The following is a 72089-nucleotide window of genomic DNA, read 5'->3' as shown; positions in this document are numbered from 1 at the left end:
CAGCCTAAGGGACCAAAATCACAGGCAACCTGTGGCCAGCAGGTTGCCTGTATTTATAGTGGGGAGTGAGGGTCATGTGACGTGGCCAGCATCACATGACAGACAGACAAGCAAGTCGAGCACCGAGTGATCAGCTCGGCGCTCAAGGCAGACCTAGGAGCAGGGAGCCTCCCAGCTAGCAAAGCCGCCCTGGGAACGAGGCCGAACACAGATCCTCGCTCCCGAAGCTAAGCAGAAGGTCTGCGGCTGATGGGAGACCGAGTTACATTTATTGGGTGATTCATGGATCAAACACCTGTTTGAATTTTGCCATTAAGATCCTTGTTGGAGAACAGCAAGTTGTGCAAAAAGTACTGAAACACTGAACAGTGAACAGTTGGACATGTGCATTCAAAAGTTTAGAGAAGGTCACATTAAGTTCACGTGTAAAGCTTAGAGTGCATTTTAGGTTCATCCTGAAAGGTCTCATAAGCCATCCGAGAGGAGACACGCTCACACTCTGCCCTAACCCCTGAAGACGCCGGTCACGGCGAAACATGTCGGGGGGCAGCGTGAGGCTTCAGTTTTAACACAGTGCAGTTTGCAGCCGCAAACAGCATAAGGGAAATCGCAACACTGAATATACAGCATGCTGGCAGCGCGCAGCCAGCCGTATCAGTGGTGATTAGTAGCGACCTGTACCCTACACTAAGTAAGGGGATGCTGTACAACACTATAGCAAATGAAATAGATGAGTGAGGACTGCGACGCACTGGAATTTTAACATATAGTTAAGTTAGCAATCCGTTTTACTAGCATACGAATAAAAGCTAAGTATTAGGTATATTGGAGTAGGTGCTGGATTAACAGGTGTAAATTAGTCCTTTGGACATCAGTAATTATCATTTTTGTGGAAAAACACTGCATCCAGCACTAAGGGAAAGTTTAGTTTTGCCATCCTGAAATTTCACCCACAAGCCAAATATCCCTAACTTTTTGTGAGTAGTGTTTGCTCTGAAGGCGACTATTGAAAACCTACATAATGGAGCTAATTTAAAGAGTACATTAAAATCAAGTTGCACATTCAGCATACTGCATCATTAACTAAGATTTGCTCAATATTACATAAACTTATCTTGTACTGATCCTGAGTTACATCCTGTATTATACTCCAGAGCTGCACTCATTATTCTGCTGGTGCAGTCACTGTGTACATACATTACTTATTCCGTACTGATCCTGAGTTACATCCTGTATTTTACTCCAGAGCTGTACTCACTATTCTGCTGGTGTGGTCACTGTGTACATTACATTACTTATTCCGTACTGATCCTGAGTTACATCCTGTATTATACTCCAGAGCTGCACTCACTATTCTGTTGGTGCAGTCACTGTGTACATACATTACTTATCCTGTACTGATCCTGAGTTACATCCTGTATTATACTCCAGAGCTGCACTCACTATTCTGCTGGTGCAGTCACTGTGTACATACATTACTTATCCTGTACTGATCCTGAGTTACATCCTGTATTATACTCCAGAGCTGCACTCACTATTCTGCTGGTGTAGGCACTGTGTACATTACATTACTTATTCCGTACTGATCCTGAGTTACATCCTGTATTATACTCCAGAGCTGCACTCACTATTCTGTTGGTGCAGTCACTGTGTACATACATTACTTATCCTGTACTGATCCTGAGTTAAATCCTGTATTTTACTCCAGAGCTGAATTCACTATTCTGCTGGTGTAATCACTGTGTACATACATTACATTACTTATCCTGTACTGATCCTGAGTTACATCCTGTATTATACTCCAGAGCTGCACTCACTATTCTGTTGGTGCAGTCACTGTGTACATACATTACTTATCCTGTACTGATCCTGAGTTAAATCCTGTATTTTACTCCAGAGCTGAATTCACTATTCTGCTGGTGTAATCACTGTGTACATACATTACTTATCCTGTACTGATCCTGAGTTACATCCTGTATTATACTCCAGAGCTGCACTCACTATTCTGCTGGTGGAGTCACTGTGTACATACATTACTTATCCTGTACTGATCCTGAGTTACATCCTGCATTATACTCCAGAGCTGCACTCACTATTCTGCTGGTGCAGTCACTGTGTAAATACATTACATTACTTATCCTGTACTGATCCTGAGTTACATCCTGTATTATACTCCAGAGCTGCACTCACTATTCTGCTGGTGGACTCACTGTGTTCATACATTACATTACTTATCCTGTAATGATCCTGAGTTACATCCTGTGTTATACTCCAGAGCTGCACTCACTATTCTGCTGGTGCAGTCACTGTGTACATACATTACATTACTTAGGCTACTAGCCTTAATATTTTCCAGTATTGAGATCCGTCATAGGGTCTCAATACCGTAAAAAAAATGCTTCCGTTTTGTCCCCATTCATTGTCAATAGGGACATAGAAACATAGAAACATAGAAACATAGAATGTGTCGGCAGATAAGAACCATTTGGCCCATCTAGTCTGCCCAATATATCTGAATACTATGAATAACCCCTGGCCCTATCTTATATGAAGGATAGCCTTATGCCTATCCCATGCATGCTTAAACCCCTTCACTGTATTTGCAGCTACCACTTCTGCAGGAAGGCTATTCCATGCATCCACTACTCTCTCAGTAAAGTAATACTTCCTTATATTACTTTTAAACCTTTGCCCCTCTAATTTAAAACTGTGTCCTCTTGTGGTAGTTTTTCTTCTTTTAAATATGCTCTCCTCCTTTACCGAGTTGATTCCCTTTATGTATTTAAAAGTTTCTATCATATCCCCTCTGTCTCTTCTTTCTTCCAAGCTCTACATGTTAAGGTCCTTTAACCTTTCCTGGTAAGTTTTATCCTGCAATCCATGTACTAGTTTAGTAGCTCTTCTCTGAACTCTCTCTAGAGTATCTATATCCTTCTGGAGATATGGCCTCCAGTACTGCGCACAATACTCCAAGTGAGGTCTCACCAGTGTTCTGTACAGCGGCATAAGCACTTCACTCTTTCTACTGCTTATACCTCTCCCTATACATCCAAGCATTCTGCTGGCATTTCGTGCTGCTCTATTACATTGTCTTCCCACCTTTAAGTCTTCTGAAATAATTACTCCTAAATCCCTTTCCTCAGATACTGAGGTCAGGACTGTGTCAAATATTCTATATTCTGCCCTTGGGTTTTTACGCCCCAGGTGCATTATCTTGCACTTATCCACATTAAATTTCAGTTGCCAGAGTTCTGACCATTCTTCTAGTTTTCCTAAATCCTTTTCCATTTGGCGTTTCCCTCCAGGAACATCAACCCTGTTACATATCTTTGTGTCATCAGCAAAAAGACAAACCTTACCATCGAGGCCTTTTGCAATATCACTTATGAAGATATTAAACAAAATTGGTCCCAGTACAGATCCCTGTGGAACCCCACTGGTAACATGACCTTGTTTTGAATGTTCTCCATTGACTACAACCCTCTGCTGTCTGTCACTCAGCCACTGCCTAATCCACTCAACAATATGGGAGTCCATGCTCAATGACTGCAGTTTATTGATAAGTCTTCTATGTGGGACAGTGTCAAAAGCCTTACTAAAATCTAGATATGCGATGTCTACTGCACCTCCACCGTCTATTATTTTAGTCACCCAGTCAAAAAAATCTATAAGATTTGTTTGACATGATCTCCCTGAAGTAAACCCATGTTGTTTTTCATCTTGCAATCCATGGGATTTTAGATGTTCCACAATCCTATCCTTTAATAGGGTTTCCATTAATTTGCCTACTATTGATGTCAGACTCACTGGTCTATAGTTGCTCGATTCCTCCCTACTACCTTTCTTGTGAATGGGCACGACATTTGCCAATTTCCAATCTTCCGGGACGACTCCTGTTACTAATGATTGGTTAAATAAATCTGTTAGCGGTTTTGCCAGCTCACCACTAAGCTCTTTAAATAATTTTGGGTGTATCTCATCAGGCCCCTGTGACTTATTTGTCTTCACCTTAGACAGCAAACTTAGAACATCTTCCTCTGTAAAGATACATGCATCAAATGATTTATTAGTCATCCTTTCTAGTGGAGGTCCTTCTCCTTTTTCTTTTGTAAAAACTGAACAGAAGTATTCATTAAGGCAGTCGGCTAGCCCTTTATTCTCTTCTACATACCTTCCGTCCTTTGTTTTTAATTTAGTTATTCCTTGTTTTAATTTCCTTTTTTCATTTATATATCTGAAGAATGTCTTATCCCCTTTTTTCATAGACTGAGCTAGTTTTTCTTCTGCCTGCGCTTTAGAAGTTCTTATAACTTGCTTGGCCTCTTTCTGCCTAATCTTGTAGATTTCCTTATCTTCATTGCTCTGGGTTTTTTTATAATTACAAAATGCTAGCTTTTTATTTTTAATGATTTGGGCCACTTCTGCTGAGTACCACAGTGGTCTCTTCCTTTTTTTGCTTTTACTGACAAGTCTAATGCAATTTTCTGTTGCCTTCAATAATGCACCTTTTAAGTAGTCCCATTTCATAACTAAACAGAACGGAGTGCTCCAAAATGCATTCCGTTCCTTTCTCATACCAGAGAGCAGCATGCTGCGGTTGGCTTTCTATCCTGGGATGTGGAGCAAGATGGATCCGTAATGACCCACAATGTAAGTCAATGGGGAAGGATCCGTTTTCTCTTACACAATCTGACACAATAGAAAATGGATCCGTCCCCCATCGACTTTCAATGGAGTTCATGACTGATCCGTCTTGGCTATGTTAAAGATAATACAACCGGATCCGTTCATAACGGATGCAGATGGTTGTATTATCAGTAACGGAAGCGTTTTTGGTGAACCCTGGCGGATCCAGAAAAGACGCTAGTGTGAAAGTAGCCTTATACTGTACTGATACTGAGTTACATCCTGTGTTATACTCCAGAGCTGCACTCACTATTCTGCTGGTGCAGTCACTGTGTACATACATTACTTATCCTGTATTATACCCCAGAGCTGCACTCACTATTCTGCTGGTGCAGTCGCTGTGTACATTACATTACTTATTCCGTACTGATCCTGAGTTACATCACTGCACAGTCAGTATCTGCTTGCAGGCACCACTTTGTGGGACTTACGACATAGGGATTTTACATCTGTAAATGCATTTACTGCACTAGATCTTGCAGTCAGCTTCCTCTAGCAAAGGGCTGGTGTTGACTGCATTTTTATGGATTCAGGGAAGCAGGGTATGGCGAGCTGTGAAACTCGAAGGTCCAATCCTTATAAATATGTGATGGAAAATTTAGTTGGGCTTTAACCACAAAAACAACAGGGAAACTAACTCCTCTCTGATTTCCATATGGTCTAACAGGACATGTGGACAGTCGTTGTCTTTTTGAGAAAACCCTTGTATTTTGCAGACAGACTCTAATATGTTACATACGGCATACCTCCGAAGTCACCTTCTTTGGGAAGGACAGTTCCTCATTTGGACCCAAGTCCCTTTGTCCCCCTTATTTCCTTAAATGTCCCTCTTTTTGACCTGCTCCAGAAACTGTCTGGTTCCTACCTGTACATTAGACCTCACCTAATATATATTTTTCCATATTTGGTGGAATTTTTACATTAATCAGATAATTTTTGGGGTTATTTATGGTGCTGTAACGGGGTGCCGAAGGCGCACTCTGTCTCCCATCAGCCCCAGACCTGCTGCTTAGCTTCGGGAGCGAGGATCTGTATATGACCTCGTTCCCAGGGCGGCTTTGCTAGCTGGGAGGCTCCCTGCTCCTAGGTCTGCCTTGAGTGCCGAGCTGATCACTCGGTGCTCGACTGGTCGGTCTGTCGGTCATGTGACGCTGGCCACGTCACATGACCCTCACTCCCCACTATAAATACAGGCAGCCTGCTGGCCACAGGTTGCCTGTTAATTTAGGTTCCTGCAGTTGTCGGATACTTATGTACTTACCTGATCCTGTTCCCTGACGATCCTTTGCCTGCTCCTCCTGTACTGCGCATCCTTCCTGGTATATTGACCTCTGCTTCCACCTGACTATTCTTTGCGGACTCCTTTGGTACTTCTCGAGTCTCCTGGTATTTATGACCCCGGCTTCTCCTGACCTTTCTTTGCTTGTCCCTCTGTACTGCGTTGTCCTCTTGGTTTTGACCCGGTCCGTTCACTATCCGTTATTTGTCTTGTCTGTCCTTCCCGCACGTATACTAAGTTAGGGACTGCCGTCCAGTTGTCCCCTGTCATCAGGACTCGTGAGGCAAGTAGGCCGGGCCAGGGGTGAGGGTGGAGCGCAGTGGTCACTATCCTCCCCCCTGTGTGTGTGTACATGACCGTTACAGGTGCATTTCTGGTGCTCATTGTGGCGCAAAGGCTATGGTGGAATAAGCTCAAAATTGTACAAAACGTGCTGTGCCATCAATGTAATCGGGGCAGATTGGCCATAGACCTTACAGGGAAATTTCCCAGTGGGCTGATGCCCAGGGGGCCACCAAGCCATCCTCTCTGTCACAGGCTGGGTACATAATGAGCTCTCAGCATAATTAAATCTGTGCGCATCGGGTACTCATGGATCTGGCCAGCTATTGCAAATGCCCTTATGAATTCAAATGTGGCCCGTATCTCACCTCCTAAGCCCCCTGATCCATATCCTAATCAGAGACAACTTGAGAAGAAGAGCAGAAAATGGCAGCTATTGATGGCCATTGGCCACCACAGAGAGATAGCTTTTGCGGCAATATATTGTGCTGCACTGCGCTATATGGTATTTTGTGCTATGGTATTGCTGACCCCACCTACTTGTGTTGCCCCGCCTTCTGTCAATTTGGACCCCCTACAACATTGGGCCAATTTAAATTCCCAGTCCGCCCCTGGATGTAGCATTTTAAATCTTATTGACAACGGCTGAAATACTATTCTGAACTCCATGTCAGGGCATCTCACATAGTTAAAGAGGACCTTTCACCTATTATGACACTGTTAACTAACTATACATACATGGAGAGCGGCGCCCGGGGATCTCACTGCACTTACTATTATCCCCGGGCGCCGCTCCGTTCTCCTTCTATGCCCTCCGGTATCTCCGCTCACTAAGTTATAGTAGGCGGAGATTCCAGTCACTAAGTTATGGTAGGCGGAGTCTGCCCTTGTGCTGCTCTAGCGCTGGCCAATCGCAGCGCAGAGCTCACAGCCTGGGAGGTTATTTTCTCCCAGGCTGTGAGCTCTGCAATGCGATTGGCCAGTGCTACAGCAGCACAAGGGCAGACCCCGCCTACCATAACTTTGTGACCGGAGATACCGGAGGACATAGCAGGAGTACGGAGCGGTGCCCGGGGCTAATAGTAGGTGCAGTGAGATCCCCGGGCGCCGCTCTACATGTATGTATAGTTAGTTCATAGTGTAATAATCGGTGAAAGGTCCTCTTTAATATATTTGTTTATTTTAAATTATATTAAATCCATTTCCGTTTATTTCTCTCTCCACGCGCTTCCAATCAAAATTTTGCTGGGGTTGTTGAAATTATTAAAACCAGCATGTAGGTGATTACTACACCAATACACAGGGTAGGGCACAACATTATTTGCGAGGCGCAAAAATGTTAGAGCTACGGAAGGATTCTAAACTAAAGACCCAGAGCCAGAATGTGGGTAATAGTAGCACCAACTATCCGGCCAGAAGTAATTGTAGTAGTAGTAGGCTGCAGTTGTCCCTGCTGGCTTCGGAAAGGCGCAACATTATAGTTGAGAAAGAGGATGAGATTGTGGAATGGATGGCTCACTCCTCCTCTCAGTCACAGCAGGATGACATGAAGGTGACTTTGGAGTCTGCAACCATGTCGTGGAGCCAGGGGTCACAGCGTTCCTCCTGCTCCTCCTCCTTGCAGTCCCAGAGAAGGCTTTCATTGGAGTCCTCTCAGTCTTCACTGCCCCTTAATAGTGGGGCACCTTCCTTTTTCTTTATAAATGCCAAGAAAACCTCACCATGCCCTAGGAAAGATAGCCAAGAGAGTCTCCCTGTTGACGACTTGTGTGAGAGCCATCACCTTTTGGGCAGCCCTGAGGAGGAGGTTCAGGAGGAGGCTGGAGACTCTATGCATAGCTGTGGCACCTGTAGCCACGGCATTGATGATGGGGGCCGCAACATTGGAAGTCTGGGAAAATGCAGAGCAGGGAAAGGGGGCCCAGACGCCTACCTGTCACACCCATGTGTGGGAGGGAGACACCACACCAGACCAAGAAGGAGAAAGAACAAGGAACAAGAAATAAGGACACCTCCTAGTCAAATCCCTAGTAACAGTCATGACTGGCTATCACCATGAACAGACCCCAGAGGTGGGTGAGTTCATACGCAGGGGTACCTAGAGTCCTAACTCACCCTATAAGACCCTGGCGATAGTGACAGGACTGAGACTACCGGTTCCTCCAGAAAGAAAGGATGAACAGGAGTCTCCCTCAGGCCTACAACAAAGGGCAGGGGAAAAACAACACACAGATAAACCAAAACAAAATTCAAAAGGGAATGGAAAGACTTAACTTTCCAGTAGTTATGGCAGCAACAGGAACTCAGCCGAGAACCAAACACCAGCAGACCACAGATACCACTGAAGCTGTAAACCTCACAGCATTGTGGGAGAAGCAACTATAAATAAGGAAAGTTAAATGACCACAATAGCAACACCTGGAGGTTAGAGATGTGGCCAGTATCAGAAACAACACAGACGCATATTGATCCACAAGGAAACCTGTCAGATCAAAGCACGTGTTGCCAGTCTCACAGATCCACTGTCGCTGGGATGTCCATGACACTATGATGATCTCACTGTCTGATAAAAGTGACAGGAAGGGTGAGAAATCCGATGACGATTGTGTGCTAGACAAGACCTGGGAGCTGGATCGAGGTGAGAGGAGGAGGTATCAACAGAGGAGGAGAGTGATGACAGCAGCAATAAAGAGCAGAGGCCATGTACCACCCAAAGAACAGCCAGAGCTACGTCTGCTTCGGCATCTGGTGATGCCACTGACGCTGTGGGTTAGGCCCAAAAACGTGCCAGAGCTAAGCTGAGCTCGGTTGCCTGTAGCTCTGTGTGCACAACTCCCGTATGTCTTTTTTTTCTCAACAAGGCAGAAACACAAAATCACAGTGGTGTGCAAGATCTGCAAGATCAAATTAAGCCGTAGCAGCAGCCGCAGCCATTGGTATCAGAGGTCTACTGCACCACATAAGGCAGCATTACCGGATCTTTTGGGGAAATACAACTGGCCTGCATTCCCAATCAGTACAACTCTGTCTTACTTCTCCTGGTTGTCTTTGTGGCAGCCAACCCGCACCCCCAAGCAATACAGAATCTTTGTCATCATCACCTTCTTCTTCTCCTGCTCAGATTCCTCCTTCTCCTTGGCTCTATCATGAGACATCTATAAGGGAACGTTTGGCAATGAAAAAACTTTTATCCACCAGCAATTAGCATGTCTACAAGCTGAACACCCACCTCACCACGTTGCAGGCGGTGCACTCGCATATGTGCCTTGTACTCTCACGTGGCAGAGAACATGGGGCACTCCTTGCGTAGGCCTCTCCAAGCTGCACCTGGACACCTGGAGTAGTAGTTACGGGCAGGGACAGTACATGTCTTTCACAGCCCACTGGGTCAATGTTTTTTGCAGCAGTGGAGAGGCAGCACCTGTCACAGATGAAGTTAGCAGATAGCTGGAACATATAAATAAACGAGCGACTGGCTTGATCCCAAACTTAGGAGCTTATAGGTGAGCCCTACAAAACCCTAAGAGCTCTCCCTGACTGCTATGCACATGCAAGGGTCTGTATGGTAGACGATTGCATGCCCGCGTACCTAAGACTGTGTGACACCTGAAAACCTTATAATAGTGAGGGGACACGACCACCGGCTCCCTGCACTTAATACGGACTGAGTCAGGGTCACCTAGAATTAAGCCAGAAAGGAAACACAATAAAGTAAAAGACTTATCTGAGCAAACAGCAGAAGCAGCCTCCAGCAGTGAACACTTCATTTAGGAAGTAGTATAAACTGCAAAGTGAGGCAGTATGGGAGGGAATATAAAGGAAGACGATTAGTCGAAATAAGTGACACCTGGCAGAAGGAAAGGAGATGAGAAAGTGAAACCAAAACAAAGAACATCATACAAGAGGTAGAGAAGAACGTCTGCCAGACCTTCTCACAGAAGTGGCGGTGACAGCACCCCAGCCAGTTCCCTTTGACCCCCCAAAATTGCTTCTGCCTGGCTCCCACAGCAAGCACTTATCCACCTCCTTCTCCAAGGACACAGTCCCATCCCTAACAGCAGCAGGACACAGCGTTGCTCACACTCCCTCTCCTTCCTATCACCTATGTCAAGTTAAGCATTAACACTCCATGTTGGAGCTGATCGGCCTGGGAGAGGTGACACCCAAACAGACCAAGTTTTCCTCCGCCGGTGTCCAAAATATAATTTTTGTCAAAACGAACCAAGCCAGGAATGGTGAGAATTTTCACAATCCTCTGGCTGAGGCCAATGAATAGATCTCTCCTTGCTGGCGGTGCCCCATCTTGCCACTGTCTGCCTGCCTTCCTAATTGCATCATGCCACTGTCGCATCATGCCACTGCTGTAGCCTGCCAACCATCATTTTACATAAGGCTGCTGTTGACTCCATCATGCTGCTGCCTGCCTTGCAACATGTTCCACATGGCTTCTGCGCCTTGCTGCTAACCCCTTACTGCCACCACTATTACTGCAAAGCATCTGCCACTACCACCACTACTACTGCTACTATTATTACTATTACTTAGGGTGGCCAATCAGACCATCCTCAAAAGGCGATATTACAACCCTGCCCCTTCGCTCCGCTATTCCACGCCCTGACTCCAGTAGGCTTTGCCCCCTCCCCTGGTAGCAGCTGACGGAGATTGAAAAAATGAAATGCAGAACGAACTTTGGGTTAGCTGCGTGGTCAGCTGCGGGGAGGGTGATTTTATCCCTGCAGCTCATGCTCAGCATAGTTCTGCTGTCTGAGCATGAGATGTTAAAAAGGACATCCCTGCGTCCGTCCAGGGCCTGCGCTGGACGGAGGACAGGGGATCAGAAAGACGGACCGTTCAGCCTAAAACCGGATCTCTGGTAACCCTACTATTACTACTACTACCCATAGACAGCCGTTCTACTGCCTTGTATGTTCCATCCTATACTGCCACTACTATTATGGCCACGTGCCACTATATCCGTACCGCACCCTTTCCACATCCACACTGCACTGCTGCTCCTCCCAATCAAATGGGATCATTTCTTTCAGCTTTGTAATAATCCAGGAGGGAAAGTCCTGGATGATGTGTATGTGTCACTGAGGCTGCGAGCTTTGGTGATGCACCAGTAACAATAGGTTACTTTGTGAGCGTTTCCTTTAACTGGAATGTGGGTCCAGGTTTTAGGAGTCACTGAAGACCTTGGGTGGGAAGGTTGCTCCCAGACTCTGTCAAGGGTTTTCAACGGGCATTAGTTAAAGGAGTTTTCTGGGCTATTTTTATTGATGACCTATCTTCAGGATAGCTCTTCAACATCAGATCGGTGGGGGTCCGACAAACGCCAACCCATCCCACCGCCCGCCGATCAGCTGCTACAGGAAGAAGCTGTCCCATAGTAGTGAATAGGACAGCTTCTTGAAATTACTCCTGCTCACCGCTGGGATGTTGATGGCGCGCAGGGGGGGGGGGGGGGCGGTTGTCGGACGCCCGCCAATCTGATATTGATGACCTATCCTGAGGATAAAAATATCCCAGAAAACCCCTTTAAGAAGGCAAGCAGAGCATGGGGTGCTGGTGCTGTGTGAGAAACAGAGACTAAAGAGGAGACTTTCTCTGTTCCGCTGGACAAGCTCTGTAGCTGAGGTCTTCTGCTCTATCCTAACCACACCACTGGTGAGAAGAACATGGTTTGGAATGCTCTGCCTGAAGTAAGGACCTTGGTGTTACCATTTACTGTGAACCTGAACCAAGCTGAATCTCGAGTGCTTTGCTTATCTCTATTTTGTTTTTATGAGACAGTACTGTATAATAGCACAAAAAAGCTGCATGTATTCATCTCATTGACCACTAGGTGGCACCTTTAACCTAGAGAACCCTGAAGCGCTGCAGATAGATACAGAATATGCAGCCTATTAATATGGATGTTCTTATCTGAAGGAGCGGGGATCAGTCTGGGATCTTGTGGATAATGACTCCCTGTGACACATTGTTGATACAAATATCAGAATATCCTCACAGAACAAACGCATTAAAAAAGGTGATATTTCTATGTATTTTTTTTGTACGGCTTTATTCTCTTTCTCTTTTTTTTGCTGGGGACTTGTCAGGTAAAAAAGTAATGAGTGACACCAGATGTAAATTTCTTTTTTTATTTTGTAACATTTTATTTTTTATTTCAACCTCTTGAAATTGGCCATGCCAATTTTCGGTGACGACATCTTGTTTCTTTACCTCTGCCGTCCAAGAGGCATAACTTTTTTTTATCTTCTCACATCTGATCATCGTCTTCAGCACTTGTTTCTCACTGGACACGTTGTTTTTTTTCATGTTACTATTTAATGTTCCATATAATACATTGCTTTAAAAAGATATTTTTTGGGCCAAGAAAAAAAAAAAAAATATCCCAGTTACGTTGTGCTACCTAGCCTTTCTGCTGCCTAAGGCGAAAACTGAAATGGCGCTGTTCACCGACAGGGAGCTGTTCTCTGAGTCCAGGCAACCAAAATTAACTTTTAGGAACAAGGAGTCAAATAACACCCTTGGATTTATCATATCCAGCCCACCCTCTCTCCTATGTAGGTAGGTGATCCCTCTTTTTACTGGGTTCAACCTGTTCCCCCAAAGAAGCTGGCAGAACAGGCTAAAAAGCCTAGCCGAGAAAGATTCTGGCAAAGGAAAAATGACAGACACACATAAGAAGACAGGAACCAGGTAAGTCTTTAACATAGTAACCCTTTCTCTATAGGTCAGCCTCCAGTTCTTCCAGCGCTGAACCTTTGCATTTCCGGCTTCCAATTTCTCCTCCCGTTATTGTCCCTCCCGAATTTAACCCCTAAGATCTTAATATAGGTGGAGGCTTTCGCAAATTGTGGCAGATCAAAGTCTGGATCAGAATTCAATGTCCAGAAAGCTTGACTCTTCTCAAGGTTGACAAGAGACCCTGAGGCCTCCATGTAGCTTCTGATGGCTACAGACAACATCTGCCCTCACGAGGCTCAGATATCACCACCGTCACATCATCCGCGTAGGCAACAACACTCAGAGGCAAGCAGTGGGGGAACGGCACCCCCTGAAAATCACAATCCTGCAGCGACCTCAGGAACGGGTCTAAGGCAAACACATACAGCAGTGGACTCAACGGGCAGCCCTGTCTCACCTCTGCCTCAACCCTGAACGTGTCCCCTTGCCAACCATTGATCAGAGGAAAGCTCTCTGCCTCTCTATACAAAGTTTTCAGCCAATCAACAAATTGTCCTGGAATATCGTACTTTGACAAAGTGTCCCATAGATACTCATGGTCTACTCTGTCAAAGGCTTAAGCCTGGTCAAGACCAACAACATATCTCCCACACCTCAGAGCTTTACATATCTCAAACATCTCCCTTATCGAGATGACTGCTCCAGAGATGTTCCGCCCTTTTACTGTGCCGAACTGACAGCCTGCCAACAGTGCCCAGGACAAACAGACTAATCTACAAAACTGGATTTTTGCCAGAATCTTCCTGTCGACATTCAAGAGGGCAATTTGCCTCCAGTTCTTGATGTCACTAGGCTCCTTACCTTTAGACAGCAGAATTAACGAGGAGACCCTCGTGGATGGAGGCATCAGGTGATTTCCTAGACAATTTCTGTACACGTCCACGAGGATTGGAACTAAGTGGTCTCTGAACTTCTTATAAAATTCTGCGTTAATACCATCTGGACCTGGTGTCTTCTTTAGATGTAATTAATCAATGGCCACTTTAACCTCCTCCACCGTCAATTCTGCTGTTAAAGGAGAAAAGTCCACATCATTAGTATCAGGTCCTGGAGTTGCCTCCAAGAATTGAGTCATCTAATCTTTATCCAAAGCCTTCCTCTGAAAAAAGTCAGCATAGTAAGTATCACGGACCAACGGATGTGAACCCACTGTGCCACTGACTAGCAATACTCCAGAGGGGCATGATTAAGCAACTACCCGGATTTCACTAGAGCCTATGATGGAAAGGATAGGCTTGACCATCGGTAGTTGCCAGGGGCTACTCTGGAGCGCAAAACAGTCAGTGACAGCTGGTCCAGGCAGAGCAGGAGGTACCTGCCAGGAGCAACAAGACAGAAACCGGAGGATAATGCAGAGACGTAGTCAGGACGAGCAAAGGGTCAAGGCAGGCGGTACAGGAGCAAGGTCAGACAATCCGGGCAACAGGAGAGGCGTTGCAAGCAGTCTGGGATAGGAGATAAACGAAGTCCAGGAACGAAGCACGAAGTCAGAAACACTAGTGGTAAGCAAGCTCTTTAGCACAAGATTAGGACCTTGAGACTGAGGCATCTGGCTAGAGGGCTGAGCTACTAAAGTACCTGCAGGAGAGCCAGGATAGGTTAACAAGATCACCTGACACAACTCAGCCCCGCCCAGGGAGTGATGCGTATTGCCACAATCGAAGTCGAGTTCAAGCAGTGTTCAGGTTGAATGGAAGTTGTGGAGCGGAATCTTCAAAGGTAATACTAACCACACAGGCAGAACCCAAAGCTGCAGCAGAGACAGGGAAGCACAGACCACGATCACAGATGAGCACGGTGCCTGGAACCATGGCGCTAAGCAGGGGGACAGCGTTGCACAGAGGACGCTGTTACAGTAAAATCTCACCACCCCCAGGATACCCTCCCGAGATTCCTGTAAAACACCCTGGGAATCAGTGAGACCTGTGACCACTTTGTTTGCCATACGCTCCCGGCATTTCTCAAAGGGATCAGGTGACACTAAGGACCCATAAACCCGCTCAAGAACCAGGGAAGTGTACCTGTTGTACTGATACTGCTCCATTTCAAATTTCAGTCTATTTATCTTTTGTTGGTCCCGCCCATCTGCCGAATACAGTGACTCCAATTCTTTCCACAGTTTGAGATACTGGCTGTACGTCTTCCCACCAGTCTGCCATGTTATCATAAAAGTCCACTCTCTCTAGTTGCATGAGAATCCTCCAGGAGACTGGAGTTAAGTCTCCATAGCCCCCTACCAACATCAACACGCCTAGTGGCTCCTAAGCTGAAAGACAAGGCCAAGTAATCAGAGAAAAGGACGACCTTCTCACACATCCCACTAACCACTTCTGTAGGGTTTACAAAAGCCATATCAATGTGACTACTTCTGTCAGCACAGAAATATGTAAATTTTGGCTTTCTACCATCCTGTGTGAACACATCGCTGAGGCCTGCATGCTGGATCATGCTATTTAGGACCTTGGAGTTCCTGGTCACTGCTCGGCCAGAACATCTGTCACACGATGTCCTAGTGACATTGAAATCTCCAGCCAACACCACTGACACAGAGGTAAAAAGATACTGCTTAACCTCATTAAATAACTGGACCCTTTCCGCCACTGACTGTGGGCCATAGATATTAATGAGCCGGAGTCGTCTACCATTGATTGTGACCTCCAGGACCAGACACCAACCCATAATAACTTCTGTCAGTCTGTGTACAGTCACATCATTGGTTGTGAACAATATAGCAACCCCGGCATAAGGCTCCACAGCCAGCGACCAGAAAGAAGGACCAGACCTCCATTCCCTCTCAGCCTAATGTAGAAGTCCTGATGTGGTCAGACACATCTCCTGCAAGAAGATGACATCTGCATCAAGAGATCTCAGGTGGTCATACACTATGTGCCTTGTCTTTCTTACTTTAATACCGTTCACATTGCTGGAAAGCAATTTTAAAGAGAACCCAGCCATCATCACACAACATAAAAGGAAGAGCGGCGAGGTAATACCCATCATCATAGGTCGGAGTCACCCGCTTATTACCTGTATCCATGTCTGATTCTACCTGGGACTCTACAGCATAGGGTTTCTTTTTGGTGGGGAAATTCTCAGTGTCCCTTTCACATTCATCATCTATTTTCTTCAGTTCTCTCTCATAATCCCCCTCAGACTCTGACAGGACCTCGTACCTGTGAGAAGTTACGATTACCTCTGACCGTTTATGGACTTTCTTCCTGACACTTTTGGTTATGCTGTACTCTCTCTTAGGCTTACGGGAGGATTTGTCTTTTTTCCTCCTCTTGTTGCTCTTACTTTCCTCAAATATTGCTGGTGATGAAGAAGAAGAAGCTACCTCTGACTGTTGCTGGCCCTCAGGGACAACCTCCATACTCCCATGTGCAGTATCTGGGACCTCATGTTCTGGAGCTGCAGTACCTGATACCTGTTGGACTTCTTGTCTGGTCAGAATGGACCCTGACATTAAGGCCTCCTCCTCTACAGTGTCTGCCTCCAACAATTCCTCATCAGGAAGCTCCTTACAGATATTGTGCCCTGCATCCGTACAATCTCTGTGAGGATGACCCATTGTGCCACATAAATTACATCTGATATTCTGACAGTTTGCACTTATGTGGCCGACCTCAACGCACAGGTTGCACTTGACCACAGTGCACACACATATGTGGCATGACCGGCTCTGCCACACTTAAAACACTTCCGGGGCTTACCTGGGTAGAAGTAGATGCTTTTCTCTCTCCCAATGAAGAAGGAATTTGGTAGATGCACGTGACATTATTATGCTGGCACAGCTTCACCAAAACCTTCCACCCTCCAGTCCAGATACCATCATCCTCTTTGTTCTTGGTGAGATCAGAGACCATGTCACAGTGCCTCCTTAGCAACACCACAATTTCCTGGGGAGGGATGGCTTCATTCCAGAAGATGATATTAACCGTGACGGTATCTGGCCTGGACAGTTTGGGTTTGCAGTCTTCAGCTTGTACACACAGTCAATTTCCATTTGCAGCATCAGTTTGTGTCCCTTCAGCTTCTCCATTTTCCTCACCAGGGCAGGGATCTCCTCTGCTAGCTGCAGCTCAGGTGCATAGGTCTCTCTCGTTTGGTGTCCAGTCTTGGCCAGCTTCTCAGGCTGTTTGAACTCAGCAGACCTGGAGACTCCATGAAATTTCTCTGCAGACCTCTCTTGTGCCACAGCCACAGATTTTTCAGCATTTTTGGTGCTGGCACCTCCAGACTGAGACCTTGTGTGGCCTAAGCGTGCCATGGCCACCACCTCACACTGCTGCAGGTTCTGCTTTAACGTCAGCCTCTCCAGAGATGTCCTCCGCTGCCTGTGTGCTGAAGGGGTGAGCCGCACACCTGATGCATGTGCTGCGCCCTGTCTCACCTCCTGTGCACCCTGCAGGTTTGGATTGCCACTTTTTTAATGTTTCCAACAGTAGATCCCTTTTGGGAGTCACTATGCTTTAATGGACGCTGCATGCCTGGGCTGGAGGACTGCTTCACCTCAACTTTATTAGATGTACTCACTGCTGCTGAATCTTTCTTTCCTTCTGGAACCACAACCGTTACTCCATCTTTCTTACTTGCACTTAATGCACTGGTGTTTCCTCCATTCTGGTCATTCCTTGTCACAGGAATCACTTTTGGACTTGTATCCATACTGGAAAGAGCCTGGGAGTTTCATCAGGAGAACCACCAACACAGGTCCTCACAGCTAGGAGGCAGTGTTATAGTAATTATATTCTTGTACATAGGAGGCAGTGTTATAGTAATTATATTCTTGTACATAGGAGGCAGTATTATAGTAGTTATATTCTTGTACATAGGAGCAATATTATAGTAGTTATATTCTTGTACATAGGAGCAGTATTATAGTAGTTATATTCTTGTACATAGGAGCAGTATTATAGTAGTTATATTCTTGTACATAGGAGGCAGTATTATAGTAGTTATATTCTTGTACATAGGAGCAGTATTATAGTAGTTATATTCTTGTACATAGGAGCAGTATTATAGTAGTTATATTCTTGTACATAGGAGCAGTATTATAGTAGTTATATTCTTGCACATAGGAGGCAGTATTATAGTAGTTATATTCCTGTACATAGGAGCAGTATTATAGTAGTTATAGTCTTGTATATAGGAGCAGTATTATAGTAGTTATACTCTTGTACATAGGAGCAATATTATAGTAGTTGTATTTTTGTACATAGGAGCAGTATTATAATAGTTATATTCTTGTACAGAGGAACAGTATTATAGTAGTTAAATTCTTTTACACAAGGGGACGTATTATAGTAGTTATATTCTTATTCATAGGAGGCAGTATTATAGTAGTTATATTGTTGTACATAGGAGCAGTATTATAGCAGTTATATTCTTGTACATAGGAGCAGTATTATAGTAGTTATATTCTTGTACATAGGAGCAGTATTATAGTAGTTATATTCTTGTACATAGGAGCAGTATTATAGTAGTTATATTCTTGTACATAGGAGCAGTATTATAGTAGTTATATTCTTATTCATAGGAGGCAGTATTATAGTAGTTACATTGTTGTACATAGGAGCAGTATTATAGTAGTTATAGTCTTGTACATAGGAGCAGTATTATAGTAGTTATATTCTTGTACATAGGAGCAGTATTATAGTAGTTATAGTCTTGTACATAGGAGCAGTATTATAGTAGTTATATATTTTTACATAGGAGGCAGTATTATAGTAGTTCTATTCTTGTACATAGGAGCAGTATTATAGTAGTTCTATTCTTGTCCATAGGAGAGGATAGACGTGTGCTGCTGAGCTCCCTGCAGGGAGGGGACATGGCTTCTGACCCAGGTGGAGGGAAGGGGAGCTAGGCTGATGATCCTGGGAAAGCCCAGAGCTTGGAGTGTGGCCTGCAGCGTGGAGATGGTGGAAGCGATAATCTGGAAATGGTGGCTGGTGAGTCAACTGAAACTTGTAGTGCTTCTGGATTGAGTATAACTGTGACAAAGAAAAGTTTATTTAAACTGGAAAGGCGCATTTCTAAGTTAAGAGATGAGATAAAGACAAAGGCTGATCCCAAGAAAAAGCTGATGAAGTATGAATGCCTGGATGACTGCACACGTGAACTTGATATATTAAAAGATAAACTAGAAAAAGGTAAAAACACAATACCTAAAGTGGAAAGCTGGGCAATGGAGAAAAAGAGGGAGGCCAGAGCCCAGAATGTGAAGATAAAAGAAATCATAGAAATAAAATAAAAAAATTACGGCGATGTACATAATATGGTGAAGCAAGGAAACCCTCAGAGATGTGTGGGTGCAGCGCCTGGAGCGACACTGCTTTCAGGGTCACTATGTATGGGGTCTGAGAAGTCAGTCTCTGAAAATGCTGGGAATACTATGGAGCAAAGTGAGTCATCCAACAAGGGGTTAATTGCAGTGGACTCAGCTTGTAACTCTGATGAAGTGAATGCGAACAGCAATCCTGTGTGTGAGCAGGAGAGTGCTTCATGTATGGACATTGTGGACGGGACCGGTGATTGAGACCCCGCTCAGCGCTGTGATTGAGACCCCGCTCAGCGCTGTGATTGAGACCCCGCTCAGTGCTGTGGAGGAGACCCCGCTCAGTGCTGTGGAGGAGACCCCGCTCAGTGCTGTGGAGGAGACCCCGCTCAGCGCTGTGATTGAGACCCCGCTCAGCGCTGTGATTGAGACCCCGCTCAGCGCTGTGATTGAGACCCCGCTCATCGCTGTGATTGAGACCCCGCTCAGCGCTGTGATTGAGACCCCGCTCAGCGCTGTGATTGAGACCCCGCTCAGCGCTGTGATTGAGACCCCGCTCAGTGCTGTGATTGAGACCCCGCTCAGTGCTGTGGACGGGACCCCGCTCAGTGCTGTGGATGAGACCACACTCGGTGCAGTGGATGAGACCCCGCTCAGTGCTGTGATTGAGACCCCGCTCAGTGCTGTGATTGAGACCCCGCTCAGTGCTGTGATTGAGACCCCGCTCAGTGCTGTGGATGAAAGTCCGCTCTCAGAGGAGACAACTACACAGACTGGAGCAGACATGGAGGTCAGTATACAGGACCCTCAGTGGTCCACAGTGTCAGGTGCAGAGCAGTCTGGAGCAGACACAGGTGGATCTGCAGGACAATCTGGAGTCAGTAAGCCTGTAGAGGGGAGGCCCAGCACTGATACTCCTGCTGACCGTCCACAATTCAGGAGACTGTTCTACAATGTTACAAGGCCGGCTAACCCTCCACCTCAGAGGAGGAACGCTGTCAGGATTAAGTATATGGGTCCAGAAGAAAACCTCCTCTCCAGACTGTACATAGGGAAAGTTCTTCTGAAGGACTTTATGAAATTTAAGGTATCTGAGGTGTACGCCCTGATCCATATCCCCTCCAGCAGGATCTATGACATCAGCTTTAAGCTTCAGTATGATCTGGATTTATTCTGGAATATATACAATGACACGAAAGAACAGTCAATCTGGGAGCATCTACAGGTGATCCAGCTGTCCAAGCCTCAGGTAGTGAAGGCCACCATCTTGTTCCAGTCTGAGGTGGTGGCGCTGGCAGATCTGGAGCATTGGCTGAGCAGACAGTGTCTGTTGAAGAGTCATCCGGGAAAAATCTATGATGAGGAAGACATCTGGAATGGCGGATACACCGTGATGATACAACTAGCGCAGAACAATGATGTGACCAGACATCTGCCGCACTCCTTCTACCTGGGCTCAGAGAGAGGGATATGCTACTACCCCGGTCAGCCGCGGCTGTGTCACAGATGTGGGGGCAGGCATCTCGCCATCAACTGCTCCCGTATTAAGTGCTCATTTTGTGGACAGTTTGGACATTCAATGGACGACTGTACAGGTCCGGTCATCTGTGACCTGTGTTTAGGATCTGGTCATACGTTCCGGGATTGTCCGCATGCAGATCATAATAAAGGCAGTGATGAGATCTTCTCAGAGGACATGGAGGAAGGTCAGGAGGATGTCACTGCAAGAGCAGATACAGCCCCAGAAACTGATAATCCTCATACTGAAGCAATGCAAAGTACTACTGACCCTGCTGTAGAGAGTGTTGATCCTCCTGATGCACTACAAGTACCAGCAGAGTTAGAGACTCATAGCCCATCTACTCCATTACAAGTACCAACATCTGCTGAACCACAAGTACCAGCCATTGAAAAGGCTCCGAAATCCAGAAATCCTGCTGTGGAAACTAAAATACCATCTGTAGCACTACAAGTACCAGCCACTGAAGAGAATTCTCATATGCAGAGTAAAGTGACCAGTAAACCAGTTGCCAAACCACCTAAAGAACTGCCCTGTACGTCTACAAAGCCTGATGGTCCAGCTGCAGGGCTCAGGAAGCTCAGGAGGTCCTCTGTGGATGAAGACGGGTTCCAGACTGTAAAAAGAAAGAACAGCACTACAGCAAAGAAAACCCCGGATCCGCCAGTGCTGGCCATAACCTCCGGGCAGTATGGTGTGCTAGGGGAAGAAGAGTCAGAAGAAAAGGCAGAAATGTTTCTTCACATAACCCTGATGGTGACCCTCAGGAAGATGAACCTGACCCTCCAATGTCCACCAAAAGATGGGGCACTACAGGTCACAGCAGTGGAAGGAGAAAAAAGAGTAAGAAAACAAAGTGACCTGGATGAGTCTGAGAATCAGCTCTATAAACGTGAACAGTGTGAAGAAGCTTTTGTATAATGCGTTGTGATGTTTATTATCAGAGTGATATAACTTTATATTATTTTTTCTATGATTTTATTGTAAATGTATTGTAATATTTTGTTGCCTGATTTTAAATTAAAAGATCATTATAGTAGTTATATTCTTGTACATAGGAGCAGTATTATAGTAGTTATATTCTTGTACATAGGAGCAGTATTATAGTAGTTATATTCTTGTACATAGGAGGCAGTATTATAGTAGTTATATTCTTGTACATAGGAGGCAGTATTATAGTAGTTATATTCTTGTACATAGGAGGCAGTATTATAGTAGTTATATACTTGTACATAGGAGGCAGTATTATAGTAGTTATATTCTTTTACATAGGAGCAGTATTATAGTAGTTATATTCTTGTACATAGGAGCAGTATTATAGTAGTTATATTCTTGTACATAGGAGCAGTATTATAGTAGTTATATTCTTGTACATAGGAGGCAGTATTATAGTAGTTATGTTCTTGTACATAGGAGGCAGTATTATAGTAGTTATATTCTTGTACATAGGAGCAGTATTATAGTAGTTATATTCTTGTTCACAGAAGGCAGCATTATAGTAGTTATATTCTTGTACATAGGAGTAGTATTATAGTAGTTATATTCTTGTACATAGGAGGCAGTATTATAGTAGTTATATTCTTGTACATAGGAGGCAGTATTATAGTAGTTATAATCTTGTACATAGGAGGCAGTATTATAGTAGTAATATTCTTGTATATAGGAGCAGTATTATAGTAGTTATATTCTTGTACATAGGAGCAGTATTATAGTACTTATAATCTTGTACATAGGAGGCAGCATTATAGTAGTTATATTCTTGTACATAGGAGGCAGTATTATAGTAGTTGTATTCTTGTACATAGGAGCAGTATTATAGAAGTTATATTCTTGTACATAGAAGGCAGTATTATAGTAGTTATATTCTTGTACATAGGAGGCAGTATTATAGTAGTTATATTCTTGTACATAGGAGGCAGTATTATAGTAGTTATATTCTTGTACATAGGAGCAGTATTATAGAAGTTATATTCTTGTACATAGAAGGCAGTATTATAGTAGTTATATTCTTATACATAGGAGCAGTATTATAGTAGTTATATTCTTGTACATAGGAGCAGTATTATAGTAGTTATATTCTTGTACATAGGAGCAGTATTATAGTAGTTATATTCTTGTACATAGGGGCACTATTATAGTAGTTATATACTTGTACATAGGAAGCAGTATTATATTAGTCAGGTCCATAAATATTGGGACATCGACACAATTCTAACATTTTTGGCTCTATACACCACCACAAAGGATTTGAAATGAAACAAATTAGACGTTCTTTAACTGCAGACTGTCAGCTTTAATTTAAGGGTACATCCAAATTAGGTGAATGGTGTAGGAATTACAACAGTTTGCATATGTACCTCCCACTTGTTGAGGGACCAAAAGTAATGGGACAATTGGCTTCTCGGCTGTTCCATGGCCAGGTGTGTGTTATTCCCTCATTATCCCAATTACAATGAGCAGATAAAAGGTCCAGAGTTAATTCCAAGTGTGCTATTTGCATTTGGAATCTGTTGCTGTCAACTCTCAAGATGAGATCCAAAGAGCTGTCACTATCAGTGAAGCAAGCCATCATTAGGCTGAAAAAAACAAAGCAAACTCATCAGAATGATAGCAAAAACATTAGGCATGGCCAAAACAACTGTTTGGAACATTCTTAAAAAGAAGGAACGCACTGGTGAGCTCAGCAACACCAAAAGACCCGGAAGACCACGGAAAACGACTATGGTGGATGACCGAAGAATTCTTTCCCTGGTGAAGAAAACACACTTCACAACAGTTGGCCAGATCAAGAACACTCTCCAGGAGGTAGGTGTATGTGTGTCAAAGTCAACAATCAAGAGAAGACTTCAAGAGAATACAGAGGGTTCACCACAAGATGTAAACCATTGGTGAGCCTCAAAAACAGGAAGGCCAGATTAGAGTTTGCCAAATGACATCTAAAAAAGCCTTCACACTTCTAGACCAGCATCCTATGGACAGATGATACCAAGATCAACTTGTACCAGAGTGATGGGAAGAGAAGAGTATGGAGAAGGAAAGGAACTGCTCATGATCCTAAGCATACCACCTCATCAGTGAAGCATGGTGGTGGTAGTGTCATGGCGTGGGCATGTATGGCTGCCAATGGAACTGGTTCTCTTATATTTATTGATGATGTGACTGCTGACAAAAGCAGCAGGATGAATTCTGAAGTGTTTCGGGCAATATTATCTGCTCATATTCAGCCAAATGCTTCAGAACTCATTGGACGGCGCTTCACAATGCAGATGGACAATGACCTAAAGCATACTGCAAAAGCAACCAAAGAGTTTTTTAAGGGAAAGAAGTGGAATGTTATGCAATGGCCAAGTCAATCACCTGTCCTGAATCCGATTGAGCATGCATTTCACTTGCTGAAGACAAAACTGAAGGGAAAATGCCCCAAGAACAAGCAGGAACTGAAGACAGTGGCAGTAGAGGCCTGGCAGAGCATCACCAGGGATGAAACCCAGCGTCTGGTGATGTCTATGCGTTCCAGACTTCAGGCTGTAATTGACTGCAAAGGATTTGCAACCAAGTATTAAAAAGTGAAAGTTTGATTTATGATTATTATTCTGTCCCATTACTTTTGGTCCCTTAACAAGTGGGAGGCACATATGCAAACTGTTGTAATTCCTGCACCGTTCACCTGATTTGGATGTAAATACTCTCAACTTAAAGCTGACAGTCTGCAGGTAAAGCACATCTTGTTTGTTTCTTTTCGAATCCATTGTGGTGGTGTATAGAGCCAAAAATGTTAGAATTGTGTCGATGTCCCAATATTTATGGACCTGACTGTATATTCTTGTACAAAGGAGCAGTATTATAGTAGTTATAATCTTGTACAGAGGAGGAAGTATTATAGTAGGTATATTCTTGTACATAGGGCAATATTACTATAGTTTTGATATTTGTTCTTTATCCTGAGGCTTGATGGCCATGGAGTTCAGAATAAATTTGATGTATTTCTGCTTTATAAAAGAATATCTACCTCGCACCTCAGGGGCGATAACTACACCCTTCAGGTTAATGTCAATTGTGCCTGGAGTTGCCCTTTGATATTTTTTCACTGTCCCTTATTATTGAAAAAGTTTCCTCATGCCGGGAACTGACGGCTCCACTGTCTTTATTCATGTTCCATGCCATCCAGAATTCTCTTAGAAGCGCAGAAGTGATATTGTTTTGTTAATGTTTCTCTATGACATAAACTTCTGGCGCCATTTGTCAGAGCCGTCCTCCTCTATTGCTCAAATGGCGAGAGCTTCATCTGCCGAAAAAGCCGAACATCTTTCACCTTAGTAGAGGGCACTGCTTCTAGGTCATCGAGACAGTAAAACTCCTGGGTCTGCTTTGATATAATTCTCCTCCACTTTTACCAAGGATCTCATTTTCTTGCTACCGTCCCTGGCATAAATATGCACGTTATTACATCCATATTAGTGACAATTTACTGTCTGTTACTGAAAGGACTAGTCCCAGCTGAGAATTCAATTTCAGCATTGCTTCTGTGTTGGGCGTTAAGACCTTAATCACTGTGGCATTTGGGCGGGCGTTCTTCTCGTTAATAAAGATTGAAGAGTTCCCCGGGGAGTGTTGAGATAGAATTTCAGTCATCCTTCATTGTTTTCCACTGGCTTGTTGTTGTGGTTCAGGGAAGGCTGCTGACAGGTGAAGTCTATGAAACTCGCATTTATCCCCTTCCGTGGCATGCAATATTTATCTGTTCTTGTTTAATTGGAAACTTTCTCTACTTCATAAGATTTTATTCGACTCTTCTCTGTATTTTTTCAAGCTTTGTATGGGTCATCTTGAAAATTGTTTGCTCTGCGCTTTGATTTACGGTAGCGCCGGCAGTATCCGTCTTCTGTTTTTTAGGAATATTTTCACTTAGTGGTGCCAAGTGATATTCGGCACTCATGTAGATAGACTACTCCTTACCTTCACAGAAAGCATAAGGGTTTACTCAGGGCCGGCTCCAGGTTCATGTGGGCCCTTGGGCGATAAATCCCATATGGGCTCCCTTGTGGCATTTTTTTTACAGTGACATGTCCCCTTGTGGCTCCCACACACTACAGTCGTGGCCAAAAGTTTTGAGAATTACATAAATATTGGAAATTGGAAAAGTTGCTGCTTATGTTTTTATAATAGCAATTTGTATATACTCCAGAATGTTATGAAGAGTGATCAGATAAGGCCTCTTTCACACTTGCGTTGTCCGGATCCGTCGTGCACTCCATTTGCCGGAGGTGCCCGCCGGATCCGTAACAACGCAAGTGAACTGAAAGCATTTGAAGATGGATCCGTCTTCAAAATGCATTCAGTGTTACTATGGCACCCAGGACGCTATTAAAGTCCTGGCTGCCATAGTAGTAGTGGGGAGCAGTCCGTCCGGCTCCCTGGGCGCTCCAGAATGACGTCAGAGCGCCCCATGCGCATGGATGACGTGATCCATGCGACACATCATCCATGCACGTGGGGCGCCCTGACATCACTCTGAAGTGCCCCGGGAGCCGCACGGACGGTAAGTATACTGCTCCCCCGCTCCCCACTACACTTTACCATGGCAAACAGGACTTTAGCGTCCTGGCAGCCATGGTAACCATTCAGAAAAAGCTAAACGTCGGATCCGGTAATGCTCCGAAACAACGTTTAGCTTAAGGCCGGATCCGGATTAATGCCTTTCAATGGGCATTAATTCCGGATCCGGCCTTGCGGCAAGTGTTCAGGATTTTTGGCCGGAGCAAAAAGCGCAGCATGCTGCAGTATTTTCTCCGGCCAAAAAACGTTTCGTTCCGGAACTGAAGGCATCCTGAACGGATTTCTCTCCATTCAGAATGCATTGGGATAATCCTGATCAGGATTCTTCCGGCATAGAGCCCCGACGACGGAACTCTATGCCGGAAGAAAAGAACGCAAGTGTGAAAGAGCCCTAAATTGCATAGTCCTTCTTTGCCATGAAAATTAACTTAATCCCAAAAAAAACTTTCCACTGCATTTCATTGCTGTCATTAAAGGACCTGCTGAGATCATTTCAGTAATCGTCTTGTTAACTCAGGTGAGAATATTGACAAGCACAAGGCTGGAGATCATTATGTCAGGCTGATTGGGTTAAAATGGCAGACTTGACATGTTAAAAGGAGGGTGATGCTTGAAATCATTGTTCTTCCATTGTTAACCATGGTGACCTGCAAAGAAACTCGTGCAGCCATCATTGCGTTGCATAAAAATGGCTTCACAGGCAGAGATATTGTGGCTACTAAGATTGCACCTCAATCAACAATTTATAGGATCATCAAGAACTTCAAGGAAAGAGGTTCAATTCTTGTTAAGAAGGCTTCATGGCGTCCAAGAAAGTCCAGCAAGCGCCAGGATCATCTCCTAAAGATGATTCAGCTGCGGGATCGGAGTGCCACCAGTGCAGAGCTTGCTCAGGAATGGCAGCAGGCAGGTGTGAGCGCATCTGCACGCACAGTGAGGCGAAGACTTTTGGAAGATGGCCTGGTGTCAAGAAGGGCAGTAAAGAAGCCACTTCTCTCCAAAAAAAACATCAGGGACAGATTGATCTTCTGCAGAAAGTATGGTGAATGGACTGCTGAGGACTGAGGCAAAGTCATATTCTCCGATGAAGCCTCTTTCCGATTGTTTGGGGCATCTGGAAAAAGCCTTGTCCGGAGAATAAAAGGTGAGCGCTACCATCAGTCCTGTGTCATGCCAACAGTAAAGCATCCTGAGACCATTCATGTGTGGGGTTGCTTCTCATCCAAGGGAGTGGGCTCACTCACAATTTTGCCAAAAAACACAGCCATGAATAAAGAATGGTACCAAAACACCCTCCAACAGCAACTTCTTCCAACAATCCAACAACAGTTTGGTGAAGTGTAAGCCGTGTACCGGGGTGGGCTCCCCAGAATACAGCGAGGTCACAGACAAGGAAAGCGACACTGACACCAGCTTAATATGCAAGAACAGAAAACTTTACTTAAACGACAAGTAATAACATAAGCACCACCAAAGCAATACAAACATGCATAGAAACGCTATATCCCGGACCCACAGTAAATGTCCCTGCCCACTGGACAGGCCTAGCCGATGGCGGCCACAGCAGAGCCTGCAAGTCGTGCTGTGCCGCTACAGAGGACACCCCTAGCCGGTGGCAAACGCAGTAGAGCCTGCAAGTCAATAACTGCGCTGCAGTCCAGTACAGTACAGCCTAGCAAAAACGATATAAATCCTAACTGACTAACTAATGCTAGGCATAGGCTAGTCTCTGTAACTTCAGGCGCCACACAATATATTGCAATCAGTAACCAGGTGTACTGACCTGTGTCCGTTCTGGGCCCCGAGGATGCAGCCTACCAGAGATGGCCACTGACTTCTCAGCAACCGTGCAGCCTTGCTTGATAGTGAGGCCTTCTGTCCACACACTGGACTGGTCTCCCTGGGACAACCTCTCTTTCAAAAGAGCTGGATACAGAAAGGATATTACAGCTACTCTCCTTCTTCTGAGTGTCCATTAACTGCCGGACATCTGCAAGCCAGGATGGAATCGGATTCAGTCCCTCACAGCACAATCCTTCCACCATGCCAGATCAACAGACTTCCTGGTTCACTCACAGGCAGCAGCATGAGTCATCAGCATGAGTCATCAGCATGAGTCATCATCGGTTATGCATATTTAAATCTCAGAGTGTGCTGCTGTAGCTGCAAAACAGTGGCCTCTAGTGCCCGGAATGCCAAATTACAGTTTAAGTAAAGACATTATGCAGAAATAGCTGTTTCACAATCTCGCAGAAGAACAATGCATTTTCCAGCACGATGGAGCACCGTGCCATAAGGCAAAAGTGATAACTAAGTGGCTCGGGGACCAAAACGTTGACATTTTGGATCCATGGCCTGGAAACTCCCCAATTCCTGCTCAGATGCTCCTTCCCCCAGTGGAGATCGGGGAAATCACCCTGTTCTATAAATGAGCCGCAGCCTGTACTAGGCTTCCAGGCTCATTATTAGTATATCCCAGTTCAGGCCACTAGGTGGCAGCACTGAACTGTGATATAGTGATTTCTATACAGAATAATGGAGCAATTTCCATTATTCTGTATAAGTTGCAATCTGATCATTGCAAGTTGTGGTCCACTTGGGCACCTAACAAAAAGTAATAAAAAAAAGTAAATAAAAAAAAAGTTTGAAAATAGGTTTTGAGAAACTGCTGAACCACTAAGTTGAACACGTGTGTGAGCTTCCCGAGCTCCAAAGCCGCCACCAAGTTAAGGCCATTATCAGACACAACCATGCCTGGTTGTAGGTTGAGTGGCGAGACCCACAGCTCAGTCTGGTCCCTTATACCCTGCCACAGCTCTGCGGTGGTGTGCTGTTTGTCACCTAAGCAAATTAGCTTCAGCACGGCCTGTTACCGCTTCCCCACTGCAGTGCTACACTGCTTCCAGCTACTGGCTGATGGCTGACTGGTGCTGCAAGATGAGAATTCAGAGGTGGAAGTGGAGGAGGAGAAGAGGGGGTTGCAGCCACTAATGTAGGTGGTGGCGGAAATCCTGATGGAAGTAGGGCCCGCAATCTTTGGCGTCGGTAACACCTGTGCCATCCCAGGGTCCGACTTGCTCCCGGTCTCCAACGTTCACCCAGTGTGCCGTCAGGGAAATGTAGCATCCCTTGCCAAAAGCACTTGTCCATGTGTCAGTCGTTAAGTGGACTTCCCAATAACTGCATTGGTCAGGGCGGGTGATGTTACAAGACACATGCTGGTGTAAGGTGGGGACGGCACACCAGGAAAAATAGTGGCGGCTGGGAAATGAGTAACGAGGGACGGCCGCCGCCATTGGGCTGCGGAAAGCCCCTACCCACAAGCCTAAATGGCAACATTTCCAGGGCCAGCAATTTGGAAAGGTGCGCATTTAGTGCTATGGCCTGTGGGTGGGTGGCTGGGTATTTGCGCTTTTGTTCAAAGGCCTGGGGTATGGACATCTGTATGCTGTGCTTGGACACAGAAGTGGATGTGCTAGCTGATGGTGCTTGCGAAGGTCCAGGTGCAGGGCGGGAGGCATCCGGGCCTGCGTCTTGGACAGTGGATTGGCCAGCACGTAACACAGGGGAAGAGGTGGCAGTGGTGTGACCCGCAGACACTGATTGTGGACCCAGGCGTTAGGCCCACCTATTAGGGTGCTTTGATGCCATGTGGCGGATCATGCTGGTGGTAGTGAGGTTGCTAGTGTTCATGCCCCTGCTCATTTTGGTATGGCACAGGTTGCAAATGACAATTCTTTTATCGTCCGCACTTTCCTCAAAAAAGTGCCAGACTGCGGAACACCTACCCCTTCGCAAGGGAGATTTCCGCAAGGGGGTGCTCCGGGGAACAGTTGTGGACCTGTTTGATGTGGCTCGCCTTCTCCCTTTTGCCACCCCACTGCCTCTTCCGGTCTGTTGCAGTGCAGCAGATCCCTCCCCCTCTGTACTGCTGTCCTTGCTCGGCTTGCGACCTTCCCAGGTTGGGTCAGTGATTTCCTCGTCAACCACCTCCTCTTCCACTTCCTCACTCTGGTCATCCTCCTGACTTGTTGACCTAACAAGAACCTCACTTATTGACAACTGTGTCTCATCCTCATCATCCACCTTGTGAAACATTAATTGCCGTTTCCCACCATCATCTTCTTCTGACTGTGGATGCTCAAAAGTTTGGGAATCGGTGTACAAGATCTCCTCATGTCCCTTTTCAAGAAGGCTTGACGAGAGGCCCAAATCAAGCAATGGCGCTGAAAAGAGCTCCTCGGAATATACGAGTGTGGGATCACTTGTTTGCCAAGACTCTCCATGGTGGGAGGAAGGAGGATCAGGGTAAGGATTCTCTTGACCAGACTCTTGGCTACTGAGACTGGACTTTGTGGAAGACAGGGTGTTGCTTAACCAACTGCAAGCATTATATGCTGCAATCAAACCGACCAAGTGTTCGCACTGGTGTGACTTCAAGAGTAGTGTCCTGCGCCGCCCTGCAAACTGGGACATGTTTGCAGGGCGGCCACTTCCTCGTCCCTTACTGCTCACCTTCTTCATAATAAATGGTATATATGCTTGCAAGTATGTCACACGTACAGTAGCGCAGGTTTTGTAAGTGTATGCGCAAATAAATTACACTGAATGTCACTGATATTTAGGATGGGCAAACGTTATACAGGAGATGTAGCGCAGGTAATGTCGCTGTCACCAGCGGCAAAAAAATGACACTGAATGTCACTGATATTTTGGATGCGCTAACATTATACTGGAGAGAAAAAATGTGGGGGATTGGGTCAGCACAACCCGTATGTAGGTGCATATCACTATGGCGAAATACATATACAAACGGAAAATGCAAATGTGATCGCACTCTACATCCAGCACTCTGCCCTGCCTCCATGCTGGATGAGACATTGGTGTACATTTTGGCCAAAGCGTAATAAGCCACTCACCGCGTCAAGGTCGTCTCATTTGCGTGGTCCCTAACACTAGTTCCTACCTGTTCATGGGCCATGACAGCCACAGAGAGTCCAGGGAATGCAGGTCAGCATGCAAGCTAAGCACACTCTGCTTTTAACCCCGTCCGGTGCCATTACAGCTTTCATCGGATCCAGGGATGCAAGTACCAACATGCATGCTGAGCCCACCATATACTTCTCCTGGAGCCAAATGGCTACTGGTAGGTTCTATATAAGCAGACTCAGTTTTATACTGACTTTAAAACCAGCCTCCAGGACAGATTGACTGGTCAGGTGTGCATGACTCAAAGGAGATCGCCACGCCTCCAATATAAGCTACAAAGAAAAAATGTGGGACAAGGCCACTAAACCACTGGACGCCATGGACTGCACGTGATATAAAACCATTAGGAAATGTCAGGTTCTTTAACCCCTTAAGGACTCGGCCCTATTTCACCTTACGGACATTTTTTGCAAATCTGACCAGTGTCACTTTAAGTGCTGATAACTTTAAAACGCTTTGACTTATGCAGGCCATTCTGAGATTGTTTTTTCGTCACATATTGTACTTCATGATAGTGGTAAAATGAAGTAAAAAAAAAAATCTTTTTTATTTTTAAAAAAATACCAAATTTACCAAAAATGTGTAAAAAATTGCAAATTTCCAAGTTTCAATTTCTCTACTTCTATAATACATAGTAATACCTCCAAAAATAGTTATTACTTTACATTCCCCATATGTCTACTTTATGTTTGGATCATTTTGGGAATGATATTTTATTTTTTGGGGATGTTACAAGGCTTAGAAGTTTAGAAGCAAATCTTGAAATTTTTCAAGAATTTTCAAAAACCCAATTTTTAGGGACCAGTTCAGGTCTGAAGTCACTTTGCAAGGCTTACATAATAGAAAACACCCAAAAATGACCCCATTCTATAAACTACCCCCCTCAAGGTATTCAAAACTGATTTTTACAAACTTTGTTAACCCTTTAGGTGTTCCACAAGAATTAATGGAAAATAGAGATACAATTTCAAAATTTCACTTTTTTGGCAGATTTTCCATTTTAATAATTTTTTTCCAGTTACAAAGCAAGGGTTAACAGCCAAACCAAACTCAATATTTATGGCCCTGATTCTGTAGTTTACATAAACACCCCATATGTGGTCGTAAACTACTGTACGGGCACACGGCAGGGCGCAGAAGGAAAGAAATTCCATACGGTTTTTGGAAGGCAGATTTTGCTGGACTGGTTTTTTTGACACCATGTCCCATTTGAAGCCCCCCTGATGCACTCCTAGAGTAGAAACTCCATAAAAGTGACCCTATCTAAGAAACTACACCCCTCAAGGTATTCAAAACTGATTTTACAAACGTCGTTAACCCTTTAGGTGTTCCACAAGAATTAATGGAAAATAGAGATACAATTTCAAAATTTCACTTTTTTGGCAGACTTTCCATTTTAATAATTTTTTTCCAGTTACAAAGCAAGGGTTAACAGCCAAACCAAACTCAATATTTATGTCCCTGATTCTGTAGTTTACATAAACACCCCATATGTGGTTGTAAACTACTATACGGGCACACAGCAGGGCGCAGAAGGAAAGCAATGCCATACGGTTTTTGGAAGGCAGATTTTGCTGGACTGTTTTTTTTGACACCATGTCCCATTTGAAGCCCCACTGATGCACCCCTAGAGTAGAAACTCCAAAAAAGTGGCCCCATTTTAGAAACTACGGGATAGGGTGGCAGTATTGTTGGTACTAGTTTAGGGTACATATGATTTTTGGTTGCTCTATATTACACTTTTTGTGAGGCAAGATAACAAGAAATAGCTGTTTTGGCACCGTTTTTATTTTTTGTTATTTACAACATTCGTCTAACAGGTTAGATCATGTGATATTTTTATAGACCAGGTTGTCACGGATGCGGCGATACCTAATATGTATACTTTTTATTTATTTATGTAAGTTTTACACAATGATTTCATTTTTGAAGCAAAAAAAAATCATGTTTTAGTATTTCCATAGTCTGAGAGCCATAATTTTTTCAGTTTTTGGATTACCTTGGGTAGGGTATGATTTTTGCGGGATGAGATGACGGTTTTATTGGCACTATTTTGGGGTGCGTGTGACATTTTGATCGCTTGCTATTACACTTTTTGTGATGCAAGGTGACAAAAATTGTTTATTTAGCACAGTTTTTTTTTTTTTTTTTTACGGTGTTCATCTGAAGGGTTAGGTCATGTAATATTTTTATAGAGCCAGTCGTTACGGACGCGGCGATACCTAATATGTATACTTTTTTTTAATTTATGTAAGTTTTACACAATAATATCATTTTTGAAACAAAAAAAAATCATGTTTTAGTGTCTCCAAATTCTGAGAGCCATAGTTTTTTCAGTTTTTGGGCGATTATCTTAGGTAGGGTCTCATTTTATGCGGAATGAGATGACGGTTTGATTGGCACTATTTTGGGCTGCATATGACTTTTTGATCGCTTGCTATTACACTTTTTGTGATGTAAGGTGACAAAAAATGGTTTATTTAGCACATTTTTTATTTTTTATGGTGTTCATCTGAGGGGTTAGGTCATGTGATATTTTTATAGAGCCGGTCGATACGAACGCAGCGATACCAAATATGTATATATTTTTTTATTTATGTAAGTTTTACACAGTAACAGCTTTTTTAAAAACAAAAAAAATTATGTTTTAGTGTCTCCATATTCTGAGCCATAGTTTATTTTGGGCGATTGTCTCAGGTAGGGGCTAATTTTTTGCGGGATGAGGTGACGGTTAGATTGGTACTATTTTGGTGGGCAAACGCCTTTTTGATCGCTTGCTGTTGTACCTTTTGTGATGTAAGGTGACAAAAAAATGGTTTATTTAGCACATTTTTTATTTTTTACGGTGTTCATCTGAGGAGTTAGGTCATGTGATATGTTTATAGAGTTGGTCGATACGGACGTGGTGATCCCTTATATGTATACTTATTTTTTTTCCCCTATTTTTTGCCAATTTTTTTTAACTTTATTTGGGGAAAATTACGTTTTTGTTTATTTTTACTTGAAACTTTTATTTTTTCACTTTTTTTTCACTTTATTTTTTGTCCCACTTTGGGACTTGAACTTTTGGGGGTCTAATCCTTTACAATGCATTCCAATACTTCTGTATTGGAATGCATTGGCTGTATGAGTAACACTGTGTGTATTACTCATACAGCTTCCGGCATGTGAGATCCAGGGGGCTGGATCTCACAGGCTCGTCACCGGAAGGCAGCGCGATGCCTTCCTTAGACATAGCGCTGCCTTCCATGCCATCGAGTCCCCCCCACAGCCGCATGGGGACCCGATGGCACCACCCGCCGCCCCCGCAGGTAAAAGCCGCAAACGGCAGATCTGAATTGACCTGCGGTTTGCGGCGATCGCCGATATGGGGGGGGAGTCACATGACCCCCCCCCCGGCGTTGTGACAGGATGCCCGCTGAATGATTTCAGCGGGCATTTTGTTCCTATTAACCCCCGCCGCAATCTACTTTTAAACTTAGGACGTACCGGTACGTCCTGAGTCCTTAAGGACTCTGCAAACATGGCGTACAGGTACGTCCTAAGTCCCTAAGGGGTTAAACATATGAAAACCAGGAAAGAGACACCACACCATAAGAAAATGGAGATTGTGGAATTAAACAGAATATGAAGGACTGAAATAACAAAAACTAGACTTCGAAGACTGGTACACTAAACTGCTTGAAACAAGGGACACCCTGGACTACCTAACCACAGAGATTGCTATACTAGAGACTCTTCTGCAGCATGGACTGTCTTAGATGATCAACTCTCTAGATTCCAAGTAGTCCATGAAACAGTGAAGTTCTGGACTGAATCATTAAACTAATGGATATCAGAGACTGGGGCACTAAACCACTGGATACCAGAGGCTGGGGCACTAAACCACTGGACACCAGAGGCTGGGGCACTAAACCACTGGACACCAGAGGCTGGGGCACTAAACCACTGGATAGCAGAGGCTGGGGCACTAAACCACTGGATACCAGAGGCTGGGGCACTAAATCGCTGGATAAGAGGCTGGGACACAGAAGCATCGGTCAAGAGAAGCTGGGGCACTAAACCACTGGACACTAGAGCTGGAGCACTAAACCACTGGACAAGAGAGTCTGAGAAACTAAACCATTGGACACCAGAGGCTGGTGCACTAAACCACTGGATACCAGAGGCTGGGGCACTAAACTACTGGACACCAGAGGCTGGGGCACTAAATCGCTGGATAAGAGGCTGGGACACAAAAGCATTGGACAAGAAAGGCTGGGGCACTAAACCACTGCACACCAGGCTGGGGCACTAAACCACTGGACACCAGAGGCTGGGGAACTAAACCACTAGACATCAGAGGATGGGGAACTAAACCACTAGAAAAGAGAGTTTGGGGCCCTAAACCACTAGAAAAGAGAGGCTGGGGCACTAAACCACTAGAAAAGAGAGGCTGGGGCACTAAACCACTGGATACAACAGGCTGGGGCACTAAACCACTGGACACCAGAGGCTGGGGCACTAAACCACTGGACACCAGAGGCTGAGGCACTAAAACACTGGACACCAGAGGCTGAGGCACTAAAACACTGGACACCAGAGGCTGGGGCACTAAACCATTGGGCAGCAGAGTCTGGGGCACTAAACCACTAGAAAAGAGAGGCTGGGACACTAAACTACTGGACAAGAGAGGCTGAGGAACTAAACCACTGGACACCAGAAGTTGGGGCACTAAACCACTGGACACCAAAGGCTGGGGCACTAAACCACTGGGCACCAGAGGCTGGGGCACTAAACCACTGGGCTCCAGAGGCTGGGGCACTAAGCCACTGGACACCAGAGGCTGGGGCACTAATTTACTGGACACTAGAGGTTGGGGCACTAAACCACTGGAAAAGAGAGGCTAGGGCACTAAACCACTGGGCACCAGAGGCTGGGGCACTAAACCACTGGGCACCAGAGGCTAGGGCACTAAACCACTGGGCACCAGAGGCTGGGGCACTAAACCACTGGGCACCAGAGGCTGGGGCACTAAACCACTAGACACCAGAGGCTGGGGCACTAAACTACTGGACACTAGAGGCTGGGGCACTAAACCACTGGACAAAAGAGGCTGAGGAACTAAACCACTGGACACCAGAGGCTGGGGCACTAAACAACTGGGCACCAGATGCTGGGGCACTAAACCACTGTACACCAGAGGCTGGGGCACTAAACTACTGGACACCAGAGACTGGGACACTAAATCACTGAATAAAAGAGGCTGGGGCACTAAACCACTGGACAAGAGAGGCTGGGGCACTAAACCAATGGACACCAGAGGCTGGGGCACTAAACCAATGGACACCAGAGGCTGGGGCAACATACTGCTGAATACCAATTAACACATTTGGGGAGCACTTTTTTCCAGCTTTCCTAAAATGTAGATTTTCTCCCATGGACATCTGACAGCCTCTGGGTAAAGAGATACAAAGAGGTAATAAAGTAGGAACTATTGTTACATGTTACATCACATTTTTTTTCATGTTAGTAACACTTCACTTACACAATGAAATAATTGCACAGAGGCTTCTCTGTTCTGCATCTAGTTTCAAGGTAATTTTTATGTGTTGTCTGTTTGGTTTTAAAAAATAAATAAATAAATGAAATAGGGAGCGCCTGATGAATATGCCTGAAGTGGTTTCATTTTGTTATTTATGCAGCCGAGTGAACAGAGAGTATGAGGCTAGGGCGTCAAATTATTACCAAGTTGAGAACTTCTCAAGGTTCCTCTGAAAACACGGACAATGGAGCCTTATTAAAAGTGAGACAACAGTTTTAAAGTTTTTTTGTAAAGACTTCACACTTGTAAGATTAGTTTTGTAGAAGTGTATTCAATGAGGAAGTCTCTTACCTTATAAGAAAGATCAGGTAATGGAAGGGCATCAAACTCCGCATCACTTTACCTGCCTTACTTCTCTTTGAGATCCTAGGAGTTATTCACCGTTATTAATCTACCCAGTACCAGTGGCGTGCCCAGGGTGTTTGGCACCCGGGGCGGGTCATTTCTCTGGCACCCCCCCCCCCAATACTTGACCACATACCTCTTACATCCAGGGACATCTCCTGTCATGTAGACCTTCTCTTTCCTCTTCTCCTCCGTTAGACCGCCATGAGAAATTCTTTCAGCCGCATCTCGTCTCTACAGAGTTTGTAACACAGACACGTTAGTTTTCTCAATTTTTCCATTAACCTCTCCATCCTGGTGTCCCCACAGTGTCATCCTGCTGCCACCCCCAATACTGTGCCCGTTGTGCCCCCAATGCCCCAGGTACTATACTGCTAAAAAAATAGTTACCCTAATAGACATAATTGGAGTCCTTTATCAAACTGGTGTAAAGTAGAACTGGATTTCCAAAAGAGCTGTCAAAAATGAAAAGTGGAATCTGATTGGTTGCTATGGGCAACTAAGCCATTTCTACTTTACACCAGTTTGATAAATGACCCCAAATGTTCCTATAGTGTCCACAGCAGCTATAATGTCCCCTAGAGTGCCCCCAGTAATAATAACACCCTATATTGTGCTCCAGGTAATAATCCCTCTATAGTGTCCCCAGAAATAATAGACTGGCCTCTACAGTGCCTCCCCAATAGAAAGGCCCCCACGCTGCCCCCACACAGTAATTTCCCCCACACTGCCCCCCACACAGTAGTCCCCCCACACGGTAATGTCCCCCATGCTGCCCCCCACACAGTAGTGTCCCCCACACAGTAGTGTCCCCCACGCTGCCCCCCACACAGCAATTTCCTCCACACTGCCCCACACAGTAGTCCCCCCACATTGCCCCCACACAGTAGTGTCTCCCACACTGCCCCATACAGTAGTGTCCCCCACACTGCCCCCATACAGTAGTGTCCCCGACACAGTAGTGTCCCCCCACGCTGCCCCCGACACAGTAGTGTCCCCCCACGCTGCCCCCACACAGTAGTGTCCCCCACACAGTAATTTCCCCCACACTGTCCCCCACGCTGCCCCCCACGCTGCCCCCCACACAGTAGTGTCCCCCACACTGCCCCATACAGTAGTGTCCCCCATGCTGCCCCCTACACAGTAGGGTTCCCCCACACAGTAGTGTCCCCCACTCTGCCCCCACACAGTAGTGTCCCCCACGCTGCCCCCCCACACAGTAGTGTCTCCCACGCTGCCCCCCACACAGTAGTGTCCCCCACGCTGCCCCCCCACACAGTAGTGTCCCCCACATTGCCATCCCTCCCATAATAAATTGCCCCCCCACTGTAGCACACAGTATCCCACCATATTCCCCCCACGTCCCCCTGTGTGCACCCCCCTCATGTCCCCTAAAGTTGCCACATTATAATATAAAATAAAAGTTTACCCCCACACGTCCTCTGTGCATCCCGGCCCCCTCATGTCCCCCCAAAGTTGGCACATAAAAGAAAAAAAAAAAAGAAGGAAACCCTAAAAGCTAAATACTTACCTGCACTTGCTTGCAGTGTCCCGGCACTGTGCTGCTGAGTCCCAGCACAGGCGCACGCGATGACGTCATCACGCGCGCCTGCTCTGGGATTTCACTACCGCATAGAACTATACGCTCCGCTCCCTGCCCTGCCGCAGTATGTGGGACTGGGTCACGGGTGTCAGCGCTTCAGCAATGAGCGCTTCCATCTGTATTGATGGAAGCGCTCATTGCTTCTGGGCCTGCTGGCACCCCTGTCAGAGCCGGCACCCGGGGCGGACCTCCCCCGCCCCCCCCCCCGGGCACGCCACTGAGAAGCACATCCAGAAATTCATCTTTGTTAGAGGTCACTGTGTGCTTGCTTGTTGCTGTTGTCCGTTTCAACCTCCTGACCATTTTGTTCTCTGTCCAGCTCATTGGTGTTATCGCTGTTGTAGCCACTCTAGCGATTTTCATCTTCTTTTTGTGCTGCCAAATCAATTATAAGTATAAGTATAAGTATTTTCCCCCAGTAGTGATTTTGATTTGTTTTTGACAGTGAGAGATGTGCATTTGTTCGCGGGCAAGCTGGTTTTAAAAAAAATATTTTATTTACCCCACAGGAGCAAGAAGCATTGGCCACATTGACGTCTCTGTTGGAGGAGCAGGATATATCTGCTGACATTGGTGAGTTCCCTAAGAGACTGTGTCCTTGTGGCGAAACCAACCTCGCCACTGGGTTTTGGAGAGGCCTTTTTACCAGCCTCTTGCCTCAGGATTATGGCCCATACTAACTTTAAAGGAGAAGACAGACCGGCCGCACAGCTTAAATCTGTCTTTGGAATTGTATTTTATGTTATGTGAGGGTACCCAGATAGCTAATTTTATTGTATTCGTGTATTCTGAGTGCCATTCACCTAATGATATGCACTCAGACTTGAGCTATCTGGGGATATGTTAAATGTCTGTGTTTGCTGTGGGGGTTGTGACATTGGGTGTTTGGGTGGTGATTTCTGTCCTGTTGTCCCCACATGTGTATTGGCGATTTCCCTTTGTTCTGAGAGATAATTGAATTGCTCCTCGGGTGTCTCCAGGGCAGAGAGGAGGAAACCATGATGCATTGTGGGGATGTATTGTGTCTGTGTATCCTGAGTTGCTACGTATCTGTCCTGTGTCACAGTCTTCCTTCTGGTCCCCTAGGGGCGTGTCCACCAGATGGGGACCTGCATAAATACGGGCGGGTAGCCCTCAATAAAGTGTGCCTGTTTTATCCTTCATCATGTTGAGGCTGGTGTTTGGGTAACTGATCAACACTGGGGGATTGCTATACGCTGAAGATTTGCTATACTCCCCTGGCTTTACTACTAGCTCTTTTACGAGCTGTTCCTGCTCTCTGGTTTTAGGAGAGGTTCACCCACTGGAGCCTGGAGCCTTGTCGTAGGTCCAGGGTGGGTAGGAGACGGTGAGACCTCAACCAAGCTTCGGCGGTTCGTGGGGTCTGCAGTGCGTATGGTGTCAAGTGGAGTGCTTGGAGTCCTCGGAAAGCACTAGGAGCATCTATCAACGGAGGTACCCGGTCGGGGTGCTAGGAGTTCCGTTACAGTCCTAAATCCAAGAAATTCCCCCCATTGTCACTATTTCCCAATATTGAGTTATTTGTACAGATGGTGTGCAATGATTTGAGTAAAATTCTGGCATTTAATGCACAAAAGGGTAAAGGGTTGCCCTAAAGGAAATTAAAACTTGGAATGATGTGGTGTTTAAAGGGGCTGACAAGGGGGGCAATATCTTCATCTGGCCCCGCACCCTGTACAAAAAAGGAGGTTTGGAGGCAGTTGCATGACAAATCTTGTTATGCTAAATTGACCTTCAACCCTACCATTAAATACACGGAGGAATTGAGGAGTATTTTGAATGGGGGTGTGTTGGAAGGTGTTGTCTCTGCCAAACAGGCATCATATTTGTTGCAAGAGCATCCGGTAATTCCCACCTTATACCTTCTCCCTAAGGTGCATAAAAGTCTGGAAGAACCCCGGGACGCCCGATCGTGTCGGGAACCAACAGCTTAAATGAGGCCGTATGCAAGTACATCGACTCTTTTTTGCACCCATTGGTCGAGGAACTACCATCACACCTGAAGGACACTATGGATGTGCTCAGAAGAGTGGAGGATTTGCATCTGTATCCCGATATGTTGTTGGCAACGTGTGATGTTGAGTCATTATATACATCCATCAAGCATTCGGACGGGCTCAAGGCAGCGGAATTCTTCTTATATAGCTCCAATGTGGAGGTCAAGAAATGTAAGTTCATTATGTCACTTTTGGAATTTGTGCTCACCCACAATTTTTTCACGTTTGGGGGTCCTTTTCCTACAGCTCCGGGGCACAGCGATGGGGGCGGCCTGTGCACCCTCGTACGCTAATTTGTTCCTGGGGCTGTAGGAGAGAGAGATCCTACAGACAAGTGTGTCTTCCCTTGGGCTTAAGGTCCAGTATTGGGGAAGATACATTGATGACCTGCTTATCATCTGGCAGGGGTCCACCGATGAATTCAGGCTGTTTGTGGATGAGCTTAACAAGAACCAGCTTAACATCCGACTCACGTTTACGTGCAGCAGGAGTGAGATTGACTTTCTGGATGTGAAGTTGCGGGTGGATGCTGATGGGAGGATATCCTCGGATCTGTTCAGGAAACATACCTCGGTAAATTCACTTTTACTTGCACAGTCCTCTCACCCAAGGAATCTGATCAACAGTATTCCTGTTGGGCAGTTCCTGCGGGCAAGAAGGATTTGTTCCTCTGACTATCTTTTTGAAATTCAGGCTGACGACCTGCGGAAGAGATTTCAGCAGCGGGAGTACACACGACGCCCGATTGAGAGGGCATATCGCCGAGCATGCCAGGCCAGGCGTCCCGAACTCCTACAACCACGAGTACGGCGGGTTGCACCGGATGAAACACGCTTTATCACTACATACAATAATAACTGCACCGAAATAGGTGAGGTATTACTCAAATATTGGGGAATACTGCGCGGTGATCCACAGTTGGGACCAACAATGTCGGCTCGTCCACGTGTAACATTTAGACGGTCCAAAAACCTTAAGGATCATCTGGTACGAAGCCATCATATAGTGAAACAACCTGGCCTTTTTGGGTCCAAGGGCCCCAGATGGGGCAACAAACCATGCGGGAAATGTGTGGCCTGCTGTAACATGGACAGGGCTGACATTTTCTGGGACACCGCGCATAGGAAGGAATATCGGATCACCCATCCTATTGATTGTGCGACTACCGGGGTGATATACTGGGCCTTATGCCCTTGTGATAAGATCTATGTGGGGCTGACGACGCGTCAGTTCAAAAAACGAATTCGGGAACATGTACTGGGTATTACAGCGGCAGCTGACATCACGGATGATGACCTCCTTACGACAATACCAAGACATTTTAAGGAAGTACATGGGTGTAATGGCTCTTTGTTGAGGTTTAGGGGAATTGACCATGTCAAGATATACTCTAGGGGAGGCAATTGGAAGAGGATTCTTGCCCAACGTGAATCCCGATGGATCTTCACCCTCAACTCTATTGCACCACACGGACTAAATGACTATAACAGCTTTGTGCCTTTCTTGTAGACTCCCTCGTGTTGCGCTCACCGGGTTCCGGACATTCACTATGTGAGTTTTTAGCAGTATGGTTTTAAATGTCTGCATTATTTGTTCTTATCAGTTCTAGTGTTATGTCTGGTGGCCTGCTTGTGTCCCTAACCCTTTGTTTGTTTAGTCTCTCTAGATTCTGTGGCTCATATAACATGTCTTCGGGGTAGCACCACCACGTGCCGATTTGATGTATGGATCGTCCGCGTGGAGTTGTAAACCTTTATGGATACTAAATGGTTGTATACACACAGGATGTACAAATTACTAGTCCTGTATGGGACTCTCTGAGATGTATGGCGAGGGTTTGAGTATACACACATTGGCTGGGCCATATTGGGCTTGGACCACCACGAGTGTGATGGCACAGAGGTTGTAATTGTAGATTGGATATGTGGAATCTCAGCTGATGTACCAGGCATCTTCTGGCCTAGGTTGTATCAATTGTATAGTGGATGCATAAATGTATGTAGTGTTTTTGTTGCGTATATATATGATATTTCATCATTATATTTTATTTATTTATTGTGTTGGCACTTTCACTTTCGCACTGCGCACTTTCACTTCACGTTTTTTGCACATTATTATTTTTATAGTAATAATTTACCTGTTATGGCTTGATGGGTTTTCTAATTAAACCCCCTATTTTTATTCTTATTTTTTAACATTGGTTCATTATTTATTTAGTGTTTGAATTATGATTTTTGTAATATGAACTAGGATTATAGGTAGATATACTGTTTAATCATTGCTATTTATTTATTATGTGTCATGTATATTTATTATGTATCACGTCTGTAAATTCTGTACAATGATTATTTATTCACTATGATTAATAATTATATATATTACACTGTATATTTAATGATTTAATAATTATATATATTGTTATGACAAACTCTTTGCATATGGTGAAAGTATCGGTATTATTGTATCAGTTATGAAGAAACTAGTTTGCCCTCCTAATATTGGGGTTGTACCGGACCTCTGCATCTGCCTATCTGTTGTGAGCCACACGCACATATGAGCATGAGAGATATATGTGTGTCACCCGTCTGCTGGTTGCTTGTACAGTTGCAAGAAAAAGTATGTGAACCCTTTGGAATGATATGGATTTCTGCACAAATTGGTCATAAAATGTGATCTGATCTTCATCTAAGTCACAACAATAGACAATCACAGTCTGCTTAAACTAATAACACACAAAGAATTAAATGTTACCATGTTTTTATTAAACACACAATGTAAACATTCACAGTGCAGGTGGAAAAAGTATGTGAACCCCTAGACTAATGACATCTCCAAGAGCTAATTGGAGTGAGGTGTCAGCCAACTGGAGTCCAATCAATGAGATGAGATTGGAGGTGTTGGTTACAGCTGCCCTGCCCTATAAAAAACACACACCAGTTCTGGGTTTGCTTTTCACAAGGAGCATTGCCTGATGTGAATGATGCCTCACACAAAAGAGCTCTCAGAAGACCTACGATTAAGAATTGTTGACATGCATAAAGCTGGAAAGGGTTATAAAACTATCTCCAAAAGCCTTGCTGTTCATCAGCCCACGGTAAGTCAAATTGTCTATAAATGGAGAAAGTTCAGCACTGCTGCTACTCTCCCTAGGACTGGCTGTCCTGTAAAGATGACTGCAAGAGCACAGCGCAGACTGCTCAATGAGGTGAAGAAGAATCCTAGAGTGTCAGCTAAAGACTTACAAAAGTCTCTGGCATATGCTAACATCCCTGTTAGCGAATCTACGATACGTATAACACTAAACAAGAATGGATTTCATGGGAGGATACCACAGAGGAAGCCACTGCTGTCCAAAAAAACCATTGCTGCACGTTTACAGTTTGCACAAGAGCACCTGGATGTTCCACAGCAGTACTGGCAAAATATTCTGCGGACAGATGAAACCAAAGTTGAGTTGTTTGGAAGAAACACACAACACTATGTGTGGAGAAAAAGAAGCACAGCACACCAACATCAAAACCTCATCCCAACTGTGAAGTATGGTGGTGGGGGCATCATGGTTTGGGGCTGCTTTTCTGCATCAGGGCCTAGACGGATTGCTATCATCGAAGGAAAAATGAATTCCCAAGTTTATCAAGACATTTTGCAGGAGAACTTAAGGCTATCTGTCCACCAGCTGAAGCTCAACAGAAGATGGGTGTTGCAACAGGACAACGACCCAAAGCATAGAAGTAAATCAACAACATAATGGCTTAAACAGAAGAAAATACACCTTCTGGAGTGGCCCAGTCAGAGTCCTGACCTCAACCCGATTGGGATGCTGTGGCATGACCTCAAGAAAGCGATTCACACCAGACATCCCAAGAATATTGCTGAACTGAAACAGTTCTGTAAAGAGGAATGGGGAAGAATTAATCCTGACCGTTGTGCACGTCTGATCTGCAACTACAGGAAACGTTTGGTTGAAGTTATTGCTGCCAAAGGAGGTTCAACCAGTTATTAAATCCAAGGGTTCACATACTTTTTCCACCTGCACTGTGAATATTTACATGGTGTGTTCAATAAAAATATGGTAACATTTAATTCTTTGTGTTATTAGTTTAAGCAGACTGTGATTGTCTATTGTTGTGACTTTGATGAAGATCAGATCACATTTTATGACCAATTTGTGCAGAAATCCATATCATTCCAAAGGGTTCACATACTTTTTCTTGCAACTGTATATAGTTGCTTGGCAACCGCGGACGCTCGGCTTGGCTCACATGGTTAGCTGGGGTGAGTCATCCCCACTTCCGGTCGCGCGTCCGGCCTTCTGTGCAGGGCTGTTGCGGCGCGGGCTGGGTGTGGGGTTGTCTCGTCCCGGCGACTAGTGATCTAGCCAATGCGCATGCGCGGTGATGACGGCACGTATGTTTGGGGCCGGCAGTAGGATCACGTCAGCATCTCGCAGGTGCGGCATGTTAGGTGTAGGATGGCCGCACCTGATTGGGTTAGAGAGAGAGGGCTTGGATATAAAGGGTGGGACGAATGGCAGGTTCATTGTGCCCTGTGATAAAGCCAGAGAGCGAAACGGTCGTCAGGTTGCTCCCCCCTAGCCAGGTTGGTTATTTCATTGTCATGTACTCTATATGCCTTTAATGCTGCTTGTGGGTTCACCGGTGCTCTAACTGTATTGCACACTGTTTATGCTCCAGGGTCTCCTCAGTTTCCCAGTCTGGTAACTCTAACCTGGGATGAGGTGGTGCCTCCACTGAGGTGACCCATTTAGGAGTTTCTTGATTGATTGTTTGATTTTTTGATATTTCTAGTGTGCTTGATACGGCTTCCGGTGCACCACACAGGCAGTGGCAACTTGTTACAATAATTATGCACTGATATATATACCGGCTATGGGGGGAATTTTCATCCACACTTGTCGGTATTTCCCTTCTGGGTTTTAACCTTGTATTTAATGTACTGTATTTTTCTGCATATATGTTTAATAAAGTTTTATATGAACATCACCGCTGGCGTGCTGTGCATCTATAGGAGTTTGTGAATTTATGGCCGTGCAGTGCACATTTTGGCTGGCGACAGCCGTTGTTGGTGTATAAGTATAAGTATGTGCGCACATACAACTTTCACACTTAGACCAAGACACAAGTTGGTTTCATGCAAAAACGTCTGTGTTTTATTAAAGATACATTCTCTTATATAGCAGGTATGAGGTAGACAAAAGGATGTTACTTTGGAAGAGGTAATTGGCTCCTTAACTAGATGGTAGGGGTTCTGCAACTTCAAACCTGAGTTTTATTGGTACTTTTAAATGTTACAAACTAACTTTTCCATCCTTCCCCCACAGTGAATTTGAAACAAAGAACATGTGCGTTTACATAGCTTCTTAGCTGCCCTCTAGTGGTCAAGTATAAGATATATATGTATATATACACTCACCTAAAGAATTATTAGGAACACCTGTTCTATTTCTCATTAATGCAATCATCTAGTCAACCAATCACATGGCAGTTGCTTCAATGCATTTAGGGGGGTGCTCCTGGTCAAGACAATCTCCTGAACTCCAAACTGAATGTCAGAATGGGAAAGAAAGGGGATTTAAGCAATTTTGAGCGTGGCATGGTTGTTGGTGCCAGACGGGCCGGTCTGAGTATTTCACAATCTGCTCAGTTACTGGGATTTTCACGCACAACCATTTCTAGGGTTTACAAATAATGGTGTGAAAAGGGAAAAACATCCAGTATGCGGCAGTCCTGTGGGCAAAAATGCCTTGTGGATGCTAGAGGTCAGAGGAGAATGGGCCGACTGATTCAAGCTGATAGAAGAGCAACGTTGACTGAAATAACCACTCGTTACAACTGAGGTATGCAGCAAAGCATTTGTGAAGCCACAACACGCACAACCTTGAGGCGGATGGGCTACAACAGCAGAAGACCCCACCGGGTACCACTCATCTCCACTTCAAATAGGAAAAAAAGGCTGCAATTTGCACGAGCTCACCAAAATTGGACTGTTGAAGACTGGAAAAATGTTGCCTGGTCTGATGAGTCTCGATTTCTGCTGAGACATTCAAATGGTAGAGTCCGAATTTGGCGTAAACAGAATGAGAGCATGTATCCATCCTCTGACGGCTACTTCCAGCAGGATAATGCACCATGTCACAAAGCTCTAATCATTTCACATTGGTTTCTTGAACATGACAATGAGTTCACTGTACTAAAATGGCCCCCACAGTCACCAGATCTCAACCCAATAGAGCATCTTTGGGATGTGGTGGAACGGGAGCTTCGTGCCCTGGATGTGCATCCCTCAAATCTCCATCAACTGCAAGATGCTATCCTATCAATATGGGCCAACATTTCTAAAGAATGCTATCAGCACCTTGTGGAATCAATGCCACGTAGAATTAAGGCAGTTCTGAAGGCAAAAGGGGGTCCAACACCGTATTAGTATGGTGTTCCTAATAATTCTTTAGGTGAGTGTATGTGTATATATATATATATATATATATACTGTATATACACTGAACAAAAATATAAACGAAACACTTTTGGTTTTGCTCCCATTTTGCATGAGCTGAACTCAAAATCTGAAACATTTTCTACATACACAAGACCCATTACTCTCAAATATTGTTCACAAATCTGTCTAAATCTGTGTTAGTGAGCACTTCTCCTTTGCCATCCCACCTCACAGGTGTGGCATATCAAGGTGCTGATTAGACAGCATGCATATTGCACAGGTGTGCCTTAGACTGCCCACAATAAAAGACCACTCTGAAATGTGCACAGTTTTGCCTTACTTGTGGTGGTGGTGGTGGTGGGGGTCGGAAAACCAGTCAGTATCTGGTGTGGCCACCATTTGCCTCACGCAGTGCAACACATCTCCATCACATAGAGTTGATCAGGTTGTTGATTGTGGCCTGTGGAATGTTGGTCCACTCCTCTTCTGTGCGAAGTTGCAGAATATTGGCAGGAACTGGGTTACGCTGTCGTATACGCCGATCCAGAGCATCCCAAACATGCTCAATGGGTAATATGTCTGGTGAGTATGCTGACCATGCAAGAACTGGGATGTTTTGGGCTTCCAGGAATTGTGTACAGATCCTTGCAATATGGGGCCGTGCATTATCATGCTGCAATATGAGGTGATGGTCGTGGATGAATGGCACAACAATGGGCCTCAGGATCTCGTCACGGTATCTCTGTGCATTCAAAATGCCATCAATAAAATGCACCTGTGTTCGTTGTCCATAACATACACCTGCCCATACCATAACCCCACCACCACTATGGGCCACTCGATCTACAAGGTTGACATTAGCAAACCGCTCACCCACATGATGCCACACACGCTGTCTGAGGTCAGAGGCCAAAGGAAGCGCAAGTGCGCGAAACGGCTGTCGCCAGCTGATCACTCAGCAGAGACACGCTTATGTCCGCCCCAGCCCGCTGAAACTTGTATTGTAACGAATACGAATAAAGACACAACTTGCAACATTCGGTTGAGTGCCGCTTCCGTTATTCATTCTACTACACCGCACCACATACGCTGTCTGCCATCTGCCCTGAATAGTGAAAACCTGGACTCATCCGTGAACAGAACGCCTCACCAACGTGCCAGACACCATTGAATGTGAGCATATGCCCACTCAAGTCGGTTGTAACGACGAACTGCAGTCAGGTCCAGACCCTGATGAGGACGACGAGCATGCAGATGAGCTTCCCTGAGACGGTTTCTGACAGTTTGTGCAGAAATTCTTTGGTTATGCAAACCGATTGTTGCTGCAACTGTCCGGGTGGCTGGTCTCAGACGATCATGGAGGGGAACTTGCTGGATGTGGAGGTCCTGGGCTGGTGTGGTTACACGTGGTCTGCGGTTGTGAGGCCGGTTGGATGTACTGCCAAATTCTCTAAAACACCTTTGGAGGCGGCTTATGGTAGAGAAATGAACATTCATTGCACGGGCAACAGCTCTGGTAGACATTCCTGCAGTCAGCATGCAATTGCACGCTCCCTCAAACGTTACGACATCTGTGGCATTGTGCTGTGTGATCAAACTAAACATTTCAGAGTGGCCTTTTACTGTGGGCGGTCTAAGGCACACCTGTGCAATATTCATGCTGTCTAATCAGCACCTTGATATGCCACACCTATGAGGTGGTATGGATTATCTCGACAAAGGAGAAGTGCTCACTAACACAGATTTAGACAGATTTGTGAACAATATTTGAGAGTAATGGGTCTTTTGTGTATGTAGAAAATGTTTCAGATCTTTGAATTCAGCTCATGCAAAATGGGAGTGTGACGGACTGACCGTCACTGGGGCTGCTGGAGAAGCCTGAGGGCCAGCCTCCTTCCTACAGACTATGGACCGAGAACTATGGAGATCCCCTCAGACCTTTTGGGGTTACAAGGAACTATGAAGCCTGATTTATGTGTGTCATTTATATGCCACATATTTCCTATTGCCCATTAAAAAGGCATGGTGTGGATTCAGCAACACAAAAAGGGTTAACTCTGCACTGAGACTCCCACTGATTGTGTTAGTGATGGGATTAAGATAGTTGATTATAATAGCAGCCGACTCCTATGATACACTCAGGAGATAATCCCATCACATGTGTCTCCTCTTCCCATTCATTCATTATGGAGGGGGTGAAGATATCTGTTTGCATGTTCATTGTTGATTGCGTCAAAGACAATGCCAGTGTTTGTTAATTGCGTCACTGGCAATGCCATTGTGTTTGTTGAATAGGGTTATTTTTGTGTTTAAACTGTACAGGATTGGCTGCTATGTCATGTCCTCAGTATGTCATGTGTATATAAGTCAATGCTGTGTGTTCAATAAAGAGTTCCTGTTTTACCCTTCATCATGTTGAGGCTGGTGTTTGGGTAACTGATCGACACTGGGGATTGCTATATGCTGAAGATTTGCTATACTCCCCTGGCTATAACTACTTGCTCTTGTAAGAGCTGTTCCTGTTACTTATTCCTGTTCCTGGTTCCTGTGGTGGTTTTGGTGTAGAGCGGAGTGCTTGGAGTCCTCGGGAAGCACTAGGAGCACTATCACTGGAGGTACCCGGTCGGGGTGCCAGGAGATCCGTTACATTGGTGGCAAGCAGTGGGATGGCGTCCTAGTGCGAGGAGGAGCAGCTCGGAGATACCGTTCGTGGAACATATTGAGGGCAACGCTAGTATCCGTACAGCGCCCCTGGCTACAGCAGAATGTAAACAGCAGTGGAGTACGATGAGGGTGTCATGGATGACCGAGATACAGCCCGCAAAGGCATCTAGTACAAGGCACTGGGTATTGTGGAGTATCTGCGGGACGAGAGACTTTCCACGGAAGACCAGCGGTTGCAGAAGCGAGTAGCCCTGAGGATGCCCTTCCTGGGAGAGCAGCCCCGGGAGGAATTTGTAAAGGAATTGGAACACCTAGCATGGCAGGAGCTGTGGCTGGAAGGTGCCTACCAGGCGCTCTGGTGGTATGGGGCACAGTACCTACCCAGGACAGCTGAGCATGACAAGCCAGAGGGAGAGGAGTTTGATGGTCCTGGCTTGTTATGGGAGACTTTTTCAGAGCTGGAGATTGGGAGCCCTACACAAGCCCGGTTTAGGGACCTCTTTGAGTGGCGGGAGAGCAGGTATGACTGGGACGACACTCACAAAATTGAGCAAGACCTGGTCCACATGGTGACCCGGGAGATGAAGCTGGAACAGGACTACCAGCATCTGTTCCACTCCAGTGAGAGGACTCAGCGAGAGAGCAGAGTGTCAAAACCAGGTCCAGAGCCCTTCAGCTGGGAGGATATTGTCGAGGTTTACTGGGAAGACCCGACTAAAGTATCCCCTGCTTCAGTACCAGCTACAGAGGTAGGGGACCTCATAGACTGGTCCTGAGGGGAACCCCATATGGCAGGTGGAGATGGGACCGAGATCTCTTCACCGGCCCTACAGGGATACTGGGCAGTCGGCCCAGATCCCCAACGGAAGCCGGAGTTTCAGGGAGTAGGGACAGTCTGTCCTGCTCCCCAGCGGCAGTATGTTTTGCAGGGAAAGGAGAGCATCGGCTCCATTCCCCAGCGGCAGTGTACCTTGAAGGGAGAGGAGACAATCGGTCTCTCTCCCCAACCACAGGGGGAAAGCACCCCTAACACCGATGGTGCAGATGGGACCGCAGTCTCTGCACCAGGCCTACCGGGATGCTGGATGGCCGGTACGGATCCCCCACCAACCCCGCAGGAATGCCAGGAGGAGGAGGTAAACGATCCCTCCTCTCCACAGCTGATCCGCGACAAGGTCCTGGGGGCAGGATTCCCTGACCCCATCCCAGCGGAAGAGCTGGCATCTGGGCAGAGCGCAGTTGGCCTCTGCCCTCCCCTATCCTCTTGTCCAGAGCCTGATACCCCACTGGCTACCCCAGCAGAAGAGCTGGCATCTGGGCAGAGCGCAGTCGGCCTCTGCCCTCCCATATCCTCTTGCCCAGAGGCTGACTCCCCACAGGCTACCCCAGCAGAAGAGCTGGCATCTGGTCAGAGCGCAGTCGGCCTCTGCCCTCCCCTATCCTCTTGTCCAGAGCCTGACTCCCCACTGGCTACGCCAGCGGAAGAGCTGGCATCTGGGCAGAGCGCAGTCGGCCTCGGTCCACCAAGTACCTACAGATCCAAGCTAGAGAACAACAATGAAGCAAGGAGTAGCAGATGCCCACTCAACAGCTGGGGACATACAGAATAGAGCCAGGCCCCAGAGTTCAACAGGACCAGTGTTTGTTTATGGGTGGGCTATTCGACTAACTCAGGCACCGACCGACAGGAGGTCAGGTACCTGGTTAGTCTACTGTTGGGAGGGGAGAAATGTGACGGACTAAACCATCACTGGGGCTGCTGGAGAAGCCTGAGGGCCAGCCTCCTTCCTACAGACTATGGACCGAGAACTATGGAGACCCCCTCAGACCTTTTGGGGTTGCAGGGAACTATGAATCCTGATTTATGTGTGTAATTTATATGCCACATATTTCCTATTGCCCATTAAAAAGGCATGGTGTGGATTCAGCAACACAAAAAGGGTTAACTCTGCACTGAGACTCCCACTGATTGTGTTAGTGATGGGATTAAGATAGTTGATTATAATAGCAGCCGACTCCTATGATACACTCAGGAGATAATCCCATCACATGTGTCTCCTCTTCCCATTCATTCATTATGGAGGGGGTGAAGATATCTGTTTGCATGTTCATTGTTGATTGCGTCAAAGACAATGCCAGTGTGTTTGTTGAATAGGGTTAGTTTTGTGTTTAAACTGTACAGGATTGGCTGCTATGTCATGTCCTCAGTATGTCATGTGTATACACTCACCTAAAGAATTATTAGGAACACCTGTTCTATTTCTCATTAATGCAATTATCTAGTCAACCAATCACATGGCAGTTGCTTCAATGCATTTAGAGGTGTGGTCCTGGTCAAGACAATCTCCTGAACTCCAAACTGAATGTCAGAATGGGAAAGAAAGGTGATTTAAGCAATTTTGAGCGTGGCATGGTTTTGGTGCCAGACGGGCCGGTCTGAGTATTTCACAATCTGCTCAGTTACTGGGATTTTCACGCACAACCATTTCTAGGGTTTACAAAGAATGGTGTGAAAAGGGAAAAACATCCAGTATGCGGCAGTCCTGTGGGCGAAAATGCCTTGTGGATGCTAGAGGTCAGAGGAGAATGGGCCGACTAATTCAAGCTGATAGAAGAGCAACGTTGACTGAACTAACCACTCGTTACAACCGAGGTATGCAGCAAAGCATTTGTGAAGCCACAACACGCACAACCTTGAGGCGGATGGGCTACAACAGCAGAAGACCCCACCGGGTACCACTCATCTCCACTACAAATAGGAAAAAGAGTCTACAATTTTCACGAGCTCACCAAAATTGGACTGTTGAAGACTGGAAAAATGTTGCCTGGTCTGATGAGTCTCGATTTCTGTTGAGACATTCAAATGGTATAGTCCGAATTTGTCGTAAACATAATGAGAACATGTATCCATCCTCTGATGGCTACTTCCAGCAGGATAATGCACCATGTCACAAAGCTCGAATCATTTCAAATTGGTTTCTTGAACATGACAATGAGTTCACTGTACTAAAATGGCCCCCACAGTCACCAGATCTCAACCCAATAGAGCATCTTTGGGATGTGGTGGAACGGGAGCTTCGTGCCCTGGATGTGCATCCCTCAAATCTTCATCAACTGCAAGATGCTATCCTATCAATATGGGCCAACATTTCTAAAGAATGCTATCAGCACCTTGTTAAATCAATGCCACGTAGAATTAAGGCAGTTCTGAAGGCAAAAGGGGGTCCAACACCGTATTAGTATGGTGTTCCTAATAATTCTTTCGATGAGTGTATAAGTCAATGCTGTGTGTTCAATAAAGAGTTCCTGTTTTACCCTTCATCATGTTGAGGCTGGTGTTTGGGTAACTGATCGACACTGGGGATTGCTATACGCTGAAGATTTGCTATACCCCCCTGGCTATAACTACTAGCTCTTGTAAGAGCTGTTCCTGTTACTTGTTCCTGTTCCTGGTTCCTGTGGTGGTTTTGGTGTAGAGCGGAGTGCTTGGAGTCCTCGGGAAGCACTAGGAGCACTATCAACGGAGGTACCCGGTCGGGGTGCCAGGAGATCCGTTACAGGGAGCAAAACCGAAAGTGTTGAGTTTATATTTTTGTTCAGTGTGTATATATATATATATATATATATATATATCAAACAAATAAAGCAGCAGCACACCACTAAATGTGATTAAAAACACCAAGAGGTGGGGGATGGGCTGGGAGTGCTAAGTTCCAAAGAGGATGCCTAGTCCTCTATAATATATATATAAACAAAAAAACAAAACGGCACCTCCTGAGACAAATCGCAGGTGCAAGCTACCCGGCAATAATACAGCAAACAAATAAAGCAGCAGCACACCACTAAATGCACTAAGACTGAGCGAACAGGTGAATGTGTGAACAGGGTCAAATACATGACGCCAATACTTACGGAAGAAGCTCTTAGCGCATATTACTGATCAAAAATATGTCGGGCCCACCTACCAGACGACAAGGTAGCTTCCTATCAGGTGGGACCTACTCTTCCGTAAGTATTGGTGTCATGTATTTGACCCTGTTCACACATTCACCTGTTCGCTCAGTCTTAGTGCATTTAGTGGTGTGCTGCTGCTTTATTTGTTTGCTGTATTATTGCCGGGTAGCTTGCACCTGCGATTTGTCTCAGGAGGTGCTGTTCCGTTTTTTTGTTTATATATATATATATATATACAGTATATATATATATATATATATATACGATTTATACATTATATATCAAAATCTAGCTCTCACATTGGCTAGCACCGACAATGACAGATGGTCATCCTCTTGCTCAGTAAGATGTGACAGCTGAGGAGGACAGCTGTTGGTGGACAAAGCTGAAGCGGCCATATTCAGTTATTCTGGCTCTCTCTGTACTAAGGACTCTGCTGGTGTGCTCTGCTCCTATGCTGACTTGTTACCCGCTTTTGTGATGTGCTGCACCCAGTGTGAGATGGATTCAGGATTAAAAACTGGTGAACTGGACACCAAAATGTATTCAGACCCCAGACTAGACACCTAAATGAATTTCAGCTCCAGACTAGACCCATGAAATAATTCAGTTCCCAGACTAGACCACTAAATGAATTTAGGCCCCAAAAATAAATTCAGACCCCACACCTCTAAATGAATTTATACCCCAGTGCAAGCTTCACAATAAATACAGACCACAGATCCCTAAATTAATTCAAACCCAAAAAATTCCCCGCCAAAGGTAACCCCCCCCCCAGTCCGAATCCTCAAATAAATTCAGACCTCAGACCAGGCCACTAAACCCTGGATTGCGTTATAACGTTCTGCAGCAGCTGAGGTGCGCGTTATGATGTTTTTCAGCAGCAGCTGAGGTGTGCGTTATGATGTTCTGCAGCAGCAGCAGCAGCTGAGGTGTGTGTTATGGTTAGAGATGAGCGAATCGAAGTTGATGAAGTGGAATTCGATCTGAATTTCAGGAAAAATTCGATTTGCACCGAAGCCGAATTTTCTCACGCTTCGTGGTAACGAATCAAATTTTTTCCTACAATGGCTGCTGCACGTCTTAGGACATGGAGCAAGGAACTCTGGGAATGATGGATCACCCATAATGCCATGCATGCAGCCAATCAGCAGCCAGCCAGCCCTGTGATGTCACAGCCCTATAAATAGCCTCAGCCATCTTGGATTCAGCCATTTTCCAGTGTACTTAGTGCAGGGAGAGACGTCAGCAGGCGCTAGGGACAGGGCTAGGAAAGACTTCATTGTGCTAAAAAAACAATTTACAAGTTCAGGGAAAGATTATTCAAGGTGTAGGGAAAGGTTAGGGAGGAATCATTCCACAGCATTTATGTAGAACAGGGTTCAGTAGGGGAGGTTACAGCCAGGGTGATAGGAACAATCCTATTACACCTTGCTGCACTGACTGCGGATCCAATTGCCATTATACAGCTCTGTAATTCCAGCAAACCGTTCTTGTTATTGGGGTGCAAGTGCTGTGTGATACAGCCATTAACAGGGTTTATTACTAGGAAATATTTATACGTCTTATTTGCCCTTGTGCAGTGCAGTAATATGTTCTAAAGCATTTTTTGGCTTGTATTTGTGAAAAAAAAGGCTTATTAGCAGTTGTGTGGTGAAGTGCTAAAATTACAGCTCTTTTTGTTGTGTATTAGTGGCAAAAGTAAAATATATTTGCTGTTCAGCGGTGCAGTTATATGTTTTAAAGCCTTTTGTGGCGTGTATTAGTGGAAAAATAAAAATATATTTGCTGGTCAGCGTCATGTATTAGTGGCACAAAAAAAGTATTTGCCATTGTGTGATGAAGTCAGAAAATTACAGCCCTTTTTGTCATGTATTAGTGGAAAAAAAGTGCTTATTAGCTGTTGTGTGGTGAAGTGAGAAAATTACAAACTTTTTTAAGGGGTGTTTTATTTCCTTTTTATTTATTTATTTGATCTAACAGTATGTCAGACAGAGAAGTGCCAGGCCCTGCACAGGGGAGGGGCAGAGGCCTAAATGTTTCTGGCACATGTCGCAGCAGAGTATCAGGCTGTGGCAGCAGGAGTTGCAGCGAGAGGCCTGAGCTCCCAGTGTCATCTAGTGGTCGTTTCTTGACCAGCAACCCAGCGGTTCTTAAATGGTTGACTCAGTCATCCACTTTGTCCCAAGTGACATCAGACACCCACAACCAACAGACGGTGGGTTTGTCAGACACAACACTTAGTTGGCATGGCCCGGGAGCAGGCCCTGTGCCCTCACCTGTCCTCAACCTGCCTCTGTCCTTTTCTGTTCCCTCAGCCAGAGAAGTATTATATGCTGTGGGATCAGCCCCACTATACAGCAAGGATGAGCTACTACAGGACAGTCAGCAGCTATTGGCCAGCCAAGATGTAGAGGAGACATCCGCCGCTTCCTCTGCTAGGCGGGCAAGTAGTGATGAGGAGAGTGGCGTGGGAGCTGGTGTTGCAAGCGGTCAGGCTCCTGACCCAGAGACGGTTGAGGAGGACATCAGTGACGTGCAGACAGTAATCGATGATGATGATGTAGCTGATCGCACTTGGGAGCCGGGTGACGAAGGGGCTTCATCATTAGGTGAAGAGGGTGGCAGCTTGCCCAAGAGGTAGCGGCGGAGCCAGCAAGTCGCTAGCGTGGCCGGGAGTCAGCAGGGTGGCAGTCTGTAGCCAAACGTTCCTGGGGTAGACCACCCGCTTCACAGGAGCCTACCTGCCCGGAAAGTAGTGGTGCACGGGTTCACAGAAGCTGCGGCAGTAGCATTCAGTGCGTAGTGTTGGGGGTAAAATCACCTACTTGGCTGTGTGGCAGTTTTTTGTTAAGCCGCCGGAGGAGGTAAACATGGCCATATGTAGAATCTGTGGGCAGAAGGTCAAGCGTGGCCAGGATGCCAATGTTGGCACCACCGCCCTGCATCAACATATGCAGCGTCACCATAAAGTGGCCTGGGAAAACCGTGGCTCCGATGTGGTGGTCCAGCCTGCCGCAGCAACCACTTCATCACCCAGTGGAACGCACCCGATTTCAGGCAGTTAAGGCTCCACCACCTCAGCCCCAGGGAGCTGTCTGTTTTTCCCATCATCTGCTGGTCCTGATGCTCCTCCTACTCGTCAGTCTTTCCGTCAGCAATCGATCACCGAAGCGATTGCCAAGAGACAACAGTATGCGTGCACTCATCCAACGGCGCAGAAGGTGAATGTGCTCCTGACAAAGTTGCTGGTGCTGCAGTCCCTCCCTTTCCAAGTGCTGGACTCTGCACCTTTCAGAGAACTGATGGCTTGTGCCGAGCCGAGGTGGAGAGTCCCAAGCCGTCATTTATTTGCCAAAAAGGCAGTACCAGCTCTGCACACACATGTAGAACAGAAGGTGGGCCAGTCTTTGAGCCTGTTGGTGTCTGCCAGAGTGCACGGCAGTGCTGACGTGTGGAGCTGTAACTACGGTCAGGGACAATACATGTCCTTTATGGCCCACTGGGTGAATGTGGTTCCTTCTCAGCCACACCAGCAACTTAGCCAAGTGATGCCGCTTCCACGTTGTCCCACCGTTGGTCCTGCGACAACGTCCGCCTCTGTCTCCTCATCCTCCACCATGTCCTCTGCACCTCGTTTGCCTGGGCGAACAAAGTCACACATAGAAGGAACTGCTCCACGTCCATCAAGAAATCGAATCCTGGCTTTCTCTGCGACAACAAAAAATCGTAACCATGGTGACCGACAAATGGAAGAACATGGTGCCAGTGCTGCATCAAGGAGGGCTGAGCCATGCGCCCTGCATGGCACATGTGTTCAATCTGGTTGTCAAGCTGTTCCTGAAGTCTTCCACCCATCTGCAAGACATCCTATAAATGGCCAGGAAACTTTGCATGCACTTCAGCCACTCGTACACCGCCAAGCACACCCTCCTTGAGCTGCAGTGGCAGAATGGCATCCACCAACACAGGCTGATATGGGATGTTTCCACCCGAAAGGCCAAGCGGATAGCAGTACTCCACTGTGTAACTTTGATGTCAGCCAGTGGCAAATCATGCGTGACACCTGCTGTTTGCTCAGGCCCTTTGAGGAGACCACATTATTTGTCAGTCGCCAGGACGACGGGATGAACAAAGACATTTCACTGCTTCATGTCCTGGAGCAGATGCTGGTAAATCTGGCTGGTCGGGGGACTGAAGACGTGGCGCCTAGATCTCATGGCCACATGAGCCCTGTGGGGGCTGAACTGGAGGAGGAGGAGGAGGACATTGGAGCACAAGCAATTTGTAGCGAAATGGGTGTTGTTTCTACACAGGTGACAAGAGAGGAGGAGCAGGAGCAGCCAGAGGAGCTACAGGGCGATGAGGAAGACGAGGCAGAGGACCCAGACACACCGTGGCAGTATGCAGTGGAGATGGAGGCAGGGAGTCCCTCCGAATCACTTGCACAAGTGGCGCGATGCATGCTAACTTGCTTGTGTAGTGACAGCTGAATTGTCACCATTCGGCAGAGGGATGACTTCTGGCTCTCCACCTTGTTGGACCCTCGCTACCGGTCCAAAATGGGCGCCTTTTTTACACCCGCTGAAAGGGAGGACAAGCTGAACTACTATAGAAACATTATATTAAGGGGGGGATGTAGGAGCAGTTCCAGCTCCATCAGCAGCAACTTGAGTCTAGAGTCGCTAATGAGCAGCTTTCTTCACATGCCTAGTGAAGAAACTACTCACCAGCAGTAGCTAGACCTGGAGCAGGACCTTAACCGCCTCAGCTCCCCTAGCTTAAACCCCCTTAATGACCAGACCACTTTTTACAATTCTGCACTACACGACTTTCACGGTTTATTGCTCGGTCATACAACTTACCACCCAAATTAATTTTACCTCCTTTTCTTCTCACTAATAGAGCTTTCATTTGGTGGTATTTCATTGCTGCTGACATTTCTACTTTTTTTGTTATTAATCGAAATTTACCGAAATTTTTGCAAACAAATGACATTTTTCACTTTCAGTTGTAAAGTTTTAAAAAAAAGACTACATTTCTATATAAATTTTTCTCAAAATTTATTGTTATACATGTCTTTGAAAAAAAAATAATGTTTGGGTAAAAAAAAATGGTTTGGGTAAAAGTTATAACGTTTACAAACTATGGTACAAAAATGTGAATTTCCGCATTTTGAAGCAGCTCTGACTTTCTGAGCACCTGTCATGTTTCCTGAGGTTCTACAATGGCCAGACAGTACAAACAACCCACAAATGACCCAATTTCGGAAAGTAGACACCCTAAGGTATTCGCTGATGGGCATAGTGAGTTCATAGAACTTTTTATTTTTTGTCACAAGTTAGCGGAAAATGATGAATTATTTTTTATTTTATTTTTTTCTTACAAAGTCTCATATTCCACTAACTTGTGACAAAAAATAAAAACTTCCATGAACTCACTATTCCCATCACGAAATACCTTGGGGTGTCTTCTTTCCAAAATGGGGTCACATGTGGGGTAGTTATACTGCCCTGGCATTTTAGGGGCCCTAATGCGTGAGAAGTAGTTTGAAATCAAAATGTGTAAAAAATGCCCTGTGAAATCCTAAAGGTGCTCTTTGGAATTTGGGCCCTTTTGCCCACCTAGGCTGCAAAAAAGTGTCACACATGTGGTATCACCGTACATAGGAGAAGTTGGGCAATGTGTTTTGGGGTGTCTTTTTACATATACCCATGCTGGGTGAGAGAAATATCTCTCTAAAAGACAACTTTTCCCATTTTTTAATACAAAGTTGGCATTTGACAGAGATATTTATCTTACCCAGCATTGGTATATAAAAAAAGACACCCCAAAACACATTGCCCAACTTCTCCTGAGTACGGCGATACCACATGTGTGACAATTTTTTGCAGCCTAGGTGCGCAAAGGGGCCCAAATTCCTTTTAGGAGGGCATTTTTAGACATTTGGATTCCAGACTTCTTCTCACGCTTTATGGCCCCTAAAATGCCAGGGCAGTATAAGTACCCCACATGTGACCCCATTTTGGGAAGAAGACACCCAAAGGTATTACGTGAGGGGCATGGCGAGTTCATAGAAGTTTTTTTTTTTTGCACAAGTTAGCGGAAATTGTTTTTTTTTTTTTTCTCACAAAGTCTCCCTTTCCGCTAACTTGTGACAAAAAGTTCAATCTTTCATGGACTCAATATGCCCCTCAGCGAATACCTTGGGGTGTCTTCTTTCCAAAATGGGGTCACATGTGGGGTATTTATACTGCCCTGGCATTTTAGGGGCCGTAAAGCGTGAGAAGAAGTCTGGAATATAAATGTCTAAAAATTTTTATGCATTTGGATTCCGTGAGGGGTATGGTGAGTTCATGTGAGATTTTATTTTTTGTCACAAGTTAGTGGAATATGAGACTTTTGTAAGAAAAAAAATAAAAATCAATTTCCGCTAACTTGTGACAAAAAAAAATCTTCTATGAACTCGCCATGCCCCTCAAAAGTGATCTTTTTTTTTATAGCGCCGCAGCGATTTTACAGTGTTTTTGCAGTGATCCGAAAAAAAATATTTCTGTCACTGCGGTGGGGCGGACTGAACGCAAGTGTGCGCACAAGATCAGGCCAGGTTTTTTGTAGAGCCTATAAAACATGTCCTATTCTTGTCCGCAATTGCGGACAAGAAAATACATTTTCTATATAGTTCTGGCAGTGTGCGGATCCGCAAAATGCGGAAAGCACATTGCCGGTGTCCGTGTTTTGCGGATCCGCGGTGTCTGTGTTTTGCGGATCCGCGGATCCACAAAACACATACGGACGTCTGAATGGAGCCTTACAGGGGGGTGATCAATGACAGGGGGGTGATCAGGGAGTCTATATGGGGTGATCACCCCCCTGTAAAGCTCCATTCAGACGTTCGTATGTGTTTTGCGAATCCGTGGGTCCGCGGATCCGCAAAACACATACTGACGTCTGAATGGAGCCTTACAGGGGGGTGATCAATGACAGGGGGGGTGATCAGGGAGTCTATATGGGGTGATCACCCCCCTGTAAGGCTCCATTCAGACATCAGTATGTGTTTTGCGACTCCGTGGATCCATGGATCCGCAAAACACATACGGACGTCTGAATGGAGCCTTACAGGGGGGTGATCAATGACAGGGGGGTGATCAGGGAGTCTATATGGGGTGATCACCCCCCTGTAAGGCTCCACTCAGACGTCCGTATGTGTTTTGCGGATCCGCGGATCCGCAAAACACATACGGATGTCTGAGTGGAGCCTTACAGGGGGTTGATCAATGACAGGGGGGTGATCAATGACAGGGGGGTGATCAGGGAGTCTATATGGGGTGATCACCCCCCTGTCATTGATCACCCCCCTGTTAGGCTCCATTCAGACTTCCTTATGTGTTTTGTGGATCCGAGGATCCGCGGATCCGCAAAACACATATGGACGTCTGAATTGAGCCTTACAGGGGGGTGATCAATGACAGGGGGGTGATCAGTGACAGGGGGGTGATCAGGGAGTCTATATGGGGTGATCAGAGGTTAATAAGGGGTTAATAAGTGACAGGGGGGGTGTAGTGTAGTGGTGTTTGGTGCTACTTTACAGAGCTGCCTGTGTCCTCTGGTGGTCGTTCCAAGCTAAAGGGACCACCAGAGGGCCAGGTAGCAGGTATATTAGACGCTGTTATCAAAACAGCGTCTAATATACCTTTAAGGGGTTAAAAAAATCAGATCTACAGCCTGCCAGCGAATGATCGCCGCTGGCAGGCTGCAGATCCACTCGATTACCTGCAGTGCCTGTGTGCGCGCGTTCACAGGAAATCTCGCCTCTCGTGAGATGACGCGCCGGCGCGTGAGTGTGCCTGAGCCAGCCACCTCCGGAACGCAATCCTGCAACGTTAAGCAGCAGGTGGTGGCATACTTGCACAGCACCCTGCCACCCCACATTGACGATCCGCTGGACTACTGGGCAGCCAAACTGGATTTGTAGCCGCAACTAGGAGAGTTTGAGCTGGAAAAGCTGTCCTTCCCAGCCAGTAGTGTGGCATCAGAGCGGGTGTTTAGTGCGGCGGGGGCAAAAGTTAACCCAAGAAGAACTTGCCTGTCCACCCAAAATGTGGAGAGTAAGACCTTTGTCAAGATGAATCAGGCGTGGATCAGCCAGGATTTCCACCCGCCAATGCCTGATGCATCAGACTAGATCATCCATGGTGCCACACCAACACTTTGACAAAAGAGACCGGTTTCTTCTGGCTACGTGCCTCAGCTACTATTCTGATGCTGTCATTCGCCTGATGCCAAGTGCTCTGTCTTTCACCCACCATATTCAGCGGGTACTGGTATTGCCACCCACCTCCACACTGTCACCTTGCCACTCTGTGGCCTCCTCATGTTGCTGCCACCTCCACACTCTGTGATTGTGCCACTCTGTGGCCTCCTGATGCTGCTGCCACCTCCACACTATTTTACCTTGCCACTCTGTGCCCTCCTCATGCTGCTGCTGCCACCTCCACACTATTTCACCTTGCCACTCTGTGGCCTCCTCATGCTGTCTCCACCTCCACACTGTCATTGTGCAACTCTGCGGCCTCCTTCTGATGCTGCTGCCGCCACCTCTGCACTCTGTCATTTTTCCACTCTGTGCCCTCCTGATGCTGCCACCTCCACACTGTTCTTGTGCCACTCTGTGGCGTCCTCATGCTGCTTCCACTTCACCACTATGTCATAGGGACACTCTGTGAACTACTCATGCTGTTTCCATGCTCCCCACTTCATGAGTGGTCCACTATTTTGCCTTTCGGCCTTGCTGAAATCATCATCATTTATTTGACCTTTCTTCTGCTCTGTCAGAAAGAAGGAAAACTGAGACGCACAACGGATCCTGTCTGTGTAGCAGCTGTAAGGCCTGCATGGTCCCATCAGAATTGGCCTATGATTTGGTAGCCAAAAGCAGGAATGGGTACAAAACACAAAAGACATGCAAATATTCCATTCACACGTCATCTCTGTTTTGGATCCACTCCTGTTTTTTTAACATTAGCAATACTGATGGCTTACTGACCAAATGCTGACCGAGTGAAGGAGGATGCTCCACAGACAGGATCAATTTTTTGGGGGTTATTGTTCTGACAGATCAGAGGAAGGGCAAAATAATCAGTGACGTCAACACAAACTTACTGCTGACACCCTCTCCACTCTGTTGGGGGGGCTCTACTTGTGTAAGCGTTTAATAGAACAGGTTATGTAGACATCTATGTGGAATCAGCTGACGACGGTGTAAAAGGAGTGCGCTTCTTCTTGGCGCTAACATCAACCTGTAAGGCTGAGTTCATACTTGAGTTATTTGGTTTTTACCCCATAACTGCCCAAATAAGTGAAGTGTGCAGTGATTCTAAGAGCGACGCCTGTCATCTGCATGTCATACGGACTCACAGTATTGTTTCACTACCAAAGCAGACTCCTACTGCAAGGCACAGTGTTCTACACCACTATAAAGGCTCTTTGAAGCCAGGAAATAGCCGTTTTTTAACGCGATTCACCGCGAACAAATTCGGATCGAACCAAATTTTTCCAAAAAATTCAGCGAACCGGCTGAATCTAATTTTTAAAAAATTCGCTCATCTCTAGTTATGATGTTCTGCACCAGAATCAGAAAGGGCATCAGAACCTGGTTCACTTTACCTGCCTTACTTCTCTTTGAGATCCTAGGAGTTATCCACTGTTATTTACCTAGCCAGAGGCACATGCAGAAATTCATCTACTTTAGGGGTTTCTGAGCAGCGTGCTTGCCTGTTGCTGTCATCTATTTCCACCTCCTGACCATTTCCTTCTCTGTCCAGCTCGTTGGCTTGCACTGACAATGACAGCCCATCTTCCTTTTGCTCAGTAAGATGTGACCGCTGAGGAAGGAAGCTGTTGGTGGACAAAGATGAAGCGGCCATATTCACTTGTTCTTCGGCTGACTTGTTACCCCACTTTGTGATGTGCTGCTCCCAGGGCAAGATGGATTCAGTATTAAAAGCTGGTGTAGAGGGGTGGTATAAAAAGCACAACAAAGGTACTACAAACATATTCTGCTACAAAAGTAGTGAATGAGTAAAGTAGGAAAGGAGAATTCATTAACTAAAATAAATTCAGACCCCAGACTGGACCCAAAATTAATTGAGACCCCAGACTAAACCCCTAAATAAATTTCATCCCCAGACTAGACCACTATTTGAATTTAGATCCCAGGGCATGTTTCAAAATAAATTCAGACCACAGGTCCCTAAATTAATTCAAACCAAATAAATAGCCCCCCGGGCCACATCCTTGAATAAATTCAGGCCTCAGACCAGACCCCTAAACCTATACATATCCTAGACCTGAACATTAATTCAGACCCCAGACCAGACCCTAGAATGCATACGGACACTAGTCCATTCCCTTAGATAAATGCAGACCACAGAGGAGACCTCTTCATTCACTTACTGCTTCTCACAGATATGGATAGACACAGGACCGACGTTGGGAGCTACCATGTCAGCCTGCAAATCAAAACTAATTGTTAAGGCCGGAATTTTCCCCCAAACATGGATACAAGAAGCTGGAGACATGTCCATGTGTCCTAGTATCATATAATTGTTGCAGATTTCATAGTTGGACATTCATGACACAGATCTCCTGTCCTGTGCTGAGATGAGGATTCTCTGCCACAGACCCTTGGTCATCAACCCTTTGACCAAAGAGCCAGCCTGATGACTGAGCCACAGAACCTGGGTGCACCAGCCCTTTCCATCCACTCTGGAGAGCACTATATGCCTTTCCATCCACTCTGGAGAGCATCAATACGTGGTGACACCTCAACGGTGTCTGGGGAGACCCAGTGTAGCGTTGGGGGCAATCTCAAACCCAGCCACTGCAGTTCATTATCACTTGTGTATAGTCAGCCATAAGGTTTGAAGATTTTAAACTAGATCTACAGATGTAGAAAGTAGAATTTATCCACGTACAGAACTTTGAACCCACCAGTATATCTTAATGTTCCCTGCGTATGTCAGCATATATTCGTCACCATGTTCCAAATTTTCTACCTACGTCAATGTATACAAATTGTCTCTTTGTATTAATGTCCCTTTTATATCTGCATTAATCCACTTTCGATTACTTTTTTTTTTCTATAGGAAATGAAAACGCAAAGAACTCAGAGTGGAATTATAATTGGTATTATCTAGAGACTGGCATTGTACTTACAGAATGATGTATGCTTTATGTTGAATATAGGTTAAAAATATATTCTAAGCTGGAAAAATTACAGTAAATTCAAATTTTTGAGCACATACTTGTTTTCGATCTGAAATGTATTAATCTAGTGATGTTGAGGTTGAACATGTCCTGGATGGTTGATTGTCTTGGGAGGCAGAGAGTTTACTCAGAGGTGGCCATACTGTACACATTATTCAACTATCCTTCTGAACCGCCCACACCCATGCTTGCTCAGCTTGCTGTGAGGGGAGAGTCTTCGGCTGCCATACACACTTGATGTCTCCAATATTGTATAAGTGCACCCTGATGGACAAGGGCAATAAAAAGTTCTACACTAAAATGTCCACTTCATGGTCCTGAATATGAAAGTTTTAAACTATTTTTGAATTTTTTGGGCGTTTCAAGATCTGACATCATCTTACCTTGTGCTTCCGCTATGAGAGCTTTACTCTTAATGTGGTTGTGCCCAGAGGTATTTCTTCAAGAAGTCATAGCATGGAGAAGATGCACTGTGCAAAATCTCAAAACATTGACACAAGAATGAGCTATGATCCATGCACCTACATACAGCCCATGCAAATGAAATTACCTGATAGATGAAACAAGCTGGTTTATCACTTGATTAGATTCAATATTTGGCTTGATCTTTACAGCTCTTGATTCCTATTCTCAATTTCTTTGGTGAGGACCACACGGATTGTCAATCATACCAACCAGTGACTACAGTTTAACTAGCTCTTCTTGTATTATTTGTAGTGATCTTCAAAATTTTGTTACAGCGGCCAAATTGTTGGCTTTGCTAGCTCTTGTCCTGACTGATGGACTGACTAGTCTTTGGTATAGAACAGGTTGGTAATGTAAGTCCCTCTGTGTAACAGTCCTACAGGTTTACCTGAGTCAGAGGACCGCTGGCTGGAGGTAGGAGTGGAGCCCAGTGGCAAGGACGGCAGGCAGGTAGTAGGTGCAGGAAGTCTGGCAGAGGCGTAGTCGGTAGGCAGGCGGTGGGTCAGGGCAGGCGGCAGTAAGTGTGGTCAGACAATCCGGATGGCAACGGTGGTAGCAGTTCAGTAGGAAGGGACAAAGCAGAAGAGTAGTCGGTAGGCAGGCGGTGGGTCAGGGCAGGCGGCAGTAAGCGTGGTCAGACAATCCGGATGGCAACGGTGGTAGCAGTTCAGTAGGTAGGGACAAAGCAGAAGAGTAGTCGGTAGGCAGGTGGTGGGTCAGGGCAGGCGGCAGTAAGCGTGGTCAGACAATCCGGATGGCAACGGTGGTAGCAGTTTAGTAGGTAGGGACAAAGCAGAAGAGTAGTCGGTAGGCAGGCGGTGGGTCAGGGCAGGCGGCAGTAAGCGTGGTCAATAATCAGCAAGCTAGAGTGCAAGGGGCTGGACTTATATAGGGAAGTACCATGTGTGGGGAATCAAGGGTGATGAGCAATGCTTGGCAAGACTGAGGTTACATAATAGGTTTCAGGAGGGAATGTCCAGAGAGGATGGTAGCCTAGTAAGCAGGGCTACCGCCTGGGATGTGGCTGGTCACGGGTTTGAATCCCGACAGTACCCCCCCCTTCTAAGGTGACCTCCGGGCACGGCAGGGGCAGGCTTACCAGGGTGCCGTTGGTGGAACTCTTTTACCAGTTTGGGGGCGTGGACATTTTCTTCTGGCTCCCAGGAGTTATCCTCGGGAGGGTAACCCTCCCACCCAATTAGGTATTGTAGTCTTCCCCGGTGGATCCTGGAGTCGAGGATCTTTGCAACAACGTATTCTTCTTCACCCTGTACCCTCACGGGTGGTGGAGGGGGCGAGTGGCGGCCTTCTCCACGTATGGCTTGAGGAGTGAGCAATGGAAGACAGGGTGAACCCCAATAATGTCCGGAAGGTCGAGCCGGAACGTGACCTCGTTGATTTGTGCAGTGATCTGGAATGGACCCATGTATTTTTGGGCCAACTTTTTGGAGGGGACCTTTAATCTGAGGTTCCTGGTGGACAGCCACACCTTGTCTCCCACATGGAAGCCCGGGGTGGGTTTGCGACGTCTGTCTGCTCCCTGTTTAAAGCGCCTCTGGGCGAGCTGGAGGTTGCCTATAATGTTCTTTTGTGCCTCCTGTAGGGTTGTTAGGCATTCGGCCAATGCTGGGAGGGTGGAGGCGACAGGCAGGTGGGGAATGAACACCGGGTGCGAGCCTGTGTTAGCAAAGAAGGGGCTGTGCTTGGTTGAGCTGTGCTCAGCATTGTTGTAGGCGAATTCGGCCGTGGGGAGATGGTCAAGCCAGTCATCCTGCAGGTGGGAGCTGAAACAGCGTAGGTACTGCTCTAGGGTCTGATTAGTTCTCTCAGTCTGCCCGTTTGACTGAGGGTGGAAAGCAGAGGACAGGTTCACTTTAACCCCGAGCGCCAGGCAGAAGTTCTTCCAGAACTTTGAGGCAAATTGTACGCCTCAGTCGGAGACCACGTCATCCGGGATCCTATGCAGCCTGAAGACCTCTCTGAGAATAAGATCGGCCGTCTGTTTGGCGGTGGGTATGCCTTTATAGGGGATGAAATGGGCCATCTTGGTGAGACGGTCGACCACGACCAGGATGGTGTTCATCCCTTTTGAAGGAGTAAGGTCTACCACAAAGTCCATGGAGATCGAGCCCCAGGGGCGGGAGGGAATAGGGAGGGGTTGTAACAGACCCACGGGAGAGGAACGAGGTGTCTTATTGCGGGCACAGACCGTGCACGAGGAGGTGTACCTCTTGATGTCCTCCTTGTATGTTGGCCACCACAAGGAGCGGGAGAGAAGCTCCAGGGTCTTTCTTGTGCCAAAATGGCCGGCCAGCTTGGAGTCATGGTTGAGTTTGAACACTTCGAGCCGTGCGATTTCTGGTACATATAGTTGTAGGTCCTGATGAAACCAATGAGCGTTCTTAAACGTAAGGCTGATATTCCCTGTGGGGTGGGCGAGGAAGGGGTCATTTTCGTATCCTTCTTTGATTGTACCCAGAAATTCTTTAGAGTAGGTGGCCCCTACGACCCTTCTCTCGGGTAAGATGTTATTTTGGCCCTTGTTACTCTGTGAGGGCTCGGAAAACATTCTGGAGAGGGCGTCAGCCTTGCCATTTTTTGATCCGGGGCGATAGGTGATGAGAAAGTTGAAGCGGGAAAAGAATAGGCTCCATCTGGCCTGTCTGGCTGAGAGTCTCTTAGCGCTGCGGATGAACTCGAGGCTCTTGTGGTCAGTTAGTACGATTATGGGGTTGGTGGCTCCCTCCAGCAGGTGTCTCCACTTGGAGAAGGCATCCTTAATCGCTAGTAGTTCTTTGTTCCCGATGTCATAGTTCTTCTCGGAGGGGGACATCTGGCGGGAGAAATATGCGCACGGGTGTAATAGCATCCTCTCCCCTGTCCGTTGTGACAAAACTGCCCCCACCGCGGAGTCTGATGCATCCACTTCGACTGTAAATGGGAGCTCGGGGTTCGGGTGGATTAGGATTGGGGCAGAAGTGAAGAGGAGTTTTAATTGGTGAAGGCCTCCTGGGCCTCGGGTGTCCAGGAGAAGGGGACTGCCTTCTTGGTGAGTTGGGTGATTGGTGGTATGACCTTGGAGAAGTTCCGGATAAACTTCCGATAGAAGTTGCCGAAGCCAATGAATCTTTGTATCTCCTTCTCGTTTTTCGGAACGGGCCAGTTCATCACAGCATGGACCTTCCCCGGGTCCATACTTAGGCCCTCTGTGGAGATGATGTATCCGAGGAACTGAGTAGTGGTTCGCTCAAACTCGCATTTCTCTAGCTTGATATAGAGAGAGTACTGTCGGAGTCTCTGCAGTACCCTGCGGACGTGTTCGCGGTGCTGCTCGAGGTCTTCAGAGAAGATCAAGATGTCGTCCAGGTAAACGACTACAAACAGATCCAGCATGTCCCTGAGGATGTCGTTAATGAAGTGCTGGAAGGTGGTGGGAGCATTGCAGAGTCCGAAAGGCATGACCAGGTACTCGAAATGACCATAACGTGACCGAAAGGCGGTCTTCCATTCATCCCCAGGGCGGATTCGGACAAGGTTGTAGGCCCCTCGAAGGTCGAGTTTAGTGAAGATCTTCACTGCCCGGAGTCTCTCAAGGAGTTCTGAAATCAGTGGGAGCGGGTACCGTTTTTTTACGGTTATGTCGTTAAGCTTTCTGTAGTCTATGCAGGGACGAGTCTTTTTTCTTTACGAAGAAAAAAGGGGCTCCCGCGGGGAGGTGGAGGGCCGGATGAACCCCTTCCTCAGGTCCTCGTCCAGGTACTCTTTCAGAGCCTTGAGTTCAGGCTCTGAGAGGGGGTAGATACTGCCAAAGGGTATTTCGGCCCCGGGCAACAGTTCTATAGGGCAGTCGTAGGGTCGGTGTGGTGGCAGCTTGTCTGCGTTTTTCTTGTCGCAGACATCCTGGAACTCGCGGTATTGAGGGGGTAGCAGATCCTTGACGGATAGTTTTGAGATGGTGGTGTCTTCGGGTGGAAGGACGGGTTTGTGGGAGCAATTTAGCGAGCAGAACTCGGACGGGAATCATATGCAGCGGGTTTACCAGTCCACCGAGGGGTTGTGGGTGGCCAACCATGGGATGCCCAAGATCACTGGGAACTTCGGGGAGGCGATCAGCGAGAAGTGGATCTTTTCACGGTGATCTGGTTCTATGAGGAGTTGTAGTTCGGTGGTCTCGTGAGTGGCCGGCCCAGAGGAGAGTGGGGATCTGTCGACGGTTTCCAGGTCAACGGGGGCTGCCTTGATTGTCAGTGGAATGTTCTTTTCGCGGGCGAAGGTTAGGTCTATGAAGTTGCCTCCCACCCGGAGTCTAACATCGCTGAACAGGGGAGTTGTCGCCCCTCAATGTCGATGAGGATGGGGACGATGAAGTGGGATCCATGAGCCGCCGTGTTGTTATTTTCAGGGGCTGCTGGCGGGGTTGGAGTCTGTGGTTGCTCCTTTAGCTCCGTGATGGCAATAGTCTTTCGGATCTTATGAGGACATTTGATGGCAAAATGACCCGGCTCCCCACAGTAGAGGCAGAGGTTTTCGGCCAGCCTTCTCTCCTTCTCAGTTGTGGATAGAGACCTACGTAGAGCGTCGACCTGCATAGGTTCAGTTACTGACTGGGGATCGCGCTGGGCAGTGGAAGAGAAGGAGTAAGTGGGTCTGTGGTCCGAGGACCAGAGTCTTTCTTTCTTCCTCTTGGAGAGTCTTTGATCTATCCGGATGCATAACTGAATGAAGTCATCCAGATCGTCCGGGGCCTCAACTCTGGCGAGTTCGTCCTTTATTAATTCGGACAGGCCTCGCCGGAATTGGCTTCTCTGTGCCGCTGGGTTCCAGGTGGTGTCCGTGACCCAACGGCGAAACTCGGCGGTGTATTCGGCGACGGAGCATCTCCCTTGCCGCAGACCATGTAGTCGCGCCTCGGCTGTCGCACAGCGGTTGGGGTCATCGAAGACTTGGCTCATGGCGGTGATGAAGTTGTTTAGGTTGTCCAGGAGCTGACTGTTAGTCTCCACGTATGGTGATGCCCATGCTAATGCTTCATCCGTCAGGAGATTGACCAAGAATAGCACCTTCTTTTTCTCGGTGGTGAAGGGGTCGGATACATCTGAAAATAGATGCGGCATTGGTTTACAAACCCCTGATACTGGCGTCTGTCGCCGCTGTATCTTGATGGAAGTGGCATGCGGGTGTCTGCGGGCGCGCCGCGGACGTCCAGGAGTTGCCTCTGTAGTTCAATAATCTCCCTCTGTTGGCTTTGGACTACGCCTTAGAGCTGGGCAAATTTCTCCTGATATGTAGTACCAAATTCTTGAAGTTCAGAGACCTGCTTACTCCATAGTGTGGCTGATGATTCTGTAAAAGTCCTACAGGCTCACCTGAGTCAGAAGACCGCTAGCTGGAGGTAGGAGTGGAGCCCAGTGGCAAGGACCGCAGGCAGGTAGTAGGTGCAGGAAGTCTGGCAGAGGCGTAGTCGGTAGGCAGGCGGTGGGTCAGGGCAGGCGGCAGTAAGCATGGTCAGACAATCCGGATGGCAACGGTGGTAGCAGTTCAGTAGGTAGGGACAAAGCAGAAGAGTAGTCGGTAGGCAGGCGGTGGGTCAGGGCAGGCGGCAGTAAGCGTGGTCAGACAATCCGGATGGCAACGGTGGTAGCAGTTCAGTAGGTAGGGACAAAGCAGAAGAGTAGTCGGTAGGCAATTCCTGGTCAGCAGTGGACTTCCAGTAGTAGCAAGAGCAGCAGATGAGGAGAAGCTTGATCAAGGCTCAGGAGCTCAATAATCAGCAAGCTAGAGTGCAAGGGGCTGGACTTATATAGGGAAGTACCAGGTGTGGGGAATCAAGGGTGATGAGCAAGGCTTGGCAAGACTGAGGTTACATAATAGGTTTCAGGAAGGAATGTCCAGTGAGGACGGTAGCCTAGTAAGCAGGGCTACCGCCTGGGATGTGGCTGGTCACGGGTTCGAATCACGACACTCTGAGCCATTGAAAGGAACTAAGGATATTAGCAGTCATGGGCTTCCCTCTACCTTTGAGTCTTAATTGACAACTACAATCTTCAGACTTTTATTAAAAAATGAATTACGTGACCTAATGCACCAATGAGAAGCAAGATAACTCTTTTTTTCTCCTCAATACCAGTTACGTAGTTTTCCTTCCACCCTTTAACTTGTGCAGCTTCTAAGTTTTCAGGGATGCCCTTAATTTCAGAAATGTATAATAAAACTGCCACATTTTCTTTTACCCCAGACAGGTGTTGGTAGTGGGAGACTCCATTATTAGGGGAACAGATAGGGAAATCTGTCACAAAGACTGTGATCGCCGAACAGTGTGCTGTCTTCCTGGCGCTAGAGTTCGACACATCGCGGATCGGGTTGACAGATTACTGGGAGGGGCTGGAGACGA

This window comes from Bufo bufo, chromosome 5, assembly GCF_905171765.1.
Source record: "Bufo bufo chromosome 5, aBufBuf1.1, whole genome shotgun sequence".
Classification (NCBI taxonomy): Eukaryota; Metazoa; Chordata; class Amphibia; order Anura; family Bufonidae; genus Bufo; species Bufo bufo.
Note: the sequence above shows the minus strand (reverse complement) of the source record.